Consider the following 59,478-nt stretch of genomic DNA (forward strand, 5'->3'; position numbering starts at 1 on the left):
TGCATTGAATGCACCATTTACCAAGGCAGAGGTGAAAATGGCAATAGGTAAGGCTGGGTTAACTTCACCTGGGAAAGATAAGGTGTGCTATATTATGTTGGCCCATCTTAGTAATGAGGCACTGGATAAGTTATTGGTGTTGTATAACAGAGTGTGGGAGGATGGGAAACTACCAGGCAGCTGGAAGGAAGCAGTAGAGAAACCAATTCGGAAGCCAGGGAAGGACCGAACGAGGCCAACAAGCTATCGGCCAATAGCCTTAACATCACATGTATGTAAGATTATGGAGTGTATGATAACGGAGCTTGTTAATCAATCTTGACATTATGGGGGTAGGAGGAAGAACGTACAACTGGATAAAGGATTTCCTGTTTGGAAGGTCTATCCAGTTGAGGGTGGGGAAGTCACTATCAGGCAGCTACATGGTGGATAATGGCCCACCGCAGGGGAGTGTGACTAGTCCTCTGTTGTTCTCAATCATGATCAATGATGTTTACTCTCAGGTACAGCCAGATATTGGGAGGTCGTTATTTGCAGATGATGGGGACTTATAGAAAAGAGGAAGAAATGTGCCATATATAGTCAGGAAGGTACAGGAAGCAATTGATAAGGTAGAGCAGTGGGCATTAATGTGGGGATTCAGGTTCTCTGTAGAGAACTCAGACAGTGTTCATTACCAGGAGGAAGGTGGGAGATGATGCTTGAGATTATATGGGAGAAACTTGGAGAGCGTGGGGCCTTCCGGTTCCTTGGGGTGTACTTTGACACTAGACTGACCTGGGCAGAACACATTGAGAGAGTGGTGGGAAAGAGTAAGAAGGTGCTAAATGTGATGCGCTGTCTGACGGGGAAGGAGTGGGTGGCTCGGCGTGCCTCATTCAGGACCATGTATGTTGCATTGATCCGATCTGTAATAGACCATGGCAGTATAGCGTATGGTTCGGCAGCCCGGACCTTATTGGAAAGGCTAGATGTCATACAGGGACAAGGACTCAGAATATGTAGTGGGGCGTTTTAGACGTCCCCAGTGGCTGCACTACAGATGGAGATGGGGGAAATGCCATTGCAGATTAGGAGACAGCAGCTGGCAACTAATTATTGGGTCAGGGAGAAGGGGATACAGGAAATTAGTTTAAAGAGTATATTGAGTAGAACGTCATTGGATATAGTCTCAAATATTTTGTTATCTTTTTTAAGAGCAACGGGGCTGGGAGGAAGGATTTAGTTTCTCCCTGTCTCTGGCCCACACTCCAGTACAGTAGGTGGCGGTAATGCACCATAACGTTAGATGCCAACCGCCGATAAACCCCACCGAAGAAGAAGAAGAACAAGGGACGTTATTGAAGGAACCTGTTTGGAACATACAATTTGGGCCATTTTGCTCTCGCGATATTACCCGTACGTACTACGTGATTACACGTCAGACGAGCTGTGTTGGAGAATCATGGCGGAGCGCAGGAGGCATAAGAAACGGATCCAGGTAAAATAATTGTAACGCTAACTGGAAGAAGATAGTTTTTGCTTGGATGTATTACGGAGTTTATTTTCAAGATTGAAATATTTCCCGCAACAGACTAGTTTTCTAGTATGGTAATGTTGCTAGCGATTCGATGCTGGTGATAATAGGCGAAAAGCTGTGCCAGCAGCTAACGTAAACGACTGAAATATTTAATTTTGCAGGAAGTCATTTTGCATAACATTTATTTTTAACACGAATATTTCAAATAGCAATACCTAGTTATTACCTAACATTACCTAGTTACTGTAACATTAGGTATTTACAGTTTGCTAGTTAGCCAGGCTATCTCAGATACCAGGCAGAGAAAGCTAGCGCAAACCCGTAGCCAACTAGCTTTGCTACCAGCTACTAACAAAATTAGCCAGCTAACGTTAACATCACAATGATCGTAAAGCAAGTTTCGGTTGCATGGCGGGCAACCAGATGTGAAGCCAAGACGTGTTTTGGAATATAGAAATAGCTAGCTAATGTTACTGTTTTGACAAGCCAAATGCCACTGATGCTCCAGCACATCCTCAATAATTGATGTTTGATGGCCACACGAGAATAGTCTCATTAAAACGACGTTGACGTAGTTTAACTAGACATAGCTAGATTGCATCATGATTTCTTTCGAGGTACATTGGTCATTGTACAAATTGCAATAGTTTTGCAAGCAATGCTGGACTAGTTTTCTTTGGGGTAAGTCCCTCTCAATTGTTTGAGACAAACTCCGGGTGGGTATGATTTGTGGAACGTTCCAACAGGAATCTGTTACAAAAACTTCGTAAATAACAAGTTTGCCAACAAACAACGCATACAGGGTTGTATAGCGGCAGAATAAGATACCGGGTAGGGAGTGGGCTACATCATTAAGTTTAAACTCACCACGTTTATTCCGAAAAATGTCTATGGTAGCCTGTGGACAAACATTAAGAATAAGCTACGTGGTGAGTTGATGCCTATTCGGCAGCTAGTTAGCTATGTGAATTGATCATGCAACATTGTATGCGTTGTTTGTTGACGACCTTGTACTTTACCAAGTTTTTGGAACCGATTCCTTTTGGAATATTCCACAAATTATACCCACCCTCAAACTCATGCCAACACTCTAAATACAACTCGACAACCTGATGACAATAACATACCTTACTGTAGTGTAATGGAAGTTAATCGAATCGATTACACACAATTCAGGCCTTCTGGTCATTGTCAAATTACGCAACAGGTTCACATCACCTTGACATACATCAACAACAGCTGATAGGCAACACCTTGGCTGTCAGTGTTAAAATTGCTTAATATTCCATATGTCCTTCTCCTGGCTACAGGAACAGGGTATGTTATTATGCAATAGTTGAAATGATATCTATTCCTTTATATCCAGTTTGTTCTCTCTTTTTTTCTCTAGCTCTGTCTCATGATATGGTAAGGGAAAAACACATGTTTTGAATAACTGATTACTATGTTGCTTTATTACCATGAGGAGTGAAGTGAACTTTCGGTGAACATAAACATTGAACAAAACAGTACCCAGGTTTGATAGCTGGCAGTGGCTATGCTATCCTCATCAACTATTAGACTAACCAGATTTGGACTTGAATTTTATTTGGCCACGACGTAGGCAGCGAGAGTGAGTGTGGGGACAACTGGGCCTGAAAGAGTAGGGACTATCAAGACAACGTTGTGAAATGAGGAGATAAGCTACTGCCTGATAGTTCCAAGAAGAACACAGGTTTTAGTTTGTCTATTGCGAAATGCTTTTGCTATGGCGGGCCCTACTGAATAGAACTGTCTTTCATAGGGGAAGCGAGGGTGGCCTAAATCCCTCCTCATATTCATAGGATAGGCTCAGGTAAAGACGGGGGAGTTTTTTCCATTTAGTGGGGCCTTGTGTGTCTGTATTTTGTAACTGATGATGCCCATATCTGAACTAAAACCCTGTTTCAAAGCCCTCCTTGCTTCATCATGTGCTGTATAGCTGCGAAGCCAGCCAGCTGGGCCAGAGGCGGCAGCAGGCAGGACTGAATCTCATTGTGCTGATGCTCTCTCATTCCCCTCCATGTTAGCAGGCAGTACTGGCTTCAGTGTTGGGCCATGTTCAGTCAGTAGGCACGGAGCAGGAGATTATGAAACTGAGCAAAATGGAGGGGGGTGCGAGGGAATTGACCAATGATAGTTTGTGTTCGTTGTCTGTAGTGTCCAAACAAGTACTACAGTCCCATATATCACCATAATAAGACTATTTCTGGAAATCCCAGTGAAATAGCCTAATGTTACATAATTCCATTTTGTTTTTATAAATGCTTCTTTATAAATCATATGAAATGCTTCAATTCATGAATGTCATTCAACACCACGTGGTCATATGCTGGATGTCAGCCTTCCCTCCCCCAATTCTAACCTTAACCATTAGTAGGGAAAAATCCTAAACTGACCCAAGATAAGAGTCTAGTTGCAGCTTCACCCTAATCCTGGCCTTTGTAGCTCAGTTGGTAGGGCATGGTGCTCCTGTAGCTCAGTTGGTGGTAGGGCATGGTGCTCCTGTAGCTCAGTTGGTGGTAGAGCATGGTGCTCCTGTAGCTCAGTTGGTGGTAGAGCATGGTGCTCCTGTAGCTCAGTTGGTAGAGCATGGTGCTCCTGTAGCTCAGTTGGTAGAGCATGGTGCTCCTGTAGCTCAGTTGGTAGAGCATGGTGCTCTCTGTAGCTGTAGGCCCTACAGTGTTAGCCTTTGTCGATGGCAGTGTTTCCTGAACATGGTCCTCAAAGGGGTGGATTTTGCCTTAACACAGGAGCAGCAAACGTGTCGCAGCAGAAGAGTAAGCATTGATGGTATTCAACTCAACATGGCATAGTAGCACACAGACTTGTGATTTCCCTTTTCCTCACTGTGTAGGAGGTGAGTGAGCCCACCAAGGAGGAGAAGGCAGTGGCCAAGTACCTCCGCTTCAACTGCCCCACCAAGTCCACCAACATGATGGGCCACCGGGTGGACTACTTCATCGGTCAGTGCTCCGTTCATACGCTCTCGTTCGTTCACTCATTTAGGACAGTGATTCTCAAACCAGTCAGCGGCAGTTGGTGCCTGTCCCCACAGCATTTGATCTTTCAGTACTAGCACATAAAGTGCTTAAATTAGTAAACCATCATCAATCCTGTACTAGGCCTAGTTGAATCAGGTGTCCTACTGTTGGAATTAGAGGTCGACCGATTATGATTTTTCAACACCGATACCGTTTATTGGACGACCAAAAAAAGCTGATGCCAATTAATCGGACGATTTTTATTTTATTTTAATATATATATTTGTAATGATGACAATTACAACAATACTGAATGAACAATGAACACTATTATTTTAACTTAATATAATACATCAATAAAATCAATTTAGTCTCAAATAATTAATGAAACATGTTCAATTTTGTTTAAATAATGCAAAAACAAAGTGTTGGAGAAGAAAGTAAAAGTGCAATATGTGCCATGTAAGTTCCTTGCTCATAACATGAGAACATATGAAAGCTGGTGGTTTCTTTTAACATGAGTCTTCAATAATCCCAGGTAAAAAGTTTCAGGTTGTAGTTGTTATAGGACTATTTCTCTATACCATTTGTATTTCATATACCTTTGACTATTGGATGTTCTAATAGGTACTTTACTATTGCCAGCCTAATCTCGGGAGTTGATAGGCTTGAAGTTATAAACAGCGCAATGCTTGAAGCATTGCGAAGAGCTGCTGGCTATTGCAGTAATGTGCTGTTTGAATGAATGCTTACGAGCCTGCTGCTGCCTACCACCGCTCAGTCAGACTGCTCTATCAAATCATAGACTTAATTATAATATAAGACACAGAAATACGAGCCTTATGTCATTAATATGGTCTAATCCTGAAACTAGAATTTTGAAAACAAAATGTTTATTCTTTCAGTGAAATACGGAACCGTTCTGTATTTTATCCAATGGGTGGCAACCCTAAGTCTGAATATTGCTGTTAGATTGCACAACTGTCCATGTTATTTCATAATTACGTAAAATTCGGGCAAATTAGTTTGCAACGAGCCAGGCGGCCCAAACTGCTGCATTTACCCTGATTCTGTGTGCAATGAACTCAAGAGAAGTGACACAATTTCCCTAGTTTAGTATTGCCTGGTAACATGAATTTCTTTTAACTAAATAGGCAGGCTTTAAAAAATGTACTTCTGTGTATTGATTTTAAGAAAGGCATTGATGTTTATGGGTAGGTATATTCGTGCAAAGATTGTGCTTTTTTCGCAAATGCGCTTTTGTTTAATCATCCCCCGTTTGGCGAAGTTGGCTGTCTTTGTTAGGAAGAAATAGTCTTCACACAGTTCGCAACGAGCCAGGCGGCCCAAACTGCTGCATATACCCTGACTCTGTTGCACAAAATGCAGAGAAGTCACAATTTAGATAAACTAGTAATATCGTCTACCATGTGTAGTTAATTAGTGATTATGTTAAGATTGTTTTTTATAAGATACGTTTAATGCTAGCTAGCACCTTACCTTGGCTCCTTGCTGCACTCGCATAACAGGTAGTCAACCTGCCACGCAGTCTCCTCGTGGAGTGTTCAAACATGCCGATTACCGATTGTTATGAAAACTTGAAATCGGCCGGCCATTCCGATTAATCGGTCAACCTCTAGTTGGAATATCCCTACTTCAAATAGGCTATCATTGTGGGGACTGGTTTGAGAAACACTTTTAGGGTATTAAAGAAGTGTTGTTCTTTTTTTGACCACTTGACTAGGAAAACCCCAATTTTACACTTTAAAGCTGCAATATATAATTTTTGGGCTGACCCAACCCAATTCACATAGAAATGTGTGTTTATAGAATGACAGATCTCATTGAATGCAAGTCTAAGAATCTGTAGATCTGTTCTATGTGCGCTATTTCTATGCTTCCTGTAATTTTCTACACTATACTTGCTTGTTTTGTCACATAAACTTGGGTGAACTATTAGAATTTAAGCAACCAGGAAATGGTTTCTGCGATTTCTGCGTAGTGCATCTTTAACTAAGGCCTGAAGTTTTTCCTGGTCAGGAACATTCGGGATAAATCTGGGCCTTAGTAGTAGGCCTTGATGTGAGACGACAATTTGTTATTTCTTCCGGTCCTGCTGAGTTGAGGGTTGGAATAGCTAACCTTTGACCCAGAATCTCTCACTATATCTCAAAGTAGTACTGTTGACCTGCCAATGTTTACATTTGCCCAATGACTTTAGCCCCATAGCAGACCTATTCTGTCAACAGTGTCAGTAAATGCTGTTTGCACAGTCGTTGGTTAAATATCTGTGACGTGCTGTGTCTGTTGGAAAGGAGCTTTTGTACACATCCCCAGGGGCCAGGATTTCAGGATGTTTTCATAGCATGATAGTCATTGAGTTTCAACGTACCGTATCTCTCTACTACCTTTTGGTGTCATTTTGAACATGGTTGTCTGTTTCCCTTTGTCAGCATCCAAGGCGGTGGACTGTCTGCTGGACTCCAAGTGGGCAAAGGCCAAGAAGGGAGAGGAGGCCGTGTTCACCACCAGAGACTCTGTGGTGGACTACTGCAACAAGTTAGTCTAATGTGGGAGTGCTGGTAGTTGTCTAACTACCACCCTACACTAGAACTGAAGTTGCTTTCACACTACACATTGTTCACTACAACTTTCATGGTTGTATGTTGTCCCTATGTCCTTAGGAAGTTCGAGGCATAAGAATATTGGGGCAAAATGTGTGTAATGTGAAAGGTTCTACAATGACTTTATACAGGCTCCCAATGGTTTCAGGGGCTCCCAGACAACATCTGAAACAATATTTGACCATGGTTGATCTTAATTATGTGTTCCGGTGTTTCTGCTCTCCTCCTCCAGGCTGCTGAAGAAGCAATTCTTCCACCGCGCTCTGAAAGTCATGAAGAAGAAGCCAGAGAAGGACATCAAGAAAGACAAGGAGAAAGAAAAAGAGAAGAAGAAGGATTCGAAGGATGTAGAGGCTTCAGATGTAAAGAAGGAGAAAGAGAAGAAGAAGGATTCCAAGGATACAGAGGCTTCAGATGTAAAGAAGGAGAAGGAGAAAGAGAAGAAGAAGGATTCCAAGGATGCAGAGGTGTCAGATGTAAAGAAGGAGAAGAGTGTATGTAAATTGAATGAACTGAATATATAGGCTCTGAACATGTTGTATAGTTTGTAACAGGCTAGACCACTTAAGCGGGTTGGTCATAGAATCTAGATCAATCGTATTAGAATTTTTTTTATAAAGGCCATATGTCCATGCTGTTTCTTTGTGCTCAGGACGATAGCCCCGGAACGCCAAAGAAGAAAAAAGACGTGAAGAAGAAATTCAAACTGGAGCCTCATGAGGATCAGCTCTTCTTGGATGGCAATGAGGTGAGTTGGAACACAGGGAATCCTGGGAAAAGGGCTCCGCCTCTCCAAAGATTAGGATGGGTGAAAATATGAAAGCGGGACTTTCTGGGAAAGTGAGCATGTTTCAGTCGGCGTGTAGCCAGAGGTCATTGTTGTAATATTCACTTTGAAAAACAGTGAAGATTCTGATCTTTGTGGCATGAATTCAGCACATTGGTGTTTTATTCCCTGTGACATTTGAGAGAATTCCAGAGCAAATGAGTTTACTTTCACAAGATAACTGTTTGAGGGTGCACTTAATGAGAAACAATCTCCATGACGAGAGACATTCTTTGTGGCGTCAGTTTGCCATGCAAGCATGACATGATGGTGATGATATGATGGCAAAAGGTTCAATGTGACTTGCACGGAGTTCACCATGTGATATGTGAAAAACGGTGAATCGCTGTGATTGATAAGTTAAAAGCTATTTCTAAATTGAAATTTAAAATTGTCATATTTACTCCACTTTCCAGGTATTTGTTTGGATCTACGACCCAGTCCATTTTAAAACCTTTGCCATGGGACTGATTCTGGGTGAGTGTAATTGTAGTATTAATTACCTAGAATATTCCATTTGGATAACTGATTAAACTGTCTTTCACAAATAACTGATAATTGCAACTGAATTGGTAGGGAGGGTCATGAGTAGTCGGAATGGACGAAACTCGATCTCTAACCAGAGGTCGAAACGTTGTCTTAAAGACACCGTTCATCTGCTTTGATTCTAGTGTTCCATTTGTACATGTGCATTTGCAAGGCACAATAAAAAAAAAGAAACCAAGCCAAGCATCACTCAGTCCCTAAATTCCCTTTTCCCTCCGTGTCTCACTAACACAATTGCGTTCTGATCACTCCCTCTACACATGCGGGCTGTAGGCTTCAGTTATGCCTACAGAAATAAATGCCTTTAAAAATATATCTAACTGATGGGATACACAAGCTACATTCCTTGCCAAATGACAACAGTTTTATCGCGTTCAAAATGGACTTGTTGACTGAAGTAGGGAAATAGGTGGTTCCAACAACGAGCAGTTTTGGAATAATTGCGTCACGTCATTTTTCCGCTTAGGCTACTTTGCGAACTGCTTGTGCCATTTAGAATAGGTTAGGCTATAACACTTTTAAACGTAGACAGTGAAAAAATGCAAAAACGTGAGTTAAGCCTAGGTCTACTCACCAAACAGATGTAGTGGCTGCAGTTCATCACCATACATTGTTCAATGTGGAATTGTTAATCCATTTTTTTAAATTCCAAAGAATGGCAGAATAAACTAAATCGAACGTCTATTGAAAAGATTCTGTTTTGTAACCCAGAAAAAACGTCACCTCGACAAATTGAGCCCAGTTTCAAGCGAGAACTCTTGAGAATAACTATTCCAGACGCGCATCAATTAGCACTGGCAACTGTTTTTCAATTTGGAAACATATTCTGTTTTATTTTATTCTGTTATGTTGCATCATGATTTTTACTATAAAATAAGAGCCTCTTGACTGTGATAAGGGCTCTGAAACTTAACAAAATAAGGCTAGGTCATTGCACAGCCATAGGCTTTTACAAGCAAGCGCCACTGATGTTAGTGCCTTTTTTGGAGATTATTTTCATTGGAGATTATATATAATTAGTTGATTTTACGGTTTCAATAAATTAATCTTAAAATGGCACATGTTTTTTTTTTATTGACGTGTGTGTGCGCGTATATATGGGGCAATTAGGATTTGTTATCTGTAGTGGTTATGATAAATCAGGCATTAATGCTCACATTTTTTTCCAGTGCAGGCCTTGTGTTCTAAAAATAACTTTATTTGACTACTGAAAAAAAATGCAATTACTCGAACAGTCAACATTTCAAATGCCCATCCCTCTGAATTGGTAAAGGGAATAACAATGCTTATTTTCCACTGTCTGCATCTCTGTTTCCAGTAATTGCAGTGATCGCGGCCACTCTCTTCCCGCTGTGGCCGGCTGAGATGCGTGTGGGTGTGTACTACCTGAGCGTGGCAGCAGGCTGTTTCGTGGCCAGTATACTGCTGTTGGCTGTCGGTAAGAAGGAAAACACCCAACCTCTAGACATTTGTGTACAACTAAAAATAGTGGAACTCAATATGGCAGCACCAACTTGTCCTCCTAATGCTCTAGGTAGAATTGATTGCTCTCGTCCTCCTCGGACTGCGACTCCATTTTGCTCCTCCCCGCCTACAAAGACTCAAAAGGGATGTTCCGGTGGTCAAGTCTGTACAACGCTGTTCTGACCTATCAGAATCCATGCTCCAAGATTGTTTTGATCACGCGGACTGGAGTATGTTTGCGTCTGGGGATAACATCATTGAATACGCCGACAAAAATACAGAGATGATGTGATACCGATGTCTATCTTTCAAAACTTAGCGGAATCCGAAAACGTGGATTGATGGCAGCCTTGTTGGGGAAACTGAAGGAGAGACATGCTGCTTATAAACAGGGCAAAAGTGACCTGGGATAACTGTATGGTTAAACAGCACAAATACGACCCACGCAGATCGTTAAAAATACGAGACACAAGTATAGGGACAAAATGGAGGAGTAATTCAGCGGGTCGGATACGAGGCAGGGGCTTCTAACGATCACGGATTACAAAAAGAAAGCCAATCACGTCAGACACTAACACCGGACGAGCTAAACCCCTTTTTCTCACGTTTGGAGCATAAGGGTGAGCCGCCGAGGAGAGCCCTCCGAGGACAACGAGGGCTACGTGCTGATGGTCTCCACGGAGGATGTACGTACCACTCACTTCTGTCATCATGAAGTGCTTCAACAGGCTAGTCAAACACCACCACCTCAACTTCCTGACAAACGTAGCCTACATTACCTCCTCCACACTGATCTTCAACATGGGGGGGCCTCACAATGGTGTGTCCTCAGTCGCTTCCTGTACTCCCTGTATACCCATGACTGGGTGGCCTCACACAGTTACAACTCCTTCATCAAGTTCGCTGACAACACGACAGTAGTAGGCCTGATTGCCAACAACGAGACGGCCTACAGAGAGGAGGTAGGCACTGGTGGCGTGGTGCCAGGTAAACAATCTCCCTCAACGTCAGCATAACAAAGGAGCTGATTGTGGACTTCAGGAGGAACCAGGCTGGGCATGCCCCTTCCCCGTCAACAGGACCGCCGTGGAGACAGTCAAAAACATCAAGTTCCTCGGGGTACACATCTCCGAGGAGCTGAAATGGTCAAACCACACAGATGCAGCGGTGAAGGCACGACAGCAACTCTTCAACCTCAGGAGGCTGAGGAAATGTAGCCTGTCTCTGAGGGCTCTCTGTTCTACAGGAGCACCATGGAGAGTATACTGTCGGGCTACATCACAGCACCCACTGCCGCTGACAGCAATGCCTCCTGCCTTCCTGGACACCTATAACACCAGGTGTCGCAGGAAGGACAAGAAGATCATCAGAGAACTCAGCCACCTGAGCTACGGCCTGTTCTCCACAGAGCTGAATAGTCCCCCCCCCCCCACATTCCCTGTGCATGTGATACCATATTGCTAATAGCCTTATCCAACCCTTAAAGGGATACTGCCAGGTTCTGACATTAAGCACTTGTTCTACTTACAGAGTCGGATGAACTCGTGGATACCATTTTTATGTCTCTGTGTGCAGTATGCAATAACTTAAGTGCTAGTTTTGCGAGCCAATTAAATGCCAGAATCTTGCAGTAACCATTTAACGGGGAATTCCAATCAAGTTAAAATTCTGTTTTGTTCTTTTACCTTTTAAAATAATGTAACTTGTGTGTTTACCTAGAGACGTGAGTCAAACTGGGTGACATGGCACCTCAGCTGATGTCACAGGGTTGCGTTCCTTCCCCTCAGCACCATTGACGTTAGTTGCTGGCCTATGCTGTGACATTACAATGCCATTTGACAATGTTTATCGCCCCTCAGCTCGCTGCATCCTGTTCGTGATCATCTGGCTGGTGACGGGCGGACGCCACCACTTCTGGTTCCTTCCCAACCTCACGGCTGACGTGGGCTTCATCGACTCTTTCCGCCCGCTCTACACCCACGAGTACAAGGGCCCGCGGGACACCAGCAAGAAGAACCAGGACAAGACTGAGGGCAAGACCAGCGATGAGAAGGAGGGTGACGGTGAGGAGGAAGAGGAGGAAGGTGAAGGAGATGAGGGCGAGGGCACAGCGCCACAGGGGACGGAAGAAGGCGAGGTGGCGAAGGGGACGGGGACCTTAGCGAGTACCGCTGAGCGCTCTGACACAGACAGCGATCGGCGTGAGGACGAGGGCTCGCAGCACAGCAATGGAAATGACTTTGAGATGATCACCCGCGAGGAGCTGGAGCAGCACACGGAGGAGGAGGAGGAGGAGGAGGAGGAGGAAGAAGGAGAGGGGGATGAAGGAGAGCAGGAAGGAGACGGTGAGAGAAAGCCCTTGCCTGTTCAAACATAAACATTTTATCACTGCCACCTCCTTCTCCTCCACCCTCGTGCTCCTCCAAGGACAACCTCCCACCTCCTCCAGGTCTTGTCAACCTCGCTGAGGAGACCACTCCATCCATTGCTCCGATCTTCCACCAACTATACAGATGCCACGTCTGAGTATCGACACCGGTGTCAAATGGCTATAACATTGGAAAAGAGAAGCCTTATTGTGCTTCTAAAATCCCCAGCTTATTTAAACTAAGAAATGCAAACTAACTTAACAGATGTTTCTGAGGAAGTTGTCACGTTAGTTCTCTCGACGTTTTCCCTATTTTTCGGTACTTACGTTACGACTGTTGTCCCATATCATTCTAGTTAACTCATCCACTCTGTGTTTACTATTGCTACAATGCTTCCCTTGTATGTCTCGTTTTTGCTGTGAGGCCAAGTCTCTTGTCAATTTCCACAGACGAGGGAACTAAAGAGCTATGGAATCGTTGTTTTTACTAGGGGAAATACTGCCGTCTTGTCTACCTACCCCTCAAATCCAGACTGTTGTCTTATGAACAACGTGCGATTTGTACAATCATGGTTAGGCTAAGCCCAGTGTTGTGTCCAGTAGCTGCAAAACACGGTAAAAAAATTGAAATAGGAACCAAAATATACACGTTTTCACCATTTCCCTACTGAACACGACCTTGTCCTTTGGTCTATTGTCACCCAACTGGGGTCAAGGTCCTGTACTAGCAGTGGCATTTGGCCCTCTGTACACAGTTCAACTCTTGTTCTTTATGAGTCTGATCTCTCCTAGGCAGCCATCGGACGCTACGATTGACCAACCGTTGGCTACGCCACTATAACTAATGTGGATGCACCAAAATCCATAGTTTAACCCACCCCAAGAAAGACCTCACTTATTGGTGGTATTGGCGAAATATGTCTGGTGAGAGAACAAAATAAGAAAAAATAGTGGCGGCAGATGAACAGCATTAACAATAAACAGCCTTGTGGTTCTTTGCGGTACTTCTTATTTTCAATGAGAAATGTTTGGTTGATAATGATCGGTTCTGCACACACACACACACACACACACACACACACAAAACCAGAGCTCATAAGAGTCATGTCGGACAACAAAAATAAAACAGGTCATTTGAGGTGCCGCTTTCTAGAAGAAATGTATTGTGGCCACGCACATGCAGACAGCAAAGATGGAATGGAAAACCTGTTTTTAAAGTTTTGTATTCACCCTTTAGAATCGGACATCAACATTAAAGTGCCAAACACGTTAATTGTTGTTACAATGCATGCTGTTTTCATACGGGAAAACATGTCAAAAGTGTCAGCAAGGGATTTTGGTACATTTATTAATTTTTGTAACAATTGTGTCAAATTCCAAACCTTTTACACCTTAGAAACGCAGCGCAGTATAGGAGCTAAGACATTTGTGTGTAGACATCAATCCCCTTCTCCCTTCAGTTCTATCTAAGCCATGCAAAGCAGGCAATATGTCCTTAATTAAGCTTACTATACTCATTGTACGATCGCTTGTAATAGTATTGTCAGTTCAACTCGGATGCCCATACTTTCATGAGAGCTGTTGTTGTGTTGCCTTCATTGGTATTATAGTCATGCTAACTGACAACGATGGAGACCCATGTGAATGCATGGGGACTCCGTTGGAAACCAATGTGGTCGAGGTCCAATTCTCTGTAGTGTTGCATTATGGGGGCTGTGGTCCAATACTGTCTGTTCGTAAGGTTGCATTCTTTTTGGCTAGAGTTGTTTTAGATGCTAGTGAGGACGATATATATAAAAAATAAAGATGTCATTTATATAAGGAATTCTATATCAAATATATTTTTAATTGATAAATTATGAGCCCACTTTGTTCAACTTGAACAGAATCCTATTTTTTGGGGTATCAAAACTTTTTATTTTCAGTGAAATGTTTATTTTGCTCAGTTATACTTTTTTTTACTATCATTTTGACCACCAATAGGCATATTGTCAAGAGTGTATTGTACTCTCATTATTGGGGACTCTCACCAGAAATTTAGAATATTTAATGTGATCAGATGGACTACCTATTTTTGATCTAGTTGATATTGATCGATTTTGTCATTTATTTTGTGTAGAGGAATGTATATAGAAAAACTAGCAATGTGGCTACTTACAGCAAGTCCCACAAACATGTTTGTTTCTTGCCATAAGAATAGTGAATGATTAACTTGTGGTTGAGAAACCCGTTGGCAGTGGATTGCATAATATTTTATATTGCTGTTCCACAATGTTCTGGGAAGAAAGTTCACCCCACTGTGGAATGGTAGAGCTGAGCTTGTGAGAGCAAGGGAAAACAGGTACATTGATGATTCGGATATCCCAGACTCTACACAGATGGACTCAATGTCTAGACTGAGGAGTATCTTCCAGACACTCATACCCTTTTCACAGAATCTTGTCGACCCGAACGATAGTGCTGGCCGGTTCCTGGAACTATGCTGGATGCTTAACGAGGCTGGCGCAGTGCAGCTCGGTGAACGGGTCAGTAGTGTGAAAAGGGTACACTGTCTTGCTTTCCCGTTCTCCGAGCTTGTTGACCGCGGTAGATTTCCAGCTTGTTTTTTCATTGTCGTGTTTCCCTGAACTTTATTCAACTGCGTGTGGCTCTTGTACAATAGAAATGTACTACTTACAACTGCACCCTGTGTAGTTGGTCTCTTATTTTTTGTGTTCATTTTCAATGCTTTTCTGTTTCCTCATGTCTTCTGGAGCGCAAGAGTGCGTTCGTAAATTCAGTCTGCAGTTCCAGAGTGCCCTCTGGGCATTCATAAATTGAGCGTTGTCAGATTGTCCATTGGTAAATTCATAACATTTTGCTCTCGGCGCATTGAGAGCACTCTGACCGAGGAGTACGGTTGAGCCGAGCGTTCTGACCTCACAACAGCAGTCAAGCACCCAAGCTAACTGGCTAACATTGGCTAGTTTGTTTGCTACTTCCAGACACAAACCCCACTGAAAATGTCTCGCCCTAGCAGAGCTGATTTAAACTGTTTTCGTGTTATTCAGGGTGTTGGTGACTAACTGTGCTGCTGGCAACAATTGTATTACACTTTTTGCCGATGTTTACTGACACCGGCCATATTCAACAGGTGTTGAGCGTTCGTAAATTCGTCAGTTATTCTGCGCTCTGGCACATTGAGCCAGAGTGAATTTACGAACGCGCCCCAAGTTGCCAGTAGCTGTATTATTATGAACTATTTCACGAAAATCTCATTGTTCTTGAGTCGTCTTCTTGCACAGTACCAGTCTGTTGTATATTGTAGTATTCATCTATACTGCTTTATTCCATTACATTTCTGGAAGAAAAAAATGTCATGTTTTATCTGTTGAAATTGTCATTAGTCACTTAGTTGTTCATATTTGGATCAATATCATTGAGGACTGTCTCTTGCAATATTTCAATATAATGTCATTAATTGAATGTCTGAAAGTATATCTATCTTATTGCAATAAAAATATAGAAAGCAGTTGAGTTTCCTGTCTTATTTGCATGAATTGTTGGTGCTTGAATGAAATTATGCATTTCAAATTACCTGTTTTTCATCTACCCCAAACTTAGTGTGTCAATTACATAAATAGGTCCTCTTCCAAAAAAAAATATAATCTTACACAGATAATCCAGGGGCTGGTTACTGACAGCAACACACAGTTGACTCTTGCCACCTGGCTCTACTTAGCCTAGGCTTTTATACACTGAGTGGACAGAACATGTTCTTTCCATGACATAGACCACGTGTCAAACTCTTTCCACTGAGGTCCCAGAGTCTGTGTTTTTCTCTCCCTTTGTACTAGGCCACTAGTTGGTAAGGAACGCCCCTCACCTGGTTGTCTAGGTCTTAATTTAAAGGATAAAACTAAAAACCTGCAGACACTAGGCCTTCCATGGAATGAGTTTGATACCCCTGACAGACTGACCATGTCACTTGTTAAATCCACTTCAATCAGTGTAGATGAGACAGGTTAAAGAAGGACTTTTAAGCCTTGAGACAATTGAGACATGGATTGTGTACAGTCGTGGCCAAAAGTTCTTAGAATGACACAAATATTAATTTCCACAAAGTTTGCTGCTTCAGTGTCTTTAGATATTTTTGTCAGATACAAGCATTTCATAAGTGTCAAAGGCTTTTATTGACAATTACATGACATTGATGGAAAGAGTCATTTGCAGTGTTGACCCTTCTTTTTCAAGACCTCCGCAATCCGCCCTGGCATGCTGTCAATTAACTTCTGGGCCACATCCTGACTGATGGCAGCCCATTCTTGGATAATCAATGCTTGGAGTTTGTCAGAATTTGTGCGGTTTTGTTTGTCCACCCGCCTCTTGAGGATTGACCACAAGTTCTCAATGGGATTAAGGTCTGGGGAGTTTCCTGGCCATGGACCCAAAATATCGATGTTTTGTTCCCCGAGCCACTTAGTTATCACTTTTGCCTTATGGCAAGATGCTCCATCATGCTGGAAAAGGCATTTTTCGTCACCAAACCGTTCCTGGATGGTTGGGAGAAGTTGCCCTCGGAGGATGTGTTGGTACCATTCTTTATTCATGGCTGTGTTCTTAGGCAAAATTGTGAGTGAGCCTCCTCCCTTGGCTGAGAAGCAACCCCACACATGAATGGTCTCAGGATGCTTTACTGTTGGCATGACACAGGACTGATGGTAGCGCTCACCTTGTCTTCTCCAGACAAGCTTTTTTCCGGATGCCCCAAACAATCGGAAAGGGGATTCATCAGAGAAAATTATTTTACCCCAGTCCTCAGCAGTCCAATCCCTGTACCTTTTGCAGAATATCAGTCTGTTCCTGATGTTTTTCCTGGAGAGAAGTGGCTTCTTTGCTGCCCTTCTTGACACCAGGCCATCCTCCAAAAGTCTTCGCCTCACTGTGCGTGCAGATGCACTCACACCTGCCTGCTGCCATTCCTGAGCAAGCTCTGTACTGGTGGTGTCCCGATCCCGCAGCTTAATCAATTTTAGGAGACGGTCCTGGCGCTTGCTGGACTTTCTTGGGTGCCCTGAAGCCTTTTTCACAACAATTGAACCGCTCTCCTTGAAGTTATTCATGATCCGATAAATGGTTGATTTAGGTGCAATCTTACTGGCAGCAATATCCTTGCCTGTGAAGCCCTTTTTTGTGCAAAGCAATGACGACGGCACTTGTTTCCTTGCAGGTAACCATGGTTGACAGAGGAAGAAAAATGATTCCAAGCACCACCCTCCATTTGAAGCTTCCAGTCTGTTATTCGAATGCAATCAGCATGAAAGAGTGATCTCCATCCTTGTCCTCGTCAACACTCACACCTGTGTTAACGAGAGAATCACTGACATGATGTCAGCTGGTCCTTTTGTGGCAGGGCTGAAATGCAGTGGAAATGTTTTTTGGGGGGATTCAGTTCATTTGCATGGCAAAGAGGGACTTTGCAATTAATTGCAATTCATCTGATCACTCTTCATAACATTCTGTAGTATATGCAAATTGCCATTATGCAAACTGAGGCAGCAGACTGTGAAAATGTATATTTGTGTCATTCTCAAAACTTTTGGCCACGACTGTATGTTTGCCATTCAGAGGGTGAATGGGCAAGACAAAAAATTTAAGTGCCTTTGAATGGGTTATGGTAGTAGTTGCCAGACGCACCGATTTCTGTCAAGAACTGCAATGCTTCTGGATTTATCACGCTTAACATTTCCCTGTATGTATCAAGAATGGTCCACCACCCAAAGGACATCCATCCAACTTGACACAACTGTGGGAAGCATTGGAGTCAACATGGGCCAGCATCCCTGTGGAACGCTTTCGACACCTTGTAGATTCCCCCAACGAATTGTGGCTGTTCTCAGGGAAAAAGGGGGGTGCAACACCATATTAGGAAGGTGTTGCTAATGTTTTGTGCACTCAGTCAATAACAAAGCTGAACCAGGTGTGTGGAGGTAATTAGGTGAAGATACTAAAGGTGTTTTGGGAAGCCAGGCTGCTGCTTCCCTATTTGGCCACTAGATGAAGCCAACGTCACATATTGGCCTTCTAGCACCAGTCCCCTTGCCACAGCCTTTGGTGTGTGTGTTTGTGGTGTGTACATACTTGTCTGTTGTATTATGGAATTATAAATACCAGCATATTGAGAGAAATAGTGCTGCTTTGTTCAATAATGTCTCACTCCACTGCTGCCAGGTGGGTTGTGGAGCCATGTCTGTGACATGCACACAGAGATCAGCTTGTTCATATTGTACACATTGAAGGGAGGGAGAAGCTCAGAGGGAATATTACAGGTACAATCCGTAGCCTCAATTGCTTGTCAACAGTTTGGTCAAGTGAAAAATCAAAGAAGAGGGGAAATTGTATGGGTTTTTCCTTTGCTTCAGCCAAGATTGTGTGAACCAGTACTGGTATTTACTGTTACTGCACCGGTACTGGTATTTACTGTTACTGTACCGGTACTGGTATTTACTGTTACTGTACCGATACTGGTATTTACTGTTACTGTACCGGTACAGGTATTTACTGTTACTGCGCCGGCACTGGTATTTACTGTACCGGTACTGGTATTTACTGTTACTGCACCTGTACTGGTATTTACTTACTGTTTCTGTACCGGTACTGGTATTTACTGTTACTGTACCGATACTGGTATTTACTGTTACTGTACCGGTACAGGTATTTACTGTTACTGCGCCGGCACTGGTATTTACTGTACCTGTACTGGTATTTACTGTACCGGTACTGGTATTTACTGTTACTGCATCGGTGCTGGTATTTACTGTTTCTGTACCGGTACTGGTATTTACTGTTACTGCACCGGTACTGGTATTTACTGTTACTGTACCGGTACTGGTATTTACTGCACTGGTACTGGTATTTACTGTTACTGCACCGGTACTGGTATTTACTGTACCGGTACTGGTATTTACTGTTACTGTACCGGTACTGGTATTTACTGTTACTGCACTGGTATTTACTGTTTCTGTACCGGTACTGGTATTTACTGTTACTGCACTGGTATTTACTGTTACTGTACCGGTACTGGTATTTACTGTACCGGTACTAGTATTTACTGTTACTGTACCGGTACTGGTATTTACTGTTACTGTACCGGTACTGGTATTTACTGTACCGGTACTGGTATTTACTGTTACTGTACCGGTACTGGTATTTACTGTTACTGCACCGGTACTGGTATTTACTGCTCGGTACTGGTATTTACTGTTACTGTACCTGTACTGGTATTTACTGTTACTGTGCCGGTACTGGTATTTACTGTACCGGTACTGGTATTTACTGTACCTGTACTGGTATTTACTGTACCTGTACTGGTATTTACTGTACCTGTACTGGTATTTACTGTTACTGTACCTGTACTGGTATTTACTGTACCGGTACTGGTATTTACTGTTACTGTACCGGTACTGGTATTTACTGTACCGGTACTGGTATTTACTGCACCGATACTGGTATTTACTGCACCGGTACTGGTATTTACTGCACCGATACTGGTATTTACTGCACCGATACTGGTATTTACTGTACCGGTACTGGTATTTACTGCACCGATACTGGTATTTACTGTACCGGTACTGGTATTTACTGTACCGATACTGGTATTTACTGTACCGGTACTGGTATTTACTGCACCGATACTGGTATTTACTGTACCGGTACGGGTATTTACTGTACCGGTACTGGTATTTACTGTTACTGTACCGATACTGGTATGTACTGTTACTGTATCGGTACTGATATTTGTTCAGGAAACAGAAGGCTGCACTATATAACTGCTCTTCGGCTGCTAATGACGAAGTTTTCTGACCTTCAGGACAAACATTTTTTTATTGTTCTCCGCAGCTACACATTAAGCATAACTCCCCCACCCACATCACTGATTGTAAATATATATGGTTCAAACTAAATCAAGGACATTGTCCTTCTATCATTTAACGCACAGATCCCTTTAGCGGGATCATTTTCGTAAACATCCGCTGAATTGCAGAGCGCCAACTTAAAAAAAAGATTGTACAATTATTTAATTTCATGAAATCACAAGTGCAATATATCAAAACACACCTTATCTTGTTGTTAATCCAACTGTCGTGTCATATTTTGAAAATATGTTTTACAGCGAAAGCAATCCAAGCATTTGTGAGTTTATCGATCACTAGACAAAACATTACGAACAGCTAGCAGCAATGTAGATTGGTCACGAAAGTCAGAAAAGCAATAAACTTAATCGCTTACCTTTGATGATCTTCGGATGTTTGCACTCACGAGACTCCCAGTTACACAATAAATGTTCCTTTTGTTCGATAAAGATTATTTTTATATAAAAAAAACTCCATTTGGTTGGCGCGTTATGTTCAGAAATCCACATGCTCGAGCGGTCATGAAGGCCAGACGAAAATTCCAAATAGTATCTGTAAAGTTCGTAGAAACATGTCAAACGTTTTTTATAATCAATCCTCAGGTTGTTTTTAACATAAATAATCGATAATATTTCAACCGGATGGTAAACTATAGAAGCAGGTGCTTCTACACCTGCATTACTAGCTGTTTGGGGTTTTAGGCTGGGTTTCTGTACAGCACTTCGAGATATTAGCTGATGTACGAAGGGCTATATAAAATAAACTTGATTGATTGAATACAAGAGATAAAGAAAATGTCGAGCTACCACTTTCGCGTGCAGAAACTAATCAAAGGACATCTGGCAGTCCACTGGCGATTTGATAAATCTCGCTCATTTTTCAGAATAAAAGCTTGAAACTATGTCTAAAGACTGTTCGCAACCCGTGGAAGCCATTGGAAAAGGAATCTGGTTGATATCCCTTTAAAAATGGACGAAAGGCAGGCAATGGAACAGGGATTTTTTTTAAATAAGAGGCACGTCCGGGTTGGATTTCCTCAGGTTTTCGCCTGCAAAATCATTTCTGTTATACACCCAGACAATATTTTGACAGTTTTGGAAACTTTAGAGTGTTTTCTATCCTAATCTGTCAATTATATGCATATTCTAGCATCTGGGCATGAGAAATAGGCAGCTTATATTGGGAACGTTATTTTTCCAAACATAAAAATACTGCCCTCTAGCTTCAAGCAGAATATATTTTATAATCGATGCCATTTAAATGTTTGACAATTTGAATAAGAGAAACGACACCTCAAAACTGAAAATGATTAGGCATTCTTTCAGGGTTAAATATATGATCAAGGGCTCTTGACGTATTGGTGTACACTTATTGGATCAAAGGATACATATTTGCCTAAACACTGTTACCATGGTTACCAGTCTGAAAGAAGTCGCTGTAAAAAAAGCCGCAACAATCTCTATAAGCCAGAATGTTGTACATGTTGTTGGTCCTTTTGACGGTATGAGGTGATGATGGGGTATCCACAAGAAAGTGTTGTTTACCTGACTTGCGGCGCCGGTATGTTCTACCGATCTCTTGACTCATTGCAGGTGTTGCACAATATGTAAACAATAGCTAAACGTAACGGATTGTAGTAAGTGACCGAAGCACGTTTCCTGCAATCAGCGGGGAATGTTTGCTGTTTGGTCAGGCTCTGCCATATTGTGCAAGTGTTTGTCATGTGCGAATTGCATCAGTATTGAAATTGAAAACGGAAGTATAAACTGATATACAGACCAGCATACTGAAATTATGGTTAATAATTCTACGCTGTTGATATTTTGTCTACATTTTTGAGCAGCAGAAGGACAAACCCCACAGACCACCAGTAGAGCAAGTTTAAATGCAATTTTAATCAGAATTCTGCCCTGCAAGGAACATTTATTTTGCACAAGTCTCAGGCTGAATATACAGTATATACAACACCCCTTGACTTTTTCCACATTTTGTTACGTTACAGCCTTATTCTAAAATTATTTAAATGTTTTTTTTTCTCTCCCTCACTGTCCTGAACACACCACATTGTGTGTGTGTATATCCTAACCTTGCCAGACAAAAAAGTTCTGTGAATGGATCAGTGTTTCACCAATCATGGCCTTGATGGGTTTGGCAACAGTAACAAGGGGTGATATGCAATGCATTTTTGGGGGGGGGGACCATCAGGCGCCGTCTTGACAACTGATACACAGAAATGTTCTTGCAACGTTCAAATTAAACCAGTAGCATTGCGCGGGTAAAATCCCTGAGGAAGCCAAGCTCGTAAACATGCCATATTACAACCTAAGTTAACTGTCTAAAATGTGCTAAATACTCCCCAGTTGTGTATTTGGTTGACTAACTTGCTAGTTGTCTGAGAGTCTAGCTTGCATGGTCAAGCTTCTCTTGACAACAGCAGAGAATTGGAATCGTTGACCTCTTTTGGCGAACCCTTACTGAGGTAAACTGTTTTCTCCCCTTTCCATGTTTCAGTTTTTCTCTCTCTTGCGCACACACACACGTGTGCACACAATCTGTTACACTGTCGGACAATGCCATCAAGCTAAGGTAATCTCTCTTCCCTCCATATAAAAAGACAAGCTCAAAGGTGCCCTGGTAAAAAAAACAAAGAAAAGGTAAAGTTTTGACCCGTTTATTTGCATTTGTCCCCTCTTAATAAAGATGACATGTTGCCTCTTGAAAGCTTCATAAAACAATATTTTCAACATTCAAGTTTTAAGTTTAAATGTTAAATCAAGGATCCTAACTGCTTTGCAAACGTCATCTCTGAGATCTTTGCTTTTATATGTGGTGTGTTCAGGACAGTGAGGGCGAGTAAAGAACTGAAAGAGAAAGTAGATTGCATATGGACCCCTTGCCCCTAAGGGATATATTGAATATATAGATTGTAGATGGTGCGAGGTCTCTACTCTCACTGCTGTGGAAGCCAGGAAAAGGGCAACAGCACAATACAAGTGGTTTTGGCATGAAGTGTGAATTGTAGCTGATGACTTTACAAGCAGCTAAACAAGTACATTTTGTATGCAGTAGCTAGAAGTTTGGCAGAGCTGCAGTTTGCAGGTGTAAATCAGGAATGTTTTTATTGAATGTAACGATGGCCTCATTCTGTATGTTATGTCTCTGTGACTCCAGGATCATCACACAGAGAGGACCCCCTTCAATGTCTGTTTCAGAGGAACCCCCCTCAGCGTCTGTTTCAGAGGAACCCCCTCAATGTCTGTTTCAGAGGAACCCCCCTCAATGTCTGTTTCAGAGGAACCCCCCTCAACGTCTGTTTCAGAGGAACCCCCCTCAACGTCTGTTTCAGAGGAACCCCCCTCAATGTCTGTTTCAGAGGAACCCCCCTCAGCGTCTGTTTCAGAGGAACCCCCTCAATGTCTGTTTCAGAGGAACCCCCCTCAGTGTCTGTTTCAGAGGAACCCCCTCAATGTCTGTTTCAGAGGAACCCCCTCAATGTCTGTTTCAGAGGAACCCCCCTCAACGTCTGTTTCAGAGGAACCCCCCTCAATGTCTGTTTCAGAGGAACCCCCTCAATGTCTGTTTCAGAGGAACCCCCTCAATGTCTGTTTCAGAGGAACCCCCCTCAACGTCTGTTTCAGAGGAACCCCCTCAGCGTCTGTTTCAGAGGAACCCCCTCAGCGTCTGTTTCAGAGGAACCCCTCAGCGTCTGTTTCAGAGGAACCCCCTCAATGTCTGTTTCAGAGGAACCCCCCTCAGCGTCTGTTTCAGAGGAACCCCCTCAATGTCTGTTTCAGAGGAACCCCCTCAATGTCTGTTTCAGAGGAACCCCTCAACGTCTGTTTCAGAGGACCCCCCTCAACGTCTGTTTCAGAGGAACCCCTCAACGTCTGTTTCAGAGGACCCCCCTCAGCGTCTGTTTCAGAGGAACCCCCCTCAATGTCTGTTTCAGAGGAACCCCCCTCAGCGTCTGTTTCAGAGGAACCCCCTCAATGTCTGTTTCAGAGGAACCCCCCTCAGCGTCTGTTTCAGAGGAACCCCCTCAATGTCTGTTTCAGAGGAACCCCCTCAATGTCTGTTTCAGAGGAACCCCTCAACGTCTGTTTCAGAGGACCCCCCTCAACGTCTGTTTCAGAGGAACCCCTCAACGTCTGTTTCAGAGGACCCCCCTCAATGTCTGTTTCAGAGGACCCCCCTCAACGTCTGTTTCAGAGGACCCCCCTCAGCGTCTGTTTCAGAGGACCCCCCTCAACGTCTGTTTCAGAGGAACCCCCTCAACGTCTGTTTCAGAGGAACCCCTCAATGTCTGTTTCAGAGGAACCCCCTCAATGTCTGTTTCAGAGGAACCCCCTCAATGTCTGTTTCAGAGGAACCCCTCAATGTCTGTTTCAGAGGAACCCCCTCAATGTCTGTTTCAGAGGAACCCCCCTCAGCGTCTGTTTCAGAGGAACCCCATCAATGTCTGTTTCAGAGGAACCCCCCTCAGCGTCTGTTTCAGAGGACCCCCCTCAACGTCTGTTTCAGAGGAACCCCTCAACGTCTGTTTCAGAGGACCCCCTCAACGTCTGTTTCAGAGGAACCCCCTCAGCGTCTGTTTCAGAGGAACCCCCCTCAGCGTCTGTTTCAGAGGAACCCCCCCTCAACGTCTGTTTCAGAGGAACCCCCCTCAGCGTCTGTTTCAGAGGAACCCCCCCTCAGCGTCTGTTTCAGAGGAACCCCTCAGCGTCTGTTTCAGAGGAACCCCTCAACGTCTGTTTCAGAGGAACCCCCCTCAGCGTCTGTTTCAGAGGAACCCCCCTCAGCGTCTGTTTCAGAGGAACCCCCCTCAGCGTCTGTTTCAGAGGAACCCCCCTCAGCGTCTGTTTCAGAGGAACCCCCCTCAGCGTCTGTTTCAGAGGAACCCCCCTCAGCGTCTGTTTCAGAGGAACCCCCCCTCAGCGTCTGTTTCAGAGGAACCCCCCCTCAACGTTTGTTTCAGAGGAACCCCTCAACGTCTGTTTCAGAGGACCCCCCTCAGCGTCTGTTTCAGAGGAACCCCCTCAGCGTCTGTTTCAGAGGAACCCCCCTCAGCGTCTGTTTCAGAGGAACCCCCATCAACGTCTGTTTCAGAGGAACCCCCTCAGCGTCTGTTTCAGAGGAACCCCCCTCAGCGTCTGTTTCAGAGGAACCCCCCTCAATGTCTGTTTCAGAGGAACCCCCTCAGCGTCTGTTTCAGAGGAACCCCTCAACGTCTGTTTCAGAGGAACCCCCTCAGCGTCTGTTTCAGAGGAACCCCCTCAATGTCTGTTTCAGACGAACCCCCCCTCAGCGTCTGTTTCAGAGGAACCCCCCTCAGCGTCTGTTTCAGAGGAACCCCCCTCAGCGTCTGTTTCAGAGGACCCCCCCCCTCAACGTTTGTTTCAGAGGAACCCCCTCAATGTCTGTTTCAGAGGAACCCCCCTCAGCGTCTGTTTCAGAGGAACCCTCTCAATGTCTGTTTCAGAGGACCCCCCCTCAACGTCTGTTTCAGAGGAACCCCCCTCAGCGTCTGTTTCAGAGGAACCCCCCTCAGCGTCTGTTTCAGAGGAACCCCCCCAGCGTCTGTTTCAGAGGAACCCCCCCAGCGTCTGTTTCAGAGGAACCCCCTCAATGTCTGTTTCAGAGGAACCCCCCTCAACGTCTGTTTCAGAGGAACCCTCTCAATGTCTGTTTCAGAGGACCCCCCCTCAACGTCTGTTTCAGAGGAACCCCCTCAATGTCTGTTTCAGAGGAACCCCCCTCAGCGTCTGTTTCAGAGGAACCCTCTCAATGTCTGTTTCAGAGGACCCCCCCTCAACGTCTGTTTCAGAGGAACCCCCCTCAGCGTCTGTTTCAGAGGAACCCCCTCAATGTCTGTTTCAGAGGAACCCCCCTCAGCGTCTGTTTCAGAGGAACCCCCCTCAGCGTCTGTTTCAGAGGAACCCCCCCAGCGTCTGTTTCAGAGGAACCCCCTCAATGTCTGTTTCAGAGGAACCCCCCTCAACGTCTGTTTCAGAGGAACCCCCCTCAACGTCTGTTTCAGAGGAACCCCCCTCAGCGTCTGTTTCAGAGGAACCCCCCTCAGCGTCTGTTTCAGAGGAACCCCCCTCAGCGTCTGTTTCAGAGGAACCCCCCTCAGCGTCTGTTTCAGAGGAACCCCCCTCAGCGTCTGTTTCAGAAGAACCCCCCTCAACGTCTGTTTCAGAGGAACCCCCCTCAACGTCTGTTTCAGAGGAACCCCCCTCAACGTCTGTTTCAGAGGAACCCCCCTCAGCGTCTGTTTCAGAGGAACCCCCTCAACGTCTGTTTCAGAGGAACCCCCTCAACGTCTGTTTCAGAGGAACCCCCTCAGCGTCTGTTTCAGAGGAACCCCTCAGCGTCTGTTTCAGAGGAACCCCTCAGCGTCTGTTTCAGAGGAACCCCCCTCAGCGTCTGTTTCAGAGGAACCCCCCTCAGCGTCTGTTTCAGAGGACCCCCCCTCAGCGTCTGTTTCAGAGGAACCCCCCTCAGCGTCTGTTTCAGAGGAACCCCCCTCAACGTCTGTTTCAGAGGAACCCCCCTCAGCGTCTGTTTCAGAGGAACCCCCCTCAGCGTCTGTTTCAGAGGAACCCCCCTCAGCGTCTGTTTCAGAGGACCCCCCCTCAGCGTCTGTTTCAGAGGACCCCCCCTCAGCGTCTGTTTCAGAGGAACCCCCCTCAGCGTCTGTTTCAGAGGAACCCCCCTCAACGTCTGTTTCAGAGGAACCCCCCTCAGCGTCTGTTTCAGAGGAACCCCCCTCAGCGTCTGTTTCAGAGGACCCCGCTCAGCGTCTGTTTCAGAGGAACCCCCCTCAACGTCTGTTTCAGAGGAACCCCCCTCAACGTCTGTTTCAGAGGAACCCCCCTCAACGTCTGTTTCAGAGGAACCCCCCTCAACGTCTGTTTCAGAGGAACCCCCTCAGCGTCTGTTTCAGAGGAACCCCCTAGTGCACAGCAACATGGAGGATGAGCTTGATGTGGACTCTGAGTCAAAAGTGAGAGGCTAGTGAAAGCAGGAGTTATAGTGCGATTGAAATGTATGTATGACCTCATAACATTTTTCTAAATATGTACTCATGTAATTCAACACCATGTTAGCCCTTATAAATCGTGTGTGTGTGTGGGGGTGTGCGTGCGTGCGTGCGTGTACACACACGGCATTCCTGTGCCGTTTAAGAAAGCTGCAGGAAAGTCACTGACTCATTTTGTTCCTAATGATTAACAGGATAATTAATTCAATACATTTAGTTGCTTTCCTACAACTTGTTTATTTTATCCATTTTAATCTCCACAATGCAGATTTTATCGGGCCCTGCACAAGGTAACAAATTGAACATAGGTTTTAGGTAACATTTCAAATCATCATTATGGCACTGTGATGATGTGGAGGCAGGGTGTTCTAATTTGATGAGGTTGGGAAAGTGTAACCACCAACACTGAGCAGTGGATACTGGGGATAACATTATCAAATAAGAAGAGGTTTATCCAATTTGATGATACTCATCCTTCAGTTGAAGGTATGGATTAAAGGGGGGGTGGGGGTAAGGTGATGCATTCACTATTTTTAAGTGGGGATAGTTCTTGAAGATTTGATATTTTCTGAATAATCAATTTGCCAATTTTATTTTATCCACAGTGCCCAAAGCATGACACCATTGAAACCAACATTGGAGTAGAGAAGTGTGTCTTTGGAGGACCATTCTCACCTCTTAAGACTGAAGTGCAAACGTGAGTATCAATACCTTTGCTTCAATAATGATTACAATAGGTGGCTATCAACACCAAATCGGCATCATTTGCTGAAGTTGCAATATACCTATACGCTCAACCTTAATCCATCCTTCATGTGTTAATTTCGTCAACGACCTATTTTTCCTGACTAAAATTATGATGATTACGAGAGGGGGGAGGGGGGGGGCGATAACTACTACAAATGTACTTTTCATTTTAGTCTACGAAAATGACTAGAGGAGAATTCCACCTGAGGCTAATGGCATGCGGCGCGAGAGCGGCAACACGGAAGAATGAATAATGGCGCACTTGGGAAGATGGAGCTTCTGATGTGATCAAAGAAAAAATAGCCTACAAGAAAGTGAGGGAGTAAACAGTATTGTTTCTACACTGAACAAAAACAGAAACGCAACATGCGACGTGTTGGTTTCATGTGCTGAAGTAAAAGACCCCAGAAATGTTCCATACGCACAAAAAGCGTATTTCTCTCGTTTTGTCCACATTTGTTTGCATCCCCGTTAGTGAGCATTTGTCCCTTTGACAAGATAAGATGTCAATTCTGCCAATGAGAGGATTGTATGAAATATTCTGCATGTTTAGGATTGGAGAAAAGGGGACATTTGTTTGCAGAATTGATATCTTTCAGTCGCACGGTCTGATTGAGCTGATCTGCCTGGCTATTCTCCCACACAGCTCCCACTTCACTCCTAACTCTTTTGAACTGATGCGAAGCAAGGCACGTGGACACATGACTTGTAACTAATCTCAACGAGAAACAATGTTTACTCCCTCTCTTACTTTCGTGTAGGCTATTTTTGCTTTGATCACATCAGAAGCTCTATTTTCCCATCTATGCCGTTATTCATTCATCCGTGTTGCCGCTCTCACGCCGCATGTACACACGATAGAACTCAGAGGATATTTAGCAATAAAATATTCATTATTTAATAGGGGAAAAAATGCTTTGACTTGTGACTAAAATTAGACACGTTGTCCAGGGTTTTAGTCGACTGATAATAACAACAATTTGTCACATTGTCCACGGTTTCTACACCTGCATTCTAGCTGTTTGGGGTTTTAGGCTGGGTTTCTGTACATATATAAAATAAAATTGATTGATTGATTGGTTTCCGTGGACTGATAAGTAAAACTAACGAAGGATGAAATGACTAATGAGACTAAGACTAAAAGGTATTTTAAAACTAAAGATAAAATAGCTGGCAAAATATTATAACTGATCCAGCCCTCAACCTGTCCAGCATTTATTTTCTTCTGTTCACTTACCAATCCACCATGGTTCTCATCTAATATGAACGGTGCTCCAGAGTATGTTAGTGTAACGTCTAATTATAGAGGTTGTACAGCGAGGGATCTCACAATAAAAGGGGGGGGGGGGGGGGGGGGGGGGTGATTATACACGCCGCAAACTCAACTCTTGACCTCAACGCCAGTTCCACTTCGTTTTTTAATTGTTCCCCTCCAAATCAGGGACTGCTTTAGACTTGAACGGTGCAATTTAATTATCAGGTAGAACAGAAATCTAGCAGGCTCCGGATTGCTAGGCTAAGAGTTGAATACTGCTCTACACACTATTGTGTGTATATATTTTATTATGTATTTTATACCTTGTGCTAGGGACAAAAGGCCACTTTAAAATGCTATGGCGGCATATGAAAAGATGTGTCACCATATCAGAAGGTCCAGCAGGTCAGGGGTCATTTGGGGGGGTAATTTGGTCATTGTTCGTATTGAACGGTACAGCCTTGCCTATAGAGCAGGGGTGTCAAACTCATTCCATGGAGGGCCTAGTTTCTGCTGGGTTTTCCTTCCAATTGAAGACCTAGACAACCAGGTGAGAGGACTTTCTTACTAATTAGTGCCCTTCATTCATCAACCAAGTACAAAGGAGGAGAGAAAACCTGCAAACACTCAGACCTCCGTGGCACAAGTTTGACGACACCTATCGAATATGCTCCCGATAAATGGGATGTCAGCCCACAGCCCTACACGGTGACATCCACATATTACAATTCCAAAGAGTTTACACAAATATTAGCATCCATAGCTATAATTGCCTGACTTTACAGTCCAAAAGGAATGCTCAATGCGCACAATAGTGAAGTGATTTCCCAGTTAAAGACCCGCAATAAGAGCTACGCCGCTAATATTTATCAACTCATCAGAATTGTAATCTGTTGGTGTCACTGAGTAGGTGGATACCCCCATTTCATGTATGCACACTTCATAGGTACCAACTTGTCCAACCAGTATACTGAGTACTATGATAACTAGTCCCTTTCTATACCAACTTGTCCAACCAGTATACTGAGAACTATAATAACTAGTCCCTTTCTATACCAACTTGTTCAACCAGTATACTGAGAACTATAATAACTAGTCCATTTCTATAGCAACTTGTTCAACCAGTATACTGAGTACTATGATAACTAGTCCCTTTCTATACCAACTTGTCCAACCAGTATACTGAGAACTATAATAACTAGTCCCTTTCTATACCAACTTGTTCAACCAGTATACTGAGAACTATAATAACTAGTCCCTTTCTATAGCAACTTGTTCAACCAGTATACTGAGAACTAGAATAACTAGTCCCTTTCATGTAATTCTTTCTTAATTTTTTTAATAGAAAATGTAAATATGTAATACAAACAAATAGTTACAGTAGATTATATACACACTGATTTCAGTAAACATCGTAACATTATTTAACATGTCAGGTAATGATCCCAATAACTAACATCATTAGCATTTGTGGTACTTAGCAGGTCTGTACCAAAGGGCAGGATCATACAGCATGGTACTGAACATATTGTTGGATGGATGGAATATTTAGAGGCAGCAACATGGCGTCCAGCTCTGAAGAAAGGTGGCCAGAGATAGAGGGTGGAAGTTAGAGGTCAGAGGTGACTGGAGGGTGGGCGGGGTCAGAAACCTGACATCTTCTGTGAGGCGGAGTTGAGGAAGATGACAGAGGTGTTCTGCCAGTCGTCACCTGGGGGGTCCTGGGGGGAGAGGGGGGGGGGGGGGGCAGTCAGTCAACTCCCAGGTGTTTAAAACAAGGGGACCAAGGGTGTATTCATTATGGAAACCGTTTACTGTTTAAGAAACAAACGGAAGCATACGAAACGAGGGACCTTGTACAATAGAAACTCATTTGCGTTTTCTGTTTGGAGTAAATGGTTTATGTTGCAAAACGTTTCGCAACATTTTGCAACACCCCTTGTGTGTTGGATCAGCTGACAGTTGGAGTGGACTTACACTGAGTCTGGATCAGCTGATAGTTGGAGTGGACTTACACTGAGTCTGGATCAGCTGATAGTTGGAGTGGACTTACACTGAGTCTGGATCAGCTGATAGTTGGAGTGGACTTACACTGAGTCTGGATCAGCTGATAGTTGGAGTGGACTTACACTGAGTCTGGATCAGCTGATAGTTGGAGTGGACTTACACTGAGTCTGGCTTCCAGCTCCTCTGCCTGTCTTGTCCTGTGTGTTTTGTCTGAAAAGATATGGTGAGGTTTAACTTAGGAGCAATAAAATATGCTTATTCCATTGTCTACTAGCAGACAGCGTCATTGTAACAGGACACATTTCCATGAACTAGTTATGAATAAGGCCTGCATTTTGTTCACTAGAAACCTTCAGTGTGAAATCCATGTCATGCCTTCTGTGTGTTTATAAACCTACTATACCCAGTACAGGACTCACTGTATTGGTCCAGTATCTTCCATGGCAGCAGCACCAGAACCATCAAGATGAACAAAACTCCACACACCATCAGAGGAAACTCCCATAGTGGCCTGCAACACACACACACACACAGGGCTACATATAGCTGTGGTAACTTCTACCCATGGTTACCTATCCCTCCCTGGTCTGCAGTGTTACCTGTGGGGGACTGCTCCTTTAGCTACGTGTCTGGGAAGAGGAGACACAGACGGAGACACAGGAACAGACTGGGGGCTTTCTTCTGGTGGGGACGTCACTGTAGGAGCAGGCGCTGCGGGACAAACACACAACAGGTTTCTTAATCCTGCTTGTTCTAACTCATGATTCAGCCAATCATATCTAATCATCATGTACCTGTTGTGGATGGAGGAGTGACCAGGATGTGGATAGCCACCTGCTGTTGTCCTGCAGCACACCAGTACCAGCCTGCACACACATGAGAATATTAATAACCAGTACCAGCCTGCACACACATGAGAATATTAATAACCAGTACCAGCCTGCACACACATGAGAATATTAATAACCGGTACCAGCCTGCACACACATGAGAATATTAATAACCGGTACCAGCCTGCACACACATGAGAATATTAATAACCGGTACCAGCCTGCACAGACATGAGAATATTAATAACCGGTACCAGCCTGCACACACATGAGAATATTAATAACCTGTACCAGCCTGCACACACATGAGAATATTAATAACCAGTACCAGCCTGCACACACATGAGAATATTAATAACCAGTACCAGCCTGCACACACATGAGAATATTAATAACCGGTACCAGCCTGCACACACATGAGAATATTAATAACCTGTACCAGCCTGCACACACATGAGAATATTAATAACCAGTACCAGCCTGCACACACATGAGAATATTAATAACCAGTACCAGCCTGCAGATACATTAGAATATTACCATGGTAATAATAACCATTACCATCCTGCAGATACATTAGAATATTACCATGGTAATAATAACCATTACCATCCTGCAGATACATTAGAAAATTACCATGGTAATAATAACCATTACCATCCTGCAGATACATTAGAATATTACCATGGTAATAATAACCATTACCATCCTGCAGATACATTAGAAAATTACCATGGTAATAATAACCATTACCATCCTGCAGATACATTAGAATATTACCATGGTAATAATAACCATTACCATCCTGCAGATACAATATAATATATAGATTGTCTTCATCATCAAAATCCACATAACTGCACCATGGTATATTATTTATTATGAGTTATATTCTCCATACCTGTATCTCTCCGGGCTAGTCCCTTCAGGGTGACAGTGAAAGCCTTGGTCAGGTCATCTCTGATCTCTACTGCCTGGTCTTCATACCGCCCTTCACCATCTGTCACCAGACAGGAGCTCCAGTCACCACTACGACACCAACGCTTCTCATGCTGCCTGACAACACACACACACACACACACACACGTCACTACGACACCAGCAGTTCTCACTCTGCCTGACAACAGACAGACTAGTCACAGACCCACAATCCTACTGGCAACTGCACAAAATCACAGGCCTACTGTAAGATGTACTCTCTCTGCCACAAGTCACATTGGGAGCAAGAGTTCAGTTCTGATGCTAGGGTATTCTATATAGACAGGTTACACACCATTCACATACATATATGTTTATATTCCAGACTCTGATCCAGAAGCTAAATTCCTGCAATTGCGATCCATTTCACCATGGGGTTTTTGTACTGTATCCAAATACTGTATTCTCAACATTTCTGATTCTATTTCTACTACTGTACATTGTATTTTAGTTACACTGGTTTATACACACCACATATTCATTTGCAGTGCATTCGGAAAGTATTCAGACACCTTGACTTTTTCCACATTTTGCTATGTTATAGCCTTATTCTGAAATGGATTAAATAATTCCCCCCCCTCATCAATCTACATAATGACAAAGGAAAAACAGGTTTTTAGAAATGCTTGCTAATTTATAAATGAAATGTAAATGCAATAACACATTTACATAGGTATTCATACCCTTTACTCAGTACTTTGTTGAAGCACCTTTGGCAGCGATTACAGCCTCGAGTCTTCTTGTGTATGACACTACATGCTTGGCACACCTGTATTTGGGGAGATTCTCCCATTCTGCTCTGCAGATCCTCAAGCTCTGTCAGGTTGGATTGTCGCTGCACAGCTATTTTCAGGTCTCTCCAGAGATGTTAGATCGGGTTCAAGTCTGGGCTCTTGCTGGGCCACTCAAGGACATTGAGACTTGTCCCGAAGCCACTCCTGCGTTGTCTTGGCTGTGTGCTTAGGATCATTGTCCTGTTGGAAGGTGAACCTTCGCCCCAGTCTGAGGTCGTGAGCTCTCTGGAGAAAGTTTTCATCAAGGATCTCTCTGTACTTTGCTCTGTTCATCTTTCTCTCAATCCTGACTAGTCTCCCAGTCCCTGCCGCTGAAAAACTTCCCCACAGCATGATGCTGCCACCACCATGCTTCACCATAGGGATGGTGCCTGGTTTTCTCCAAACGTGACGCTTGGCATTCAGGTCAAATAGTTCAATCTTGGTTTCATCAGACCAGAGAATCTTGTTTCTCATGGTCTGAAAGTCTTTAGGTGCCTTTTGGCAAACTCCAAGCAGGCTGTCATGTGCCTTTTACTGAGGAGTGGCTTCCGTTTGGCCACTCTACCGTAAAGGCCTCATTGGTGGAGTGCTGCAGAGATGGTTGTTCTTCTGGAAGGTTCTCCCATCTCCACAGAGGAACTCTAGAGCTCTGTCAGAGTGGCCATCGGATTCTTGGTCACCTCCTTGACCAAGGCCCTCCTCCCCCGATTGCTCAGTTTGGCCCGGGTGGCAAGCTCTAGGAAGAGTCTTTGTGGTTCCAAACTTCTTCCATTTAAGAATGATGGAGGCCACTGTGTTCTTGGGAACCTTCAATGCTGTAGACATTCTTCCCCAGATCTGTGCCTCAACACAATCCTGTCTCGGAGCTCTACGGACAATTCCTTCGATCTCATGACTTAGTTTTTGCTCTGACATGCACTGTCAACTGTGGGACCTTATATAGACAGGTGTGTGCCTTTACAAATCATGTCCAATCAATTGAATGTACCACAGGTGGACTCCAATAGAGTTGTAGAAACATCTCAAGGATGATCAATGGAAGCAGGAAGCACCTGAGCTCATTTTCTAGTCTCAGAGCAAAGAGTCTATTTTTCTGTTTCTGTCTCTGTATTTCTGTTTTTGTATACATTTGCAAACATTTCAAAAAAACTGTTTTTTCTTTGTTATTGTGGGGTATTGTGTGTAGATTGATGAGTATATAAAAACATATAAATATTTTTTAGAATAAGCCTGTAACGTAACAAAAAGTCAAGGGGTCTGAATACTTTCCAAATGCCCTGTATATACTGGATTCTTGATATAGCTCACTAACACATGCTGTACACATCCTTCTTAGGATATCTACCGCTGTACATATCATTCTTAGTATATCTACCGCTGTACATATCATTCTTAGTATATCTACCGCTGTACATATCATTCTTAGTATATCTACTGCTGTACATATCATTCTTAGTATATCTACCGCTGTACATATCATTCTTAGTATATCTACTGCTGTACATATCATTCTTAGTATATCTACTGCTGTACATATCATTCTTAGTATATCTACTGCTGTACATATCATTCTTAGTATATCTTGTGTAAATTCATCTGGTGTATATACACATAGACTGCATCTGGATCACTGTTACAGTGCTATTTGGGTTAATTGGATTCGTTCTGACATTTCAAGATTTAAATGTTTTATTGTATTTATTTGTGTACTTGTTTTACTTTTTACGGCATTGTTAGAAGCTAGTAACATAAACATTTCACTGCACCTGCTATAACATCTGCTAAACTGTGTGCATAATGAATTAACTTTGATTTGATTATGTACTCTATAGAGCAGAACTCTCCAGCCCTGTTCCTGGAGAGCTACCTTCCTGTCCTTTTTTACTCCAGCCTTGTTCCTGGAGAGCTACCTTCCTGTCCTTTTTTACTCCAGCCCTGTTCCTGGAGAGCTACCCTCCTGTTCGTTTTTTACTCCAGCCCTGTTCCTGGAGAGCTACCTTCCTGTCCTTTTTTACTCCAGCCTTGTTCCTGGAGAGCTACCTTCCTGTCCTTTTTTACTCCAGCCCTGTTCCTGGAGAGCTACCTTCCTGTCCTTTTTTACTCCAGCCCTGTTCCTGGAGAGCTACCTTCCTGTCCTTTTTTACTCCAGCCCTGTTCCTGGAGAGCTACCTTCCTGTCCTTTTTTACTCCAGCCCTGTTCCTGGAGAGCTACCTTCCTGTCTGTTTTACTCCAGCCCTGTTCCTGGAGAGCTACCTTCCTGTCCTTTTTTACTCCAGCCCTGTTCCTGGAGAGCTACCTTCCTGTCCGTTTTTACTCCAGCCCTGTTCCTGGAGAGCTACCCTCCTGTTCGTTTTTTACTCCAGCCCTGTTCCTGGAGAGCTACCTTCCTGTCCTTTTTTACTCCAGCCCTGTTCCTGGAGAGCTACCCTCCTGTTCGTTTTTTACTCCAGCCCTGTTCCTGGAGAGCTACCTTCCTGTCCGTTTTCACTCCACCCCCAGTTGTAACTAACCCGATTCAGCTTATAAATATTTGAATCAAGTGCGTTTAGATGACAGTTGGAGTGAAACCTACAGGACAGTAGCTCTCCAGGGACGGCAATTCTCCAGCCCTGCTACAGAGGTGATGTCCAGTCGTACCTGTATCCCTGGCTGTAGAGACACTGGACAGTGACGCTGGTTCCTTCCTCTCCACTCACCATGCTGTTCACCACAGACATACCTGTACAGCACCACCAGAACAACACATATACGTATTAACGTGTAGTTTAGCCATACCAACTAGCCCACCACAGCACACTGTAACAACCACCAGACCAGCACACCACTCCAATGCTGCAGATACATGAGGAGGAGCAAACGAGTGCACACGTTATGTGAATGGCTACATTCCAATTCTCTACCCTTCTGACGAAGTGTGCATTCGTTCACTCCCCCCTCGTAGATTTATAAGGAATGGCGTAGTGTGATGGTGGAATATGGTGGACACTCCCTCCAGCCGTGCCTGCACCGATCTAATGCTTTTAAATACATAAAGAGGGAGTGAATAAGATCAGAACACAGCCAATGAGTGCACACTTAAGGGAGAAGGGGTTAGAATGGGGAGTGGGACTGTGACTCGTTGCGTGAACGAGTGCACAAATGAAGGGAAAGAGTGTACAAATGAGTACACACTTCAGGGAGAAGGAGGGACTTGTGTCCTCTCACCTTGGATAACATTGATGTGAAGGGAGGCTGTGACATCAGCACTCCAGACTCCTCCCACCTCCACACCACACCAATACCATCCAGAGTCCTCCTTCTGCAGCTCTCTCATTGTTACTGTGAACACCTGGGTATAAAATATAACACATCCTCACTATCATGCTCACTGTAACAACATGAAAAATACACATCTTTTAACCCTTTTATTATGCTGCTGACTGGAGAAATCCAGTGTCAACAGATAACATCATACTGACTAGCCACTTCTACTAGACGTCATACTGACCAGCCACTTCTACTAGACATCATACTGACCAGCCACTTCTACTAGACGTCATACTGACCAGCCACTTCTACTAGACGTCATACTGACCAGCCACTTCTACTAGACATCATACTGACCAGCCACTTCTACTAGACGTCATACTGACCAGCCACTTCTACTAGACATCATACTGACCAGCCACTTCTACTAGACGTCATACTGACCAGCCACTTCTACTAGACATCATACTGACCAGCCACTTCTACTAGACGTCATACTGACCAGCCACTTCTACTAGACGTCATACTGACCAGCCACTTCTACTAGACGTCATACTGACCAGCCACTTCTACTAGACGTCATACTGACCAGCCACTTCTACTAGACATCATACTGACCAGCCACTTCTACTAGACATCATACTGACCAGCCACTTCTACTAGACGTCATACTGACCAGCCACTTCTACTAGACGTCATACTGACCAGCCACTTCTACTAGACGTCATACTGACCAGCCACTTCTACTAGACGTCATACTGACCAGCCACTTCTACTAGACGTCATACTGACCAGCCACTTCTACTAGACGTCATACTGACCAGCCACTTCTACTAGACGTCATACTGACCAGCCACTTCTACTAGACGTCATACTGACCAGCCACTTCTACTAGACGTCATACTGACCAGCCACTTCTACTAGACGTCATACTGACCAGCCACTTCTACTAGACGTCATACTGACCAGCCACTTCTACTAGACGTCATACTGACCAGCCACTTCTACTAGACGTCATACTGACCAGCCACTTCTACTAGACGTCATACTGACCAGCCACTTCTACTAGACGTCATACTGACCAGCCACTTCTACTAGACGTCATACTGACCAGCCACTTCTACTAGACGTCATACTGACCAGCCACTTCTACTAGACGTCATACTGACCAGCCACTTCTACTAGACGTCATACTGACCAGCCACTTCTACTAGACGTCATACTGACCAGCCACTTCTACTAGACGTCATACTGACCAGCCACTTCTACTAGACGTCATACTGACCAGCCACTTCTACTAGACGTCATACTGACCAGCCACTTCTACTAGACGTCATACTGACCAGCCACTTCTACTAGACGTCATACTGACCAGCCACTTCTACTAGACGTCATACTGACCAGCCACTTCTACTAGACGTCATACTGACCAGCCACTTCTACTAGACGTCATACTGACCAGGCAATTCTACTAGACATCATACTGACCAGCCAATTCTACTAGACATCATACTGACCAGCCAATTCTACTAGACATCATACTGACCAGCAAATTCTACTAGACATCATTCTACTAGACATCATACTGACTAGCCACTTCTACTAGACGTCATACTGACCAGCCGCTTCTACTAGACATCATACTGACCAGCCAATTCTACTAGACATCATACTGACCAGCCAATTCTACTAGACATCATACTGACCAGCAAATTCTACTAGACATCATTCTACTAGACATCATACTGACTAGCCACTTCTACTAGACATCATACTGACCAGCCACTTCTACTAGACGTCATACTGACCAGCCACTTCTACTAGACGTCATACTGACCAGCCACTTCTACTAGACGTCATACTGACCAGCCACTTCTACTAGACGTCATACTGACCAGCCACTTCTACTAGACATCATACTGACCAGCCACTTCTACTAGACATCATACTGACCATCCACTTCTACTAGACGTCATACTGACCAGCCACTTCTACTAGACATCATACTGACCAGCCACTTCTACTAGACATCATACTGACCAGCCACTTCTACTAGACATCATACTGACCAGCCACTTCTACTAGACGTCATACTGACCAGCCACTTCTACTAGACGTCATACTGACCAGCCACTTCTACTAGACGTCATACTGACCAGCCACTTCTACTAGACGTCATACTGACCAGCCACTTCTACTAGACGTCATACTGACCAGCCACTTCTACTAGACGTCATACTGACCAGGCACTTCTACTAGACGTCATACTGACCAGCCACTTCTACTAGACATCATACTGACCAGCCAATTCTACTAGACATCATACTGACCAGCCAATTCTACTAGACATCATACTGACCAGCCAATTCTACTAGACATCATACTGACCAGCAAATTCTACTAGACATCATTCTACTAGACATCATACTGACTAGCCACTTCTACTAGACGTCATACTGACCAGCCGCTTCTACTAGACATCATACTGACCAGCCAATTCTACTAGACATCATACTGACCAGCCAATTCTACTAGACATCATACTGACCAGCAAATTCTACTAGACATCATTCTACTAGACATCATACTGACTAGCCACTTCTACTAGACATCATACTGACCAGCCAATTCTACTAGACATCATTCTACTAGACATCATACTGACTAGCCACTTCTACTAGACGTCATACTAACCAGCCGCTTCTACTAGACATCATACTGACCAGCCAATTCTACTAGACATCATACTGACCAGCCACTTCTACTAGACATCATACTGACCAGCCAATTCTACTAGACATCATACTGACCAGCCGCTTCTACTAGACGTCATACTGACCAGCCAATTCTACTAGACATCATACTGACCAGCCAATATACTGACCAGCTAATTCTACTAGACATCATACTGACCAGCCAATTCTACTAGACATCATACTGACCAGCCAATTCTACTAGACGTCATACTGACCAGCCACTTCTACTAGACATCATACTGACCAGCCAATTCTACTAGACATCATACTGACCAGCCACTTCTACTAGACGTCATACTGACCAGCCAATTCTACTAGACATCATACTGACCAGCCAATTCTACTAGACGTCATACTGACCAGCCAATTCTACTAGACATCATACTGACCAGCCACTTCTACTAGACATCATACTGACCAGCCAATTCTACTAGACGTCATACTGACCAGCCAATTCTACTAGACGTCATACTGACCAGCCACTTCTACTAGACATCATACTGACCAGCCACTTCTACTAGACATCATACTGACCAGCCAATTCTACTAGACATCGTACTGACCAGCCAATTCTACTAGACATCATACTGACCAGCCAATTCTACTAAATGTACAATGAAGTATCTATCCTAATAGATATTAATAATAGAAACCATCTGATCCTCCCACCTGCTGTACCGGGTCATCAAACATGGCCACCTTGTCTTCTCCAGATGCTGGCCCCCGTGGAGCATCGCTGCGAACCAGACTGGTACAGAGGTCCTTTACACTGCCACGGCACCAGTACTTCACATAACTGGCGTATTGCGGCCCGTAATGGCACGGGATCATCACCGACCGACCTTCCAGAACCGTCAGGTCACCCACGGTGGTCACCCTACAGAGAGAGCCTACAAGCAGAGATGTCATTCACCCTAATATTAACCCCTGACCCCTCCAGAACCTTTAGATCACCCACAGTGGTCAACCTACATAGAGAACCTACAGGCAGGAAGAGAAGTTCATTAACCCCTAACCCCTCTACAACTGCCAGGTCACCCTACATAAAAACCCTACAGGCAGGGAGCAGAGAGGTCATTAACCCCTGACCCCTGACCCCTCTACAACTGCCAGGTCAACCTACATAGAGAACCTACAGGCAGGAAGAGAAGTTCATTAACCCCTGACCACTAACCCCTCTACAACTGCCAGGTCAATCTACATAGAGAACCTACAGACAGGAAGAGAAGTTCATTAACCCCTAACCCCTCTACAACTGCCAGGTCAACCTACATAGAGAACCTACAGGCAGGAAGAGAAGTTCATTAACCCCTAACCCCTCTACAACTGCCAGGTCAACCTACATAGAGAACCTACAGGCAGGAAGAGAAGTTCATTAACCCCTAACCCCTCTACAACTGCCAGGTCACCCTACATAAAAACACTACAGGCAGGGAGCAGAGAGGTCATTAACCCTGACATTAAGCCCTAACACATGCCTGTCAATGTGTATGTTATTAAAAATCATGTTTCCTCTCTGGTACTGTTGATCTTTAACCGGCAGCCCTAAGCTGTCCCATCTATAAAAAAGCAGGATACAGAATGTTCCTCCACAAGACACTTCGGGTTTCGTTTTTCTTGAAAATAGTTACTGTCACTTTCACATCCCTCAGTCCCCCCTCTCTCTCCTCCCCCTCCCTACTCCCGCTCCTTCTCCTCTTCCTATTCCCTTTTCTCCTCCTCCCTCTCCTTCTCTTCCCTACTCCTCCCTCTCCTTCTGCTCTTCCTATTCCCCTTTCTCCTCCTCCCTCTCCTTCTCCTCCCTACTCCCTCTCTCCTCCCTCTCCTTCTGCTCTTCCTATTCCCTTTTCTCCTCCTCCCTACTCCCTCTTCTGAGAGCGTGAGAAGAGGGTCAAATGCGTGTTTCATGGTCAATGCGTGAGAGTTGGCAGCTCTGCTCTTCTCCCCCTCCCCACTTTCCTCCACCCTTATCCCCTCTCCGTCTGCCTTCTCTCTTCTCCTTTCTCTTCTCCTGCCCCTTCTCCCTCCCCCTTGACTGAGACCTGAATATTCCGTTAGTTCCCTGAGATGATTTCCTAGAGTTTAGTTCTGCGGTCTAACACAGTCCTGTGGTGTGCAAACGAGCCAGGTTCAAACCCAGAAGGACACGCTTGCTTGAGGGCATAATACAGTCTGGGACTTAGGAAGGAGACAGGAGAATGTTGCTTTCTGCTTCCACTGACTGTCAGAGAATTCCATGAATTTGGACACTTGTGCCAGTGAAATGTTTGAAAACTGAAAAAAAGACAATATTGTGCAAGAAAACACAGACAATCTAAACAACATGGCTTCCCTTCAACACTTTACTAATCATAACATCAAAATGCTCTAACAATGTGATTTTATACAAGTAGAAATGAAAGATAGCTTTTTGGATGGTTTTACATATTCAACACCACAAAATATGAGCTTCTCAGCCATTTAAATTAGTTTGCTCAAACACTAGCTACCCTTTACTTCACTATATACATTATATCCTGAGGAGCAAATGTGTCTTTTACAAAGTTTAAAAAGTTAGAGCATGTTTCCCCAGGCCCAGATTAAGCCTTCTCCGGGACTCCATCACACTGTCATTAGAGATTCTCCATCGGGAATGTTGTTAATCCAGGAGGAGGTGAAGCACGAGTTAATCTGCGTCTCAGGAGAAACCAGACCCGAGTTCAGTTCTTACCTGGCAGACGAGAGAGGAGGAGGAAGGCGAAGAAGAGTAGAGGAGTCATGTTCCAGACTGTGACTATGTGAGGCTATGGCGCTGTGAGAAGTGGTTCATTAATAAAACCCGTTTCCTAAAACAACTCGTTCCCTAGCCCTCACTTCCTGCTGGTCACATGCCCTACAAATGTGGTGTCCAGATGTTACAGATTTTTCAACCGTTTCAGTTCCCTGTTGTTTTAGTTCATATTACCTCCAACGATGATTACTAATAGGCTATTTTATGTACTGTTTCTTTATCATAACATGAAAAATTTTGTTTTTCCTTTTTTGTTTTCCAACATGAAGCCCAAAATTTTACAATTTAATCTCTTGTTGAAGTCTCATACTTGGCATTTAAAACGCATCAAAAGTTTTTTCATGCGTGGTTTTGCTGCACATAAAGAATTGCTGTGTTTTAGAGTTGTAGTAACACCTTGCCCAAACCGGCTGCGCACGTGCGCCATCGTGCGCTATCGTGCATACATTTATTTTGCCCCCCCACACCAAACGCGATCACGAAACGCAGGTTAAAATATCAAAACAAACTCTGAACCAATGACAAATAATTTAGCTAGCTAGCGTTAATTTGTCCTATTTAGCTAGCTTGCTGTTGCTATCTAATTTGTCCTGGGAAATAAACATTGAGTTGTTATTTTACCTGAAATGCACAAGGATCTATACTCCGACAATTAATCAACATATAAAACGGCCAACCGAATCGTTTCTAGTCATCTCTCGTCCTTCCAGGCCTTTTCATCTTTAAATTATATGGTCATCGCATCAAAACTTTCATTGTATTACCACGACTACCGGCAAAACAGTTCGTCTTTCTATCACCCACGTGGGTATAACCAATGAGGAGATGACACGTGGGTACCTGCTTCGTGTCAGCTCACACCTACAGTGTCATTGCGCAAAATGGTACGCAGCATCATCTGGATATATGTGCTGCGCACATTCACCTTCTGCTACCATTTCTGTCAAACCGTCTACGCATACAGTTTGACACATACATTCGATAAATCCAACGTACCGTATGCACCACACAGAACACACTGCAACTGCCTCTGCAACGCTATGCTGCAAGACAAACGCAGCGTTTCATTAGAAATTAATTTACTTCTGGTGTAACAAAATGCAATTACACTGTCGGTGTTCGAGGTACGTTCCAACTCAAAGGCACATTCCAAAAAATGTCCCAATTATCTCTCCTTCATTAAACCACCGACTGGTACCATTTCATCTCTTTATTTTAGTTTGTCTTCAAGTGCAAAAGGGAATGTGTGTCAGATTAAAGAAAGTTATGAAAACCACAATCATCTTGAACACACTGCGCTGTATATCGACCAATCACAGTCATAGAAGAGTTGGCTCCATGGTTGGTGTTCAGGAGGATGTGTGTGTGTAAGAGGTTTACTTGGTGGGGCCTCGTCTGGTTGGTCTGTAGTGCTTGACGGAGCTTCAGCCAATGAAATACATGAAGATGAGATGGAGCAAGGTGTGAGCGAATAGGAAGTTGGCCGAAGGTTCTCTCCGAGGAGACGGACAGGAAATCTCCTTTGATCTGAGGGTTGATCTGGATACCCAGGCACACTGGATGGAGGAGAGGAGAGAACATAGTTTTGATTTGATTACATTTCTTTTATTTAACTGTCATAGCCAGCAGCATACCACCCTGCATACCACTGCTGGCTTGCTTCTGAAGCTAAGCAGGGTTGGTCCTGGTCAGTCCCTGGATGGGAGACCAGATGCTGCTGGAAGTGGTGTTGGAGGGCCAGTAGGAGGCACTCTTTCCTCTGGTCTAAAAAAATATCCCAATGCCCCAGGGCAGTGATTGGGGACACTGTCCTGTATAGGGTGCCGTCTTTCGGATGGGACGTTAAACGGGTGTCCTGACTCTCTGAGGTCATTAAAGATCCCATGGCACTTATCGTAAGAGTAGGGGTGTTAACCCCGGTGTCCTGGCTAAATTCCCAATCTGGCCCTCAAACCATCATGGTCACCTAATAATCCCCAGTTAACAATTGGCTCATTCATCCCCCTCCTCTCCCCTGTAACTATTCCCCAGGTCGTTGCTGCAAATGAGAATGTGTTCTCAGTCAACTTACCTGGTAAAATAATGGTAAAATATATATATTTTTTTTTTAAATACACCAATTGGCACTATTTCTAGGCACTAAGTATGTGTGCACAAAACACAATAAAATTTGACAAATTAAATGCATAATTAATCATCATGGCAAGTACAGATACCTTGTCACATTATACAAACAATGGTAATGGGTCATGATAATAATAATATGCCTAGGTAGATTTTATAAGCATCAGAATAAGCCGCCTCAATATTTGCAGCCATAGGTGATATCTCTCTCACAATGGTATTCAAAGTTGGGGTCGCGACCCCTAGTGGGTTAGTGTTAGTAACTGCAGTGGGGGCGCCTATTTGTTTGTTTGTTTGTATATACAGTGCCTTCAGAAAGTATTCATACCCCTTGACTTATTCCACATGTTGTCATGTTACAGCCTGAATTCAAAATGGATTCAATAGATATTTTTTGTCACCCATCTACACACATTACCCCATAATGACAAAGTGAAAACATGTTTTTAGAAATTTTAGCAAATGTATTGAAAATGAAATACAGAAATATCTCATTTACATAAGTATTCACACCCCTGAGTCAACACATGTTAGAATCACCTTTGGCAGTGATTACAGCTTTGAGTCTTTTGGGGCAAGTCTCTAACAGCTTTGCATACCTGGATTGTACAATATTTGCCCATTATTCTTGCAAAAAACTCTTCAAGCTCTGTCAAGTTGATTGTTGGTCATTGCTAGACAGTCATTTTCAAGTCATGCCATAGACTTTCAAGCCGATATAAGTCTGAACTGTAAATAGGCCATTCAGGAACATTTAATGACATCTTGGTAAGCAACTCCAGTGTTGATGTGGCCTTGTGTTTTAGGTTATTGTTCCTGCTGAAAGGGGAATTTGTCTCTCAGTGTCTGTTGGAAAGCAGACTGAACAAGGTTTTACTCTAGGATTTTGCCTTTGCTTATAGCTGTATTCCGGTTATTTTTTTCCGATGACAAGCATTCCCATAACATGACGCAGCCCCCACCATGTTTGAAACTATGAAGAAAGGTACACAGTGATGTGTTGTGTTGGATTTGCCCCAAACATAACACTTTGTATATAGGACAAAATGTAATTGCTTTGCCACATTTTTTGCAGCATTACTTAAGTGCCTTGTTGCAAAAAGGATTCATGTTTTGGAATATTTGTATTTTATACGGGGTTCCTTCTTTTCACTCTGTCATTTAAGTTAGTATTGTGGAGTAACTACAATGTTGGTAATCCATTCTCAGCCTTTTCATATCACAACCATTAAACTCTGTAAGTGTGCTAAAGTCATAATTGGCCTCATAGTGAAATCCCTGAGCAGTTTTCTTCCTCTCCGGCAATTGAGTTAGGAATGACGCTTTTATATTTTTAGTGGCTTAGTGTATTGATACACAATCCAAAGCCTAATTAATAACTTTACCACGCTCAAAGGGATATTCAGCATCTGCTTTATTTCTTCTTTTTTTTTTTTTTTTTTTACACACATCTACCAATCAGTGACCTTCTTTGTGACGCATTGAAAACCCTCCCTGGTCTTTGTGGTTGAATCTGTGCTTGATTGAGGGACCGTACAGATAATGTGGGTAGTACCAGGGTATTAGTAGGTGACGCAAGCACCCAGATGAAATAAAATACATTTAATGAAACAAAACCTGAAGATGTTAACATCATTCAGCTACTGTAGCTGCCTACCTAACATCAACAGGCAGCACCAGCAGCGCAACAATTAAAAATAGACACCAAAAGTAAAGTTCCTGGCGATCATAGCAATCTGACACCCCCCCTTCTGTCTGAACTTGGAATATTCTTGTTCGCGGGCTTTGGCCACTGACCCTCAACCTGGTTGTTCTGTTCTGCGTTGTGTACTATTCTAATAATTTGAAGTTTGATGGAATAGCTATTTTAACTCTACTATATGTAGATCAGTGACACAACATCTCAATTTAATTCATTTTAAATTCAGGATGTAACACAACAAAATGTGAAACAAGTCAAGTGGTGTGAATATTTTCTGAATGCACTGTATTGTAATGAAACAGCAGGGAGCAGGTGTCGAACCCTCGACCTTCTAGCCCGAAATCAAACGCGCTATCGACTGTGCCGCAAAAGCATGCTCGTGTGGCAGAGTCGATTTCCGCGCTTATAAACCCAGGGTCGTTACAGTATATACATAGTACAGGTTATAGTATGGGACAATATACAAACGTATTTGGGAAAGATAAATAGAAAAATACAATTTCATTTAGTTAACGCATTTATTGGTTTATAATGTTGATAAAGAGATTAAAATGTAATGAACTGATCCTTTGCCTAGCCCCGTCACCTTGGTTACTGTTGCAACCACCGACATTTTCCCATGGAACCGCATTTCCCCATACGAACCACTTGCGAAATCCCCTCACAATGATCTCAAACTGTGTTTTAATACACAATGAAATTAAACGCAGAATACACCTTGCTAATCAGGAAACTCTCGGGTATGTTCTGGTGGACTGTCCGTATAATTGCTTCACGGGAACCTGGTAAAATTAGGTTTGTAGTGTGGCTAGCCACTGAATTCACTGTCAGCGTGCGGTCAAAGATACTAACCACATTTGGAGATAACTAGTGCTCTCAAATGGTATCCTGATGTCGGACAGAGAAGATACATTCATTGTAGAAACGATACATTGTTAAAACACCTGTAAACCTAAATTCCATCGCTATCTGGAAACTGGGCCCTGGCCAATGAAGAAGAGACAGAGATTGTACAACATTAGGAGGAAATACAGTATATGTTACAGGCTACATAGTAGGCTACTAAATAAACTTTCCATTGGCACTGACTTCCCAATGATGAGGATGAAGCCTATAGGCTGCTCACCGGTGATGGCCCTCCTATCAATAACCTCTCAAGATATTTTAAATAAATTATGTAGCCTTCTAACTTTGATTAAAAACAACGTTTTTATGAGCAGGAAATAACTTATTAAACGCTTTTATTTCCCGTAATGTAACCTGCAAGTGATGATAGGCCTTGCCGTCCGTGATGTATAGCCCACCAGGCTACATGACCGCTCTCTACAACTTTTACAGTTGTAGGATAATTTCGGTATAATGACTAATGTCTAGTCTAACTCACATTTAATGGGCTATAATGAACATATCCTGCTGACTTTGAGGAATAATAACTCATTTTATTATTCCACTGGGCATGATATTCCATGTTGGTTCAAAGACGTGTAAACAACGTTGATTCAACCAGTACTTTTGTTGAAATATATCCACGTAATTGTCATTGGAAGTTTCTTAATTCGGCTATTAGGGAGACTGGGGGAAAGTGTTTGAAAGTCCCAGGAAATTGTAACATGTTTTGACATTGTATTCGTTATTTTGTCTATTATTCAGAGACCATTTTGTTTGGTGATAATTAGACAGATGTGTCTTGTTGCCTCTAATAAACGAATAAAATTAATTAACTTAGTTTTTACTGAAGGCTACATTCATTGCCTCTCTTGGAAAATATGTGTAGAAAAATCCTTTAGGATTCTCTCAGCCTTGAAGGATGTTGTGTCACCTCTATCAGAATCCTATTGGACTACATTTTCCCTATTGGAAATCAAAAGTAATCGTAATGGATCCTATAGGATTGGGAATTTTTCCAATAGAATCCTTTAGGATCCTCACAGCCCTATAGGATGTTGTGTCACCTCTATCAGAATCCTAATGGAATCCTATTGGACTACATTTTCCCTATTGGGAATCAAATGTAATCGTAATGGATCCTATAGGATTGGGAATTTTTCCAATAGAATCCTTAAGGATCCTCACAGCCCTATAGGATGTTGTGTCACCTCTATCAGAATCCTAATGGAGTCCTATTGGACTACATTTTCCCTATTGGGAATCAAATGTAATCGTAATGGATCCTATAGGATTGGGAATTTTTCCAATAGAATCCTTTAGGATCCTCACAGCCCTATAGGATGTTGTGTCACCTCTATCAGAATCCTAATGGAGTCCTATTGGACTACATTTTCCCTATTGGGAATCAAATGTAATCGTAATGGATCCTATAGGATTGGGAATTTTTCCAATAGAATCCTTTAGGATCCTCACAGCCCTATAGGATGTTGTGTCACCTCTATCAGAATCCTATTGGACTACATTTTCCCTATTGGAAATCAAAAGTAATCGTAATGGATCCTATAGGATTGGGAATTTTTCCAATAGAATCCTTTAGGATCCTCACAGCCCTATAGGATGTTGTGTCACCTCTATCAGAATCCTAATGGAATCCTATTGGACTACATTTTCCCTATTGGGAATCAAATGTAATCGTAATGGATCCTATAGGATTGGGAATTTTTCCAATAGAATCCTTTAGGATCCTCACAGCCCTATAGGATGGTGTGTCACCTCTATCAGAATCCTAATGGAATCCTATTGGACTACATTTTCCCTATTGGGAATCAAATGTAATCGTAATGTATCCAATTGATTCTCACAATTCTATAAGATTTTGTGTCACCTCTATCCGAATCCAATTTTCCTATTGTAAATCAATGCAATTGGATCCTATAAGTCTTGTGAGATTTTGTCACCCCAATCAGAATCCTTTTAAAACTTTTGTTCTTAATTTAACCCAATAAATATAGTTTCTTGTCATTTGTTCCAGTACAATACAACAACATTAATTACAACATTTTCTTTGATAGGAAACAACTGTTCTATATTAATTTCGGTTTTATTCACCACCACAATATGGGATTGATTCAAGGCTGCAAGTTCATGACCACCAGTACAGTACACCTTTATCAACAAAGCACTCACTCTGATTTGATTCTTATTCATACAACTTCTTGTCTTCGAATTAGACATCACAATAAAATATACAATACTACGTATATACAATGTTACAATAACGCAAGTTTTTGGGGGGTTTTCACCTTATATGCAAATAAAAAGTACAAGGAAAATACATTTGTTGTCACGATCGTGTGGCGGATTAACGGACCAAAATGCAGCAGTTGGAAAATATGCCATCTTCTTTTATTATAACACGAAGATGAACACGACACAAAAACACTTTAACAAAACAACAAAATAACAAAACGACCGTGACGCTACAAACGTTGTGCACATACAAACAGGCTACAAACGTTCTTACATAGACAATTACCCACAACCAATGAGAGCCTATGGCTACCCTAAATAAGGCTCCCAATCAGAGACAACCGAAATCAGCTGTCTCTAATTGGGAACCCATTCAGGTAACCATAGACTCTCCTAGATAACTAACCAACATAGACAACGCTAGACATATACACTCAACACAAAACCATCTACTACACCCCATAACCCCTTTACCAAATAAACACCCAAAACATAAACATTACCCATGTCACACCCTGACCTAACTAAAATTATCAAGAAAACAAAGAATACTAAGGCCAGGGCGTGACATAACCCTCCCCTTGAGGCGCGAACTCCGGGCGCACCATACACAGTCTAGGGGAAGGTCTGGGTGGGCTTCCCTCCACGGTGGCGGCTCCGGCTCTGGTCGTGGTCCCCACTTCACCACAGTCCCTAACCACCTCCTTAGTTTCTTCAAAATAACCCCTCTCCACATTAATCCCATTGCATTAAGGGGGAGTTCCGGATTAAGGGCCAGTACCAGGGTAAGGGGCAGTACCAGGATCAGGGGCAGTACCAGGGTAAGGGGCAGCACCAGGGTAAGGGGCAGCACCAGGGTAAGGGGCAGCAACAGGGTAAGGGGCAGCACCAGGGTAAGGGGCAGCTCCAGGGTAAGGGGCAGCTCCAGGGTAAGGGGCAGCTCCGGACTGAGGAATGGCAGCTCCGGACTGAGGGACTGCAGCTCCGGACTGAGGGACTGCAGCTCCGGACTGAGGGACGGCCCATGGCTGGCTGACAGATCTGGCTGCTCATGGCTGGCTAACTGATCTGGCTGCTCATGGCTGGCTGACGGATCTGGCTGCTCATGGCTGGCTGACGGATCTGGCTGCTCATGGCTAGCTGACGGATCTGGCTGCTCATGGCTAGCTGACGGATCTGGCTGCTCATGGCTAGCTGACGGATCTGGCTGCTCATGGCTAGCTGACGGATCTGGCTGCTCATGGCTAGCTGACGGATCTGGCTGCTCATGGCTAGCTGACGGATCTGGCTGCTCATGGCTAGCTGACGGATCTGGCTGCTCATGGCTAGCTGACGGATCTGGCTGCTCATGGCTAGCTGACGGATCTGGCTGCTCATGGCTAGCTGACGGATCTGGCTGCTCATGGCTGGCTGACGGATCTGGCTGCTCATGGCTGGCTGACGGATCTGGCTGCTCATGGCTGGCTGACGGATCTGGCTGCTCATGGCTGGCTGACGGATCTGGCTGCTCATGGCTGGCTGACGGATCTGGCTGCTCATGGCTGGCTGACGGATCTGGCTGCTCATGGCTGGCTGGCGGCTCTGGCAGATCCTGTCTGGTTGGCGGCTCTGGCAGATCCTGTCTGACGGACGGCTCTAGCGGCTCCTGTCTGGCTGGCGGCTCTAGCGGCTCCTGTCTGGCGGACGGCTCAGTGGGCTCATGGCAGACGGGCGGCTTTGCAGGCTCATGGCAGACGGGCGGCTTTGCAGGCTCATTGCAGACGGATGGCTCAGATGGCGCTAGGGAGACGGATGGCTCAGATGGCGCTGGGGAGACGGGCAGTTCAGTCATTGCTGTGCAGACGGCAGACTCCTGCCGGCTGAGGCGCACTGTAGGCCTGGTGCGTGGTGCCGGGACTGGTGGCACCGGGCTGGGGACACGCATCTCAGGGCTAGTGCGGGGAGCAGCAACAGGACGCACAGGACTCTGGGGACACACAGGAGGCTTGGTGCGTGGTTTAGACACTGGTGGTAAAGGGCTGGAGACACGCACCATATAGCTAGTGCGTGGAGGAGGCACTGGTGGTACTGGATTGGGGCGGGGAGGTGGCGCCGGAAATACCGGACCGTGCAGGCGTACTGGCTCCCTTGAACGCCGAGCCTGCCCAACCTTACCTGGTTGTATGCTCCCCGTCGCCTGACCAGTACGGGGAGGTGGAATAACCCGCACCGGCCTATGTAGGCGAACCGGGGACACCATGCGTAAGGCTGGTGCCATGTACGCCGGCCCGAGGAGACGCACTGGTGACCAGATACGTTGGGCCGGCTTCATGACATACGGCTCAACGCTCAGTCTAGCCCGGCCGATACGTGGAGCCGAAATGTACCGAACCGGGCTATGCACGCGTACAGGAGACACCGTGCGCTCTACTGCGTAACACGGTGTCTGCCCGTACTTCCGCTCTCCACGGTAAGTACAGGGAGTAGGCGCAGGTTTCCTACCTGACTTCGCCACACTCCCTTTAAGGCCCCCCCCAAGAAATTTTTGGGTTGTACTCACGGGTCTCCAGCCTTGTCTCCGTGCTGCCTCCTCATATCGCCTCCTCTCGGCTTTCGCTGCCTCCAGCTCTTCACGAGAGAGGCGATATTCTCCAGGTTGAGCCCAAGGTCCATCTTCTTCCAATTCGTCCTCCCAACTCCAGAGATCCTGTGTAGGTAGGTCCTGTTGCCGCCTTCCATGCCGCTTGGTCCTATGGTGGGTAATTCTGTCACGATCGTGTGGCGGATTAACGGACCAAAATGCAGCAGTTGGAAAATATGCCATCTTCTTTTATTATAACACGAAGATGAACACGACACAAAAACACTTTAACAAAACAACAAAATAACAAAACGACCGTGAAGCTACAAACGTTGTGCACATACAAACAGGCTACAAACGTTCTTACATAGACAATTACCCACAACCAATGAGAGCCTATGGCTACCCTAAATAAGGCTCCCAATCAGAGACAACCGAAATCAGCTGTCTCTAATTGGGAACCCATTCAGGTAACCATAGACTCTCCTAGATAACTAACCAACATAGACAACGCTAGACATATACACTCAACACAAAACCATCTACTACACCCCATAACCCCTTTACCAAATAAACACCCAAAACATAAACATTACCCATGTCACACCCTGACCTAACTAAAATTATCAAGAAAACAAAGAATACTAAGGCCAGGGCGTGACATTTGTAGGTAGAGTAACACAAAGATATGAGCATTGCTTTAATTTCATATATAATAGTCAGCTATACATAATAAAAAATATAATTTTCATTTACCCCCTTTATGTTAGGATAGGGAGAGGAAATGAGAAACCTAAAGATAATGAGACCAGATGCAAATGTTTACTGACGTTGTGTCCCTTGGACCTCTGGGGATTTGGGGCTGTCCAAGATAGCTACTGGGGGGCCGTTGTGTCCCTTGGACCTCTGGGGATTTGGGGCTGTCCAAGATAGCTACTGGGGGGCCGTTGTGTCCCTTGGACCTCTGGGGATTTGGGGCTGTCCAAGATAGCTACTGGGGGGCCGTTGTGTCCCTTGAACCTCTGGGGATTTGGGGCTGTCCAAGAAAGCTACTGGGGGGCCGTTGTGTCCATTGGACCTCTGGGGATTTGGGGCTGTCCAAGATAGCTACTGGGGGGGCCGTTGTGTCCCTTGGACCTCTGGGGATTTGGGGCTGTCCAAGATAGCTACTGGGGGGCCGTTGTGTCCCTTGGACCTCTGGGGATTTGGGGCTGTCCAAGATAGCTACTGGGGGGCCGTTGTGTCCCTTGGACCTCTGGGGATTTGGGGCTGTCCAAGATAGCTACTGGGGGGCCGTTGTGTCCCTTGAACCTCTGGGGATTTGGGGCTGTCCAAGAAAGCTACTGGGGGGCCGTTGTGTCCCTTGTACCTCTGGGGATTTGGGGCTGTCCAAGATAAATACTGGGGGGCCGTTGCCGACGGTTCCCCAGGGTCACCATCTCAAGTCGCAAAGGTGGCAGTTCAATATTGGTAGCTTATGATGTTATTATTGTTCACATGTGTCCACTGTCCACCATGTTTGGAGGGTGGGTGCTCCATATGCAAATCAGTCAAGTTAACTATAGTGTATAACCAAGTTAACTATAGTATATAACCAAGTTAACTATAGTATATAACCAAGTTAATTAACTATAGTGTATAACCAAGTTAACTATAGTATATACCAAGTTAATTAACTATAGTGTATAACCAAGTTAACTATAGTATATAACCAAGTTAATTAACTATAGTGTATAACCAAGTTAACTATAGTATATAACCAAGTTAATTAACTATAGTGTATAACCAATTTAACTATAGTGTATAACATAAACAAATCCTGAACAGAGAAAGAACAACATGCATCTGTAAGAACCGACGCTGAAGATGAGAAGTAGTACGGAGAGTGAACATCTAATATAGCACAGACATAAAACAGGACAGGAACAGCACCAGAACCAGGTAACAAAACGACAAACGACAATTCATGCTGAAGCGGGGAACAGAGCTGAGGAACAGACAGATATAGGGGAGGAAATAACACAGGTGATTGAGTCCAGGTGAGTGCAATGAATCGCTGATGCGCGTGACGAGGGAAGCAGGTGTGCGTAAGGATGGTGGCAGAGTGTGTAGTGCTGGGCAGCCTGGCGCCCTCGAGCACCAGGGAGGGAGAGCAGGAGCAGGCTTGACAGTACCCCCCCTTCTAGTGGCTCCACCCGGCGTTCCACCTGGGAGAGCCTGACGGGCCGGCCGAGGCATGGGCGCTGGACCAGCCGGCTGGGGCACAGAAGCCTGATGAACCGGCAGAGGCGTGGGAGCCTGGCGAACCGGCTGAGACGTGGGAACCTGACAGTCCGGTTGAGTTGTGAAAGCCTGATGATCCCGCTGGAACGTGGGATCCTGATGAGCTGGCTGAGGCGTAGACGCCTGTCGAGCCAGCTGAGGTGTAAAAACCTGAAGATTCGGCTGAGGCCTGATGTGGGAGGGGCCCCTGCTGAGTACACCGGGGCACGGAAACCTCTCGGAGAGCGGGAGCAGGCCGACATGCATCAAAGTTCTTTACACTTTTAGTGCTGTTTTCGGCCGGCGTTAGCGCCTCAATCACAACAACAGTGGTTTGCGCAAAATGGTACGCAACATCATCTGCATATGTGTGCAACAACGTTCATCACTCACCTTCTGCTACAATTTCTGTCAAGCCGCATATGCATACAGTTTGACGCATACATTCGTTAAATCCAACGTATGCACCACACAGAAAACACTTTGTCTACCTCTGCAACGCAATGCTGCAAGACAAACGCAGCGTTGCATTGGAAATGGAATTACTTCTGGTGTAAAAAAAAATTGCAAAGGCTGGTATTAAGGCGGTGCTAGTGCTCTTTGGCAATTTCAATTTGTTAAAGCCAGCACTCTGCTATTTTCCAAACCTGGCCCCAGGGTTCCAGGTAGAACCCTCTGTGTAAAGGAACTCTCTGTGTACATGGAACTCAAAAGAGTTCTACCTAGAACCAAAAGGTTTCTACCTGAAACCAAAAAGGGTTCTTCAAAGGGTTCTCCTATGGGGACAGCCGAAGACCCCTTGTAGGTTCTAGATAACACCTTGTTTCTAACAGTGTAATGATCCAACTTCGTGCCATGGTCTTTATTAATATTCACAGGTCAACACTGAATAGTAGATCTCAGATAGCAATCACCATGGCAATCTTACATCTGAAATCAGTTTGGCTTCAATCTCTTCAGCATTTCTTTGCTATTCATCCATGGTTAACTCTCAACCTGACATAAAAGTTAAGGATATTAGCAAGCATTACTGGGAAAGCCCCCCATTCATTGAATGAGTCAGAATACTTGCATACATATAGGTGCATACATACTGCCAGAGTAAATGATGTGAGGCCATCATTATGCAGTAGAAGAAGAGAAGAGATCCATTGGAACACACCTCCTAACAGATCGACAGGAAGGAAATCTAATGTTCCAAGTTACTTAATGTTCCTTTGTACCTACCACCTCTGATCTACCGGATAGAGCTTTGATGAGACAATCTGAACCGTTCTAACAAATGGATCCGCCTGCATACAGTACACGCAGTGTTTAATGCGTAACACTGATTTATCATTGGTTGTATGAGTGTAGGATGGAACTGTGAATACAGTCATGCCCACACACTATCTGACTTCCTACAGTCACTGACACCTTTCATTCAATGGGCATTGCACATAGACCTAAAGAGTCTACACTTTCATAGAAGCTGCATGGACAAAAATACTGTCCAATATAAAGAAAATATGTGAATGTCTGTTTTGCTGTTCATGATAGTTTAATTAAGAATGTAATTATCCAGCTAGACGGTGCACTGTCCTTGTCTCAGCACATATCAAAGCTGCAGGCTAAAGTTAAATCTAGACGTGGTTTCCTCTATCGTAATCGCTCCTCTTTCACCCCAGCTGCCAAACTAACCCTGATTCAGATGACCATCCCACCCATGCTAGATTACGGAGACATAATTTATAGATTGGCAGGTAAGGGTGCGCTCGAGCGGCTAGATGTTCTTTACCATTCGGCCATCAGATTTGCCACCAATGCTCCTTACAGGATACATCACTGCACTCTATACTCCTCTGTAAACTGATCATCTCTGTATACCAGTCGCAAGACCCACTGGTTGATGCTTATTAATAAAACCTTCTTAGGCCTCACTCCCCCTATCTGAGATATCTATTGCAGCCCTCATCCTCCACATACAACACCTATTCTGCCAGTAATATTCTGTTAAAGGTCCCCAAAGCACACACATCCCTGGGTCACTCCTCTTTTCAGTTCGCTGCAGCTAGCGACTGGAACGAGCTGCAACAAACACTCAGACTGGACAGTTTTATCTCAATCACTTCATTCAAAGACTCACTCATGGACAGTCTTACTGACAGTTGTGGCTGCTTTGTGTGATGTATTGTTGTCTCTACCTTCTTGACCTTTGTGCTGTTGTCTGTGCCCAATAATGTTTGTACCATGTTTTGTGCTGCTACCACGTTGTGTTGCTACCATCTTGTTGTCATGTTGTGTTGCTACCATGCTGTTATTATGTTGTCTTGCTACCATGCTGTGTTGTCATGTGTTGGTGCCTTGCTATGTTGTTGTCTTAGGTCTCTCTTTATGTAGTGTTGCGTTGTCTTTCTTGTTGTGATGTGTGTTTTGTCCTATATTTACATTGTCATTTTTATTTATTTTTAATCCCAGGCCCCCGTCTCCGCAGGAGGCCTTTAGCCTTTTGGTAGGCCGTCACTGTAAATAAGAATTTGTTCTTAACTGACTTGCCTAGTTCAATAAAAGTGAAATAAAATAGATAAATAAAAATACAGTATATATTGTCTTCAAACATGGACTATCTTCTATCTAGTCCTAAATAAAGGCTGCTTTGAACCCATTTTAGTATCTTTTCATCAATCATGTGTAGTATGTGTTGAAAAACCTTTTAACAATTATGTACAGACCCCTTCCTGTGTTTGCAAATATTGCCGCATGAGGGCGATGCGCGCAAGTTGGTCGCAGAACAATGGGGAGTTCTTATAGAATGCCAGCAAAAAAAGCCTCTATTTAAATGTTACTTATGAGAGCATTTCACACTACTTTTGGATTATCATTGGATTTTAAAGGCTCGTATGAATGTCCTGCTTAATATAATGTTTGTGTCATCATCGCAAATCAACTGCATTATACTTAAAAAACATTTAAACTTCAACCAGTAAATGGCTCTTTGGCTAGCTTTTGCTACAGCCTATATCAATGAGCGTTAGCATTCTAGCTAACAACTGCTGCATCCAAAATAGTTATTTTGCAAAGATCACTACCAAATATAATCTTAGCTACTGTTCAAGCTAAAATAATTGTAAGCATATGAGAACCCCAAATACTTTTTTTTGTTGGGAAGTAATAGAAATGCAAATCTAGGCTATGCTGAATGGGCCCAAATCACGATGGCTTTCTTACTGCAGCCAAGAGTCGTGACGACAGTGTTGTGTACTGGAAAATAGTCTATTATCTAGGTGGAGGGAATCATATTGAAGGTGGAGATTTGAGAATGTTCTTTGGTTGATAGACAGTTTTCTCTAAGAGTCACAGAGGTATCATTACAGAGATATCGTTACAGAGATATCATCGCAGAGATATCGTCGCAGAGATATCGTCGCAGAGATATCGTCGCAGAGATATCGTCGCAGAGATATCGTCACAGAGATATCGTCACAGAGATATCGTTACAGAGATATCGTCACAGAGCTATCGTTACAGAGATATCGTTGCAGCGATATCTGAGATATCGTCACAGAGATATCTGAGATATCGTCACAGAGATATCATTACAGAGATATCGCCTTCTTGGCCAATGTCAAGCAGGCTGCTGGTGATCTATAACGCAATTGGTTAGGCTCACAGTTGCCAACAACCAATGTTTAATTACACTATCATGGACAGCAAAACAGACATTCCTGTTTTTTCTTAATATTGGACATTCTTTTTGTCCATGCTGCTCCTGTGAAAAGTGTGGACTCATTAGGCCTATGTGCAAAGCCCATTGAATGAATGGTGTCAGTGACTGTAGGAAGTGAGATAGTGTGTGGGCATGACTGTATTCACAGTTCCATCCTACACTCATACAACCAATGACTGGGGCTCCCGAGTGGCGCAGCGGACTAAGGCACTGCATCTCAGTGCTAGAGGCGTCACTACAGACCCTGGTTTGATTCCAGGCTGTATCACAACGGGCCGTGATTTGGAGTCCCATAGGGCGGCGCACAATTGGCCCAGCGTCGTCCTGATTAGGGTTTGGCTGGGGTAGGCCGTCATTGTAAATAAGAATTTGTTCTTAACTGACTTGCCTAGTTAAACATTATGAAGACGGCGCCGGAGAACAAGGCTGACGTTTTACATATTCCTAACCAATTGTGTTTTTCTGTTTGTTTCTTTGCGTTGTTTGTAACTTGTTTTTTAAAACTTATTTTGTACATAATGTTGCTGCTACTGTCTCTTATGACCGAAAATAACTTATTGGCAGTTGAACTGCGATTTCTCACCACGGACTGGCAGAATACTTTTTTCCTTTAACGAGTCCGACGAGCCTGATCCCCGTCATTTGCGTGAAGAGAAGGGGGAGAACAAGTGACCAGAGGGCGAGCTGCCTTTTGAGAATTCGTAGGAAATCGATTAATTCATCACTTCCTTACATTCTGCTAGCAAACGTGCAATCTTTGGAAAATAAAATCGACTACCTACGTGGAAAATTAAACTACCAACGGGACATTCAAAACTTGAATATCTTATATTTCACGGAGTCGTGGCTGAACGACAACATTATCAACATACAGCTGGATGGCTATACACTGTATCGACAGGATAGAACAGTGGCGTCTGGTTAGACAAGGGGCGGCGGACTATGTATTTTTGTAAATAACAGCTGGTGCACGATATCAAAGGAAGTCTCAAGGTTTTGCTCACCTGTGGTAGAGTAGCTCATGACAAGCTGTAGACCACACTATATACCTAGAGAGTTTTAATCTGTATTTTTTGTAGCTGTCTACAAACCACCACAGACTGATGCTGGCACTAAGACCATAATCAATGAGCTGTATTCCACCATAAGCAAACAGGAAAACGCTCACCCAGAGGCGGTGCTCCTAGTAGCTGGGGACTTTAATGCAGGGAAACTTAAATCCGTCTTACCAAATTTCTATCAGCATGTTAAATATGCAACCAGAGGGGTAAAAAACTCTGGACCACCTTTACTCCACACACAGAGACGCATACAAAGCTCTCCCTCGACCCCATTTG

At 44.0% G+C, this 59,478-nt stretch overlaps 2 protein-coding genes across 2 annotated transcripts; one reads left to right on the forward strand and one right to left on the reverse strand.

Annotated features, from left to right (window-relative positions):
* Positions 1-1,372: 1,372 nt before the first annotated feature.
* On the forward strand, positions 1,373-15,860 carry LOC129823723 (translocation protein SEC62-like). Its single transcript, XM_055882672.1, has 8 exons — positions 1,373-1,480; positions 4,395-4,503; positions 6,975-7,080; positions 7,378-7,639; positions 7,798-7,893; positions 8,388-8,448; positions 9,836-9,955; positions 11,841-15,860. The coding sequence occupies exons 1-8, from the start codon at positions 1,445-1,447 to the stop codon at positions 12,356-12,358; spliced, it is 1,308 nt and encodes a 435-aa protein (XP_055738647.1). The 5' UTR covers positions 1,373-1,444; the 3' UTR covers positions 12,359-15,860.
* A 14,747-nt stretch (positions 15,861-30,607) lies between these two features.
* On the reverse strand, positions 30,608-42,914 carry LOC129823724 (CMRF35-like molecule 3). The gene is made up of 10 exons (XM_055882673.1): positions 42,590-42,914; positions 40,549-40,769; positions 37,082-37,205; positions 36,515-36,596; positions 33,024-33,178; positions 32,087-32,158; positions 31,892-32,003; positions 31,712-31,803; positions 31,453-31,502; positions 30,608-31,006 (listed from the first exon to the last, which is right to left on the reverse strand). The coding sequence occupies exons 1-10, from the start codon at positions 42,636-42,638 to the stop codon at positions 30,929-30,931; spliced, it is 1,035 nt and encodes a 344-aa protein (XP_055738648.1). The 5' UTR covers positions 42,639-42,914; the 3' UTR covers positions 30,608-30,928.
* Positions 42,915-59,478: the final 16,564 nt, after the last annotated feature.

This window comes from Salvelinus fontinalis, chromosome 26 (genome assembly GCF_029448725.1).
Source record: "Salvelinus fontinalis isolate EN_2023a chromosome 26, ASM2944872v1, whole genome shotgun sequence".
NCBI lineage: Eukaryota > Metazoa > Chordata > Actinopteri > Salmoniformes > Salmonidae > Salvelinus > Salvelinus fontinalis.

Coding starts and splice junctions, on each gene's coding strand:
- LOC129823723 (XM_055882672.1), top strand. CDS start 1,445: ATGGCGGAGCGCAGGAGGCATAAGAAACGGATCCAG. Junction 7,640..7,797: donor ATGTAAAGAAGGAGAAGAGT/GTATGTAAATTG, acceptor CTTTGTGCTCAG/GACGATAGCCCCGGAACGCC. Junction 7,894..8,387: donor TCTTCTTGGATGGCAATGAG/GTGAGTTGGAAC, acceptor TCCACTTTCCAG/GTATTTGTTTGGATCTACGA.
- LOC129823724 (XM_055882673.1), bottom strand. CDS start 42,638: ATGACTCCTCTACTCTTCTTCGCCTTCCTCCTCCTCTCTCGTCTGCCA. Junction 37,206..40,548: donor TTGATGACCCGGTACAGCAG/GTGGGAGGATCA, acceptor TTTTATACCCAG/GTGTTCACAGTAACAATGAG. Junction 31,007..31,452: donor AGCTGGAAGCCAGACTCAGT/GTAAGTCCACTC, acceptor CTCTCCCCCCAG/GACCCCCCAGGTGACGACTG.